Below are 72,089 nucleotides of genomic sequence, written 5' to 3'. Positions count from 1 at the left end.
ATGTGAAGATGGGCAGGTGGGGACAGGGTTGATGGAACTGAGAGCATGGCAGATCATCGGACTGAGGGTCCGTTGGCCATAGAAAATATGGTCAGAGAGGAGGGGACGTTTTAGGCAAGTGTGGAAGAAGACCACATGATCTGTAACCCCGAGACACATTAGGAAGAAACATTTCTTCCCCGGTCATTAAGTACTTTTTGCAAGCCCACCATGTGAAAGCATTGTGGTTTTGAGAGACAGCAAGGAATCATATATTAAGGTGTGACACAGATGGAATCAGAGTTGGGTAGTGATCCTGCCTCCCCTGGGACTTGAGTTGAAGTCCTAGCTTGCCACTGTCTCCCTGTGTGCACAAGGCAAGCCACTCAGCCACTCTGCTTCCCAGTTACTGTAAATTAACTCTGGCTCCCCAGAGTTGCCCACAGAGTCCCATCATTCATTCATTGGCTTGACGTTGTGCACGCTCACCATGCCAGGCTGTCCTCTGGGCTCTGAGCTACAGGAAAGGGCAAGACAGATAAGTCCCTATTCTGCCTGCGAGACGGGACAGATGGAAAGTCAGGGCTCAGATCACTTCACACATTCAGATGTCTTGTTTTTGTTTCTTGTAATGTGATCCAAAGAGCATGAGAGGGATTTCGGGGGTTGCAGGCCTGGAGGGTCTGGGCAGGTGTCATTGGGCTGAGACCTGAATAATGAGGATCAATCAGCCACAGAAAATAAGGAGGATGGAAGGGAGTGCATGCAGCAAGCCCACCCCAGATTGTACCCTACGGGAGGCAGTTTGATCTAGGGGAGTCATGGCACTGGAATCTGAACCTCTCAACACCTCTCTGTCTCAGATGATGCTCACAGTGGTAAAGGAGAGAGGGCAAATGGTGGCATAAGCGGGCAGCAACCCTGGGGAGTTTGAGACCCTGGTATGGCAGTGACAGTAGGAGATGTGGAGGGAGAGGTGGACCATCGTGGAGACTGCACAACAGGATGTGGTGACTCCAGATGTGGGGAGGGATGAGGGAGGAAGGAGGAAGAACAACATGGAGACAGAATGATTAAACAAAGACAAGCAAAATGATTCCTAGGAGCTTTCCCAGTAGAAGTGAGCTGGTGGGCTTAGCATCTGGAGTGATGAGGAGTGCCACCTGTTTGCTCGGTTGGAATAGCACATGTGAAGAACTAGAGCCAGGAAACCCATACACATGACAGTTGCCCACTGAGAGGTGCCTTGAAAGGGTGGCAGAGGGAAGAGGGGTGGCCAATGTGTGCCCAGCCTTGTAACTCAGAAGGTAGTGCTGAGCAGGGCCAGATGATAAAGCTCTCTGCTCATGGATTTTGGAACAGCAGTCTATGTGGGATTTGACTGACAGACGTTCTTTTACCCTAGCTGAAACCTTTGGCATGGACCTGTCCTTTAAAGTCCTTCTGACACATCACCAAGTCTCACCCAGTTTGTTGATCACGTTTCTCCTAGCTTCAAGTTAAAGCTTCTCCAGCCCACCACCCACTGAACTGGGTGGGAAGGGTGGGCCAGGGTAGGGACGAGCAGGCTTGCCTTTGCCCCACAGTGCCCATCCTCAGCAGCTGGCTTGTGTTCCCCTGGGGTTGGGCTGGGAGGAGAGGGATCAGGAGCAAAAGGCAGTGGTGTTCACAGAGCCTTCCTGGTGTTGCAGGATCTGGACTTGCTCCAACCTACTGTTACCGGTGACGAGTCCTTGCTTCCCCAATGTTGAAGAATAACACCAGAGAAGCACGCCAGGCAAGATCAGAGTGGAAAATTAGAAGTTTATTAAAGGACAGCAGAAAAGACTTCTCCCGGAGGAAGAAGGGGACCCAAGAGATGGAATCCGTGGAAGTTGTCTCTCCATTTTATAGTTTCTTTCAGTGATGGAATGTAGGTGGGAAGGCCCAGGGGTGGGACACAGGTGGGCCAAAGAAGTAATCTGGGCAGGAAGGACTTCTGAGGCAGCATCTTCAAGTTTGCTATTCATTAACACTTCTTTGGGATGTGCTATCTTCGAATCTGCTGGGGGCTGTTTCCTGGACTTCATTAACATTTCAAGAGTTGCTCAACTTTTCCGGGAATTCATTCTCATGGCCTCCATTTTAGATCTCACTCGATATTAGACCCGATTTACCTAACTATACTGACTACCTAATTTTAAATCTGGCTTCACTACCAAGGCCAGAGAGCTGTCGAGGAGGCATGCCCCCTCCCACAGCCATGAAGAGTCCTCCTGTCTATCAGCATCTCAAGGGTTCAGCCAAGAACCCCAAATCATAAGATGTCACAAAAGATATCTTGCAGGAAGCAGCTGCTGCCACTGCACCCAGGCTGCATGAAGCAAAGGACGAAGGAAAGAACGATGCGGCATCTAGGAGAAGACAGCGCAGATCTCCAATAAAGATATCTCCTAGGAGGCAGGGCCCTGTGGAGCTGGAGCCTGCCCTCACTGTGTCCCACCTCACTGCGCCCCAACCTTGCAGGTGATGCTGTGCGGCTAGTTCTCACCTGCAGACAGGATCCACAGGCGGCTGCCTGCGGAACTACTGCTGCCCTTGTGCAAAAGTGAGGATGCAGGTGTTACCCTGTTTACCAGTGACAAGTCCTTGCTTACCTGAATGCTGAAGTATAACACCAGAGAAGCACACTGAGGCAAGTGTAGAGTGGAAAGTAGAAACTTTATTAAAGGACAGCAGAGAAGACTTCTCCCTGGAGGAAGAAGAGGACCCAAAAGGCGGAATCCGTGGAAGGGCCAGGTCTTCCCTTTTTTATAGCTAAGGTCTTCTTTCAGCTTTCCCACACTCCTGTCCTTTGTTTCCCTTTATCTTGCAGTGATGGAATGCAGGTGGGAAGGCCCAAAAGGTGGGGGATAGGTGGGCTGGAGGAGTAATCTGGGCAGGAAGGGCCTGGGGCGGTTTAGCACTTCCCTGTTTGCTGGGCACTGTTTCATTAACAGTTCTTTAGAATGGGTTCTGGGCCTTGGGAACATTAACATTTTAATTTCCCCAAGTGCTGATCTGGTTTCCTGGACTCCATTCTCAATAATGGCCTCCATTTTATTTATCTTACTTGATATTAGACCCGATTTACCTAACTATATACCTATCTGTAAATCTGGCTTCACAGGGATGCTGACAGGACCAGAAGTCACCAGGATGGAGTAGCAGGTGTGGCCCCTCCACCTGCCTCTTCTGGTCACCCTGTTGTGGTCTGCTGAAACAGCCAGACAGGACCCTGGCAGGTGAGGCAGCTATACAACCTCCTGGCCCAGCATCACAGGCAGAGAATAAAAGGAAAAGTTTGGGGTGGGGAGATGGCAGCTTAGTCACCCACTTAGGGCCCTGGGGTTCATCTCTCCCAGTCAGCAGAAAATGAGGAGAATGCCTTGGGCCAGGTCCCTTCTGCTGATGTTTAGCTAGTTGAACTTAATTGCAAGTCAGGTTCAAAAGGACAGGGACATTCTTGGATGTCCAAGAAGCTGTCATCTTTGGTAACTTGCTGGCATTGGCACAGTAGACTGCTGGTGCCTTGTGGGTAAGGAGAAGTCAAAGCTGCAGATATTCACCTATGGTTCTTGGGACAGGGGATGGAGGAGCAGTTTTACTTCTGGCTTCTCTGTCACATGCCCTTGGCCCTGGGCAACCAGGAGAAGCCCCGCAGCCTTCTATTCTCCCTCTTGGTTTTCTTCTTGGGTCCATGCGCAGCTCCCACTGAGAGGACCACTCCATCTACCACATAGAACCCTTCCTTGCTGCCCCAGTGCTGGAGAAAATGTGGCTCCCTGTGCATATGTATCCACTGCCCACAGCCACAGGCACCTCCTGCGACCCCTTATGGGCACCCCACAGGTCCCTGGGACTGCTCTAGCACACGTCCAGCTGGGAGTGCTTCCCTCCATGTCCCCTCACTGGCCACAGGTGAAGGGAGACATATCCCTCCTTCTCCTACCATCTTCTCAGGAAGGGTGGGCACGTCTTGGCACTTTACTCCTACACTGGGATCTCCTCCACAGCCTCCTCCTCCTCAGCCGTGACACCTCTGAGCACCACCTTCCTTCTCCACCTGAGGCCGCAGGGCACTTCTCATGGGACAAGCTTTTACAGTCTTCAATGTGGAGGAAATCCCTAAAGGCAGACTGGACCCGGCTTCCCTTGCAGAAGGCTTCGGGCAATGTGAACGTGCTTCAAAGTTTTGGTTTATCTTTAACAACCTCGACAGTTTTGCCTTCTATTCCAAAACAGGACTGCTTTAAAACAGAAGTGTCCTCCACTCGGGTTTCTGAATATAATTAGTGTTTCAGGAAGAAGCAATGTGTTTACCCTTGTCTTCATGTCACTTTCAGGGAAAGACTTCAGCAATTTCTGCTCCAAGGGGACAGCTCCAAACACCACTTCCATAACCGCAGACAGGAAGGAAAAGGAGAGCAAAGTCACTTAGGACCAAGCAGGGCGGACTGTGCCTGGAAAACCGGCAATCCATCCTAGGATATCCCAGAGGACACATCTCTACCCTAAGAGGGGGTATGTCTTAAGAATGGTAGGAAATTCCATTTATGTCTAAATCACACAGGGAGAGACAGACATCTGGTGGTCACATGTTAGCATTACCTTGTAAGACACAATCCAATCAGATAATGTCACTAATCAGATAATGTAATTGAAGTCTATTATATAAAATGTGTTAAGGGTTTCAAAATAAAGAAAAATGTTATAGTTCACTTTTCCTATGGGTAAATGCAACATTTAAAGAATTGCTCTTTTCATAAAGAAAAATACAAGAACATCAAAGAAAAATAGCTTTCCATCTTGTTTTCCTTATTTTCTATACCGAATCTATTAGCCATCTTCGTGGAAAAACATGTTACTAAAGTAAATCACTGGATGCCTCTAAATTATCTTAAATTCAAAGCCTTGGTTTGTGGAGTACTAAGCATCGGGAGGCAGCGAGGTAGCAGGTGACAGAGACTGTGGCAGGTGGGTGCTCCGCACACCAAAGCATCTCCATGGGCACAGGAAAGACCAAAGACTGGTCTTCAGACATCCCTGCAGGCCTTGGCATGCTCTGACAGTCCAGCACCAGGCTTCTTGGAAGTTTGACAAAAAGTTTTGTTTGTTTGTTAGTTTTTTGTTGTTTTTGTTTTTTTAAACAACATCTATTCTTCCTATGAGTAAGTTAAGGATATGTCTTAGGCTGTTTTCTGTTTCTAATAACACAATACCCAGCAACTGGGTGATTTTTAAAGAAGAAATGAATTTGGGTTTTTGGTTCTGGAGGTCCAAGGCCATGGGGTGTTATGCTCGAATTCGGGACCCCCAAAGACCACCAGAGACCCAAGATCGATGTAAGCAGCAAAGAGGTGTTTATTGCGAGCTAGCTCGGTCCTCCACACACAGCAACTGATGACGCTGAGAGGCCCCGAGCCCAGGGTTTGCAGCAGTTTTATACATTCTTTGGAGAGGGCAGGGACTTCACCATACATCATAGCAAATCATCACACACCGCGGGAAAATCAAATAACAACTCTAAAACATGATTAGCACATTCACTGGCGGGAACAAGTTGTGTAGGGGTGATTGGTCAGTACAAAAGGGGTATTCATTTGAACTGATTGGTTTGAGCCAAGAGGGGTGTATGTGCTGAACTACATGGTTTCCCAACTTGTTATCAACCACCATAAACTGCTGGGAGGGTCATCTGGCATCCCAGGTATTTCCCTGTCTCATGCTGATTGGTGGCTGCTAGGGGGCTGCTATGGATCCCCACCTAGCATGACTGAGTCAGGGACACCTGGTGCAGCAGATCTCTCCTGTAGATAAACAACTTAGCAGGGTGGGAATGTGCCTAGGAGTGCTCTGTGGGTTTTCCCAAGGACAAAGGTCATGTCCCTTGCTTGGACAGGCTTTGCTCTGAGGTAGAGGCTGGTTTTTCAGGGGCACAGCTGGTGATGGCCTTCTTGCTGGCAGAGTCCTGAGACAGTGCAGGGCATCCTGGGCAAGAGAGGAGCATCTCTCCTCCTCCTCCTCCCTGGCCTTCCACACAGATGTTCATCATGGGGCTTCATCTGACAATTTTGTCTACTCCAATCACCTCTCACAGGCCCCACATCTAAACCATAGTGAGATTAAGATTCTACCCTCTTACTAGTTTGCAATGGAACTAAACTACAACCTAGGTTTGGAGGGGACAAACCATATTCAAACCCTTGATTCTACCCTAATGTTCTGGAAATATGTCCTTCTCACATATAATATACAGCCATTCCATCCAAATAGTCCCAAATCCTAACTCGTTCCAGTACTAATTCAAAAGCACTAAGTCTCATTTGAAACTTAAGGTAAACTCTTGTAGATAGTAGCCCCTATAAAAAGTTTAAAGTTACAAAGTTCCAAGGTACAATGGCAAGACAGGGATAGGATAAAATTCCCATCCAGAGGTAGAAACAGGGAAGTTTGAAAGAGTAATCTGCCGAAAGCAAGGCCTAAACCCAGCTGGGTGGACTGTAAGTCCTACAGCCCCATGCCCAGCACATAGGTGCCCTGGCAGAGCGGGCTCCAGGTATCAGGGAGCACCACCCCACAGTGGTGCTGCTCACAGGCCAGGGTTCCATTCTCAGGCTTCCTTTGCCTGTTGCCTGCAGCTGTTCCTGGGAGCTGTTTCACCTTGCAGGTAGCTGTACCTTCCAGGGACCCCCAATTTGGCTCCACTAGGCATGTGCCACTGGGAGCTCTCTACAGGGATTCTGATCCTGCAGATCCTGTAGCAAATTCCTGCCTGGCGCCAAGGCTTGACTCGGAGATCTCATTGTAGCTCCCTTGAGCCAGTGCTTTTGCATTCTGCATGCCTGCAGAACTGGCTTCTTGTGGGTGTTGAGATCTCCCACCCATGCCAGCCTCTTCTGAGCCTGCGTGATCCATGTTTGCCGTTGCAGTGGAGTGCTTTGTTGGCTGAAAGCAGAAAAACAAATCCCGAGGTGCCTTTGAGCAGTGAACCCAGTTCAGTCTTGGTCCCTGAAACAATTCTTCCTCAGAGTCAGGGGAGGGGTACACTCAGTGGCTCTGCCATACCACCTGTTGCTGGCTGCATTGTCCTCTAGTTCTCCAAAGCACACTTTTCCACTCTCTCCCTAGCCAGGTTGCAGGTTTTCCAAATCTTTCATTTATTTACTGTTGTTTATTTTTGCTCATGATCTCACTGTAAATCTGACTAAAAGTGGCCAAAAAAACCCGTGCCACCATGAATGCTCTGCCAAGTGAACTGGTCCTTCACTTTGTAGGGCGTGATCAGAAGGCAGCCAAGTTATCTGCAACAGTGTAACAAGGATGGCCAGTCCTTTCCTTAGCCTCCTGGTCTCTTCTAAGCCCTTAGCAGGTTCACATCCAATGCTCTGCTTACAGCATTCCAGCGTTTTCAGCCAGTTTCTCCTCCAATCTCTGCTTGCCAGACAGTTCCAAAGCCACTTCCATATTTGTTTTAAGGTATGTGTTACCTGCAAAATCCCCACTCTGGCTATCAATTGTGTTTTAGCCTGTTTTCTAATAACACAATACCACAGACTGGATAAGCTTTAAAGGAAAGAGGTTTCATTATGGATCTGGAGAACAAAGACTATGGGGATCCATTTGGTGATGCCCTTAATACTGGCAGAGTCGTGAGGCAGGACATCACAAGACAAGAGCCAAAGAATGCAAACACAAGCATGTCTCCTCTGGTCTCTTGTGTGTTCATATTCATTTTCATATTCTCTTTCTCTCTCTCTCCCCTTCCCTCCTTCCCTCCCTCCCCCACTTTCATCTTAAGCCTGCTGCTCTAATCTAATCCTAACCATGTCCCAAAAGTCCTACCTCTAGACACCATAGTTGGACTAAGTTTCCCATCTCTTAAAGGCACACAATGGAGACTAAATTCCAATAAGAGTTTGCAGGAGACAAATTATATCCAAACCATAGTAGGATATATTTATCTACTTTCCAAGGTGGATAATGCCATCAACAATTTATTAATACATACTCTCTGCATAGCAAATGCTATGGACTCAGCCCTGCCCTTGTCACGCTCAACTTACATAGCTAGATACTCCTCTGTGAGGAAACACGAGCTCCAGTAAGTCACTTGCTTGAGAATTTGAATACAGGTATGCCTTCAGAGCCATTGCTCACTGTTTTCTGCAGTGTAGATAACTGTTTCCATCACAAGGATGGAAAAGGTGTGGACTATCATGTGAAAAGGAAAAATGTGATTTTAAGCATTATTTAATTAATGGATTATACCAATTTCCATAATCTATAATCACACCAGTTTTCAACACAAAGCTTGCAACTAGGAATGAATTTTACATTTTAAGCAAGTTTCATAAAAAACAAAACAAATGTTTCACATACCTGTGTGACCTGCAAAACCTAACATATTTACCAAGTAGCAGTTTGTAGACCCCAGTCTTTCACAAACAGGAACTTTTTTTTTTTTTTAATGCCTTGAGAACTGGCTTTGAGAAAGGTTAAGAAAATGCACTTTCATTTTTGAAGAGAAATACTTTTTTTTTTTAAACTTCAATTAGTTGCAGTGAATTTGACTCAGTTTGACATTTATTTAGGGCCCACAATGTGCACCACATTTTGACATTTAAAAATTAGATTTACCTCTAAGGCATAAAAATTATTAAAATCCAGGTAAAAAAATCTAGTGTTAGGAAAATTGTTCAATGCTAAGGGTCAAAAACGGAGGTGGGTGTTCTTGGGTTTGCAGAGGTAAAACATACAACCTGGAAGGCCAGGGAAGATTTCCATACTCCAAGCAAGTGGGGAACATAGGGAAGTATGCCACAGGAGGAAGGCAGCAGCAAATAGCTTATTTCTCACAATGTTAAAGGTATCAATTCTGGATCCTTGGGTCTATAGACCACGGAAACAAAACTAGGCCAAGACAAGGGTCTAGAACAGGCAAGCCTTTATTTTGTTTACGGGGGACTTCTGCTTGAGCCAGAAGGGAGACCACACTGACAGAGTATCTAGCTGGTATGAGCAAAGGACAAAGGAGTGCAACATTTACAGCATGCAGGCTAGCAAGATCCCAGGCTCTGAGGTCATCACATGTACAGGAGGGATTGTGGTGTGCTCACATCATTCTTCATCAGGCTTCCACACACATGCCACATCTCATTATCATCTTAGTCTCCACCTAGGGGTGTGCTTTGCTATGCTAAGGTACAGCTGACCGTGAGTAATGTCAGATATTCTTTTTTTGGATACTAGGGTTTGAACCAGAGGTGCTTAGCCACTGAGCCATATCTCCTCTTTTTAAAAGTTGAGACAGGGTCTTGCTAAGTTGCAGTGCCTTGCTAAATTGGAGACTGGCTTTGAACTTGCGATCTGTCTTCCTCCACCTCTCGAACTTCTGGGATTACAGGTGTGCACCCCTGCACGCAGCTTCAGTGACTATTCTACACATGCATTTACTTCTTGCCATCTGGAATTTATTCTCCTTATCATTTGGGAGTCTCCAATATTATTTCCAGAGTGCAGACCATTGTCCCATCCCAGTGGGACCAAGTTGACAGAACTTTTTGATTCACTCCCATTTTTGGCATGTCTGCTGATCACATGGTCTCATATATTGAGCTGACTTCCCAATCTCCCATCTCCAGGATAATATTAATTTTTAGTCTTGACCATTTCACTTAAGTCCTAAGTCTCTACCATGTCTGCAAATCCTGTAAAGTTGAACTAGTTTGGTTGTCACATTCCCTTCTATTTCATTCCCTTAATCTTAGGGATGCTTAAGTTTTTCATCAGGGATAGGGGGTCTGCTTCAGTAAGTGTGTAGTGGTTTTTGCAGTGAGTAAACAGTGAAGAGGGACGCTGGGTCCTCCTCCAGGTACTTCGGAAACAATACGTATTTGGGAAAGCTGAAGATAAATGTCATCTTTCTCCAGAGTCACATGGTCTGTCTTCAAGGTACAGTGGCTTCTCTTATGCTATCTGCATAATTCTCCTTGCCTCTTTGAATCCTACTCCTGTTTTCTGCCCACCTGGCTAGAAGGAGAGTCCTAACCTTGAAACATCTGTGCCTATCCGGGGCACTACTTCAGTTAGGTGCAGGCCTGTCTTGCTTGGGTTTCACTGACAGGAAATCTATATATTGCCATACATCTAGTTCTTGCACTGCCCCACTGGTGGAGGCCAGAGTGTGCAAGCAAGGGCAGGGATATGAGATTTGGAGAATAACAGAAATATACCGCTGAAGCCAGAATTAGAAGGCAGTCAGTGTAGATAGGTAAATCAAGTCAGGTCGGTCAAGGAGGACAATTTTGAGTGAGTCTGGGAAGTTGGAGACTGTCCCCTGAGGGATCTTATCAAGAACCTGCCCCTGCTCCAACCTGTTGCCAAGGTAACCTGTCCCAGGAATTTCCCCTCTACAGGGAGCTAGAAGATTGTTAATCTGTCTACTCCATCCTGCCCTTCCCCCTACAACCCACCTATTTTCCACTTTTTGTCCATCCCAGGGAGCATTGTACACAGGAAGGAGAAAGATAAGGGGGAAAAGCAGGAGAACAAAGGAAGCCTAGGACATATAAAAAGGGCAGAATACCTCACTTCTGGGAATACCATGTTACCAGGGGTATGGCCCCCTTCTCCTTCGTGGGAGAAGTCTATGTTACCCCTTTTTAAATAAACCCTGCTTCATATGCTTGCCTCTGCATGCTTCTCTAATGTTCAAACTCAACATGTGGGGAAGCAGGACTCATCACCAGTAACCAGCGGTATGACAGCTGCCTTATTTGGAAGGGCTGTTTTCACCTGACTTTTCCAACCTGGAAGTCAGAACAAGATTGGTGAGGTCTGGATGTGTGTTAGGGAACAGACAGATGAGCATGTAGAAAACTCGAGGTTAAGAGAATAATTCTATAAAATGGGCCCACCTGATCTCCGTTTTCTGTGTAGTGGTTTTTGCTGTAAGTATAAAAGCAATTGGTCAAAAAGCAATTCACCTGCAACCCTACTTGGCCTGCAGGCCTAAGCCTGCACATTCCTCAGCAAACTGAGGGAGGACCAAAGGTCATGAATGATGGAGGCTGAGAAAGGATGACCACTGGTAATCAAAGAGAACAACTGCTTGTTAACTCCCATACAATTGGGCTCCTCCAGGAACTCTGGATTGCCAACAATGTACCTCTGCGCCCCTGCTCCCAGTCACATATATGGAGAATTAAAGGGGTTTCTAGGATCTGTAAGAAAGCAACATATACGATGGTGTGAGGGGGAAGGGAAGGGAAGGGAAAAAAAAGAGAGAGAGAGAGAGATAAGTGTCACAGTAGTGTGGGTAGACAATAGGGATGGGAGGGGAGGGGAGGGGAGGGGAGGGGAGGGGGGGATAGGGAGGGCAGCAGAATACAACCGACACTAGGATTGCTGTATGAATACACATGGATGTATAACCAATGTGATCCTGCAATCTGTACACGAAGAAACATGAGAATTCATACCCTATTTGAATCAAATGTAGGATATGTCAAGATCATTGTATTGTCTTGAACAACTAATAAAAAAATAAAAAAAAAGTCGCACCCCTTCCTACGAATGTTCAGCTCCAAGGCCCCACGTCTCTTTATAATTTGTCTCTACCACTTTCTTCAATAAACTTGCTCTCCGCTTGCCTCTGTGTCTCTCCATAGTTTTCTCTTCCAAACTGGGGAACAAGGATCGTTCCCAATCTGCACCAGAGCGGTATCATGTGCATGTAACACACTCAAGGGTAAATAAGAAATTTGAACTTTGTAACCAGAAGATGAGAAGCCACAGGTTTCCGAGCAAAGATACTGATGACAACAGGCTGTGATTCAAGACTAAAAAGCTTAGATGGGAAACCTCGGTTCGACGAGGTGGTCAGGGCCTGAATTCACCTAGTACTTGCGGCTAGGGTTAGGATTTGTCCTGCTTTTCCTTCTCTTTAGAGGTAACAAAAACAAGACATGGGAGTGGTTGGGACGAAAAGGGTCGCCCAGGAAGACCGGACCGGCGATGCGCATGGCCCCTGGCGGTGACGACCCAGAGCTGGGGCCTGGAAAGCTGCAGCTTGGGCGTCGGGAGCTGCGCAGTCCTGGACGTGGCGGAGAGGCCGGAGCACGAGGGGATGACTGCGTGCTAAGGGGAGCAGCCACTGGAGGCGAAGGCTGCGTCCTGAATGCTGAGGAGCACCGGGTATGGCCACAGGACGCGCGGAGCCTCCGCCGGGGGCAAGCTGTAGTCCTCACTCCGGTTCCCTGGGCTGAGGGACTGCATGGAGCTCTAGGTTACAAATCGCGCATTCTCCTCCTGGACACAGGTCCTTCCGCGACAGCGGGCGCCCGGAGTTACGTCATCGGCGGGTCACCTCCTCCGTGGCTGCAGACTTTAGGTGTCGATGGGAAGCCTGTCACGCGACATGCTGACAGTAAGGGTTTGACGTTTAACAGTGGAAGGAGTGCGTCTCTTAGGCCTCTTCTCTCCTTGACTTTGGCATTGTGGACATCTTCGGCGCCGCATCACGCGGGACCGCCCCCGATTTTACTCAGGCAGTATGTCGGACAGCCCCGCGCCGCGGAGGGGGCGGGGCGGGCCAGGGCGGGGCGGGGTCCTGGCTGGGCCGCGTCGCGCTCAGGGGCCGCGCCGGGTAGCGTTTCTCTCCAGTGCCTGAGGCGGCTCTGGTTCGGAGAGCCTTTAGGCAGCTCTACGGGAACCTCTGTGCACGGATGGACCCGCCCGGACCCGGCGGGAAGCGGCCTGGCAGGCGGCGGCCCGGGCGGCATCAGCAGAGGCAGGACAGGGCCGAGGCCGCGGGTCCCTGAGGCGTGCGTGCCCTCCGGGCCCGGCGGCAGCACCATGATGCCGGGCGAGACCCACTCGGCGGCGCCCGGGACGGCGGCGGACCTCTCGCGGTGTCAGGGCTGTGCCTCCTTGCAGCAGGTGCGTCGCCTCCCCGGGGCGGAGGGCGCGGGCTGCGTGTCAGGGGCTCTCCGGCTCCGCGGCGGGAGCTGCCCCGAGGCCCTCCTCCCGCTCCCCTTCTCGAATGTTTTGGGTACCTTTTGCTTTGCTTTGTTCACACCTGCAACCCAGGACTCACTGACTGGGCTGGTGGGTGGAGGGGGCGGAGTGCGGGTGTGCAGGGCCTACCCAGCCTCAGGGCTCCCCAGGGCGGGCTTTGGTGGGTGAATGACAGGTGAAATGCGGAGGGAATTTACGTCTTGGAGAAGACCTTTGTTCTGACCCCTTCCAAGATTTTGTTGCTTGGAAGCAGATCTTTGGTGACAACGTTTCGAGAGACATGTATTTCAGCCCATACGTGGTTTGTCGTACCTATCTTAGTTGTCGAAGTTAATCATGTTATCAATTAAGTCAGTAACGTGTTAGTTTTCATTGTAGTAAATTAAAGGCATGAAGTTTCTAACAGCGGCCGTGGACTGTTTCTGTGTTGAGTTGCAAAAATCTGGCTTCTGGTCATGGAAGTAACAGAGATAGCGCCAAGTAATTTACAGCGTCCTTCCTAACTGCTGTCAGAGTCTCATTTAAAAGACATGCTGAACCACTGAGGGATGGGGACAGGACAAGTAAAAGTTAGGGTTAGAAAGTAAATACATTGGTGATTAATAAAATTGAAAAGGGGAGTGAATAACTGAGCCAGAAGGGGGGCAGAGACTTTAGGGAGCCTTAGAATGTTATATGTGAGCAAAGAGGTGAGGAAATGAGGTTTGTTGATACCTAGATAGAAAAGCATCTGAGCGGAAGCCTTAGGTGGGAGTCCTGGAGCACAAGCTTGCCTGGTATGCTTGGGAAGAGCAAGAAGCCCAGTGAGGCTGGAGTTGTCTGAATGTCAGAGGCTGATGGGGTCAGAAAGGGAGGAAGGGAAGGGCCCGATTGTGTGGGTCAGATAGAGCATTGTAAGGGTTTGGGCTTCTCTGAATAAGGTAGTGAGTTACTGGAGGTGTTTGCACAGGAGGATAATTGATGTGAGCTATGCTTTTCCGTCATGGATCTCATCTTCCAGCTCCTGTTCATCCCCAGTAGCCCCCATCTTCTTTAAAGTAGCAGCTGTGTTCTTCAGGATGCTTAGGCCAGAAGCTGGATTTCCTTTTTGGTGCCCCTCTTTCCCCTCTCAGCCTGAATCTAGTCCATCAGCTGGTGCTCCTGGGTCATCATCCATCCACTTGTCACCATCTTCATTGCTTCCCCATGATGGTCACCACTCTCATCTGTGACCTGGAGTTTATTGATTAGTCTCTTAAGGAGTCTCCTTCCTTCCTTCCTTCCTTCCATGCCACTGTTGGTTCTCAAAACAGCAATAGGAGAGTCCTGGTAGGTATCTAGGTCTAGGCAGGTGTAAACTTTTTCTCTAAGGGGGAAAACCATAAATTATTATGCTGTGACTAGTTCACAATTGCTCAACTCTGCCTAGAGGTGCAGAAGCAGCCATAGACAACATATAAAAGAATAGATGTGACTGTGTTGCATTGAAACTTTAAAAAACAAAGGGAAAGCCTTAGTTTGCAGACCTCTTTTTTTTTTTTTATTGGTTGTTCAAAACTTTATAAAGCTCATGACATATCATCTTTCATACATTTGATTCAAGTGAGTTATGAACTCCCATTTTTACCCCAAATACAAATGCAGAATCACATCAGTTACACATTCACATTTTTACATAATGCCATATTTGTGACTGTTGTATTCTGCTGCCTTTCCTATCCCCTACCCTTCCCCTCCCCTCCCATCTTCCCTCTCTACCTCATCTGTTGTTGTTCAGTTCTCTCCCTTGTTCCCCCCCACCTTTCCCCTCACAACCTCTTATGTGTGATTTCGTATAACATTGAGGGTTTCCTTCCGTTTCCATGCAATTTCCCTTCTCTCTCCCTTTCCCTCCCACCACTCGTCTCTGTTTAATGTTAATCTTTTCCTCCTGCTCTTCCTCCCTGCTCAGTTCTTAGTTGCTCTCCTTAAATCAAAGAAGACATTTGGCATTTGTTTTTTAGGGATTGGCTAGCTTCACTTAGCATAATCTGCTCTGATGCCATCCATTTCCCTGCAAATTCCATGATTTTGTCATTTTTTTAGTGCTGCATAATACTCCATTGTGTATAAATGCCACATTTTTTTAATCCATTCATTTATTGAAGGGCATCTAGGTTGGTTCCACAGTCTAGCTATTGTGAATTGTGCTGCTATGATCATTGATGTGGCAGTATCCCTATAGTACGCTCTTTTAAGGTCCTCAGGGAATAGTCCGAGAAGGGCGATAGCTGGGTCAAATGGTGGTTCCATTCCCAGCTTTCCCAGGAATCTCCATACTGCTTTCCATATTGGCTGCACCAATTTGCAGTCCCACCAGCAATGTACAAGTGTACCTTTTCCCCACATCCTCGCCAGCACTTATTGTTGTTTGACTTCATAATGGCTGCTAATCTTACTGGAGTGAGATGGTATCTTAGGGTGGTTTTGATTTGCATTTCTCTGACTGCTAGAGATGGTGAGCATTTTTTCATGTACTTATTGATTGATTGTATGTCCTCCTCTGAGAAGTGTCTGTTCAGGTCCTTGGCCCATTTGTTGATTGGGTTATTTGTTATCTTATTGTTTAATTTTTTGAGTTCTTTGTATATTCTGGAAATTAGGGCTCTATCTGAAGTGTGAGGAGTAAAGATTTGTTCCCAGGATGTAGGCTCCCTATTTACTTCTCTTATTGTTTCTTTTGCTGAGAAAAAACTTTTTAGTTTAAGTAAGTCCCATTTGTTTATTCTTGTTATTAACTCTTGGGCTATGGGCGTCCTATTAAGGAATTTGGAGCCCGACCCCACAATATGTAGATCGGAGCCAACTTTTTCTTCTATCAGGCGCAGAGTCTCTGATTTGATATCAAGCTCTTTGATCCATTTTGAGTTAACTTTTGTGCATGGTGAGAGAAGGGGGTTCAGCTTCATTTTGTTGCATATGGATTTCCAGTTTTCCCAGCACCATTTGTTGAAGATGCTATCCTTCCTCCATTGCAAGTTTGCAGACTTCTTTAGATCAGGACACTCTACTACATTTGGGTTTTCTGTTGCCTGGAATTGGAATACCTTTTTAGGGAAAAAGAGTGATCAGTTGTGAATGATGTCTCTGGAATTAGTCTTTAATTTTGTAAAGTAGGGCTGGAAAATGAGTTTCCTGGCAGATCATAGAGAAACTTGAGTGACGACCACCTTGAAGTTTTGTCTGATTTCTGTCAGCATTATGGAGTGGAGGAGGTTTTTCCCTGGTTATCATACCAAAGCAGGACTTGTAGTAGAAATACAGAGAGTGATGTGCAGAATGAATGGGAGGGGTGCAGTAAGTAAGGTAAAGTATTTTACTAATGCATAGTGGTAATAATAAAAGCCTGAGTTAATTGAGGGCTTCTAGGAATAAGAGAAGAAAAATATTGTGAATATGAGAAAGTAGGATGAAAATACCTCTTATATCAGAAGAATGGAAGTTTCAGAAATTAAAATCTTAAGTGACATGAGAACTGTGGTAGAGGAAACCAAGATGGAAGGGATATTGGAAATGTGGGAATGAAGTTTTGAAATAACATCAGGATGGTGATTTTTAGCTATTGTCAGATTTGTTGTTTGTAGAGCAGAGGTACCCTAATACACTAACAAGGAAATAGAGAGCATGCTAGTTGGGCACTGAGTTCATTGTAAACAATTTGTAGGTGGAGTGGAGATGGGAGAATGGGGGAGTATGTTCTGTCATTTAAAAAAACAAAAACAACAACAATAACAAACAAAACAAAACAAAAACAAAGCCCCTGGAGTCAGTGGAGAGGAAAAACAAACAAAAAACACCCAGCTGGCTGCTAAATAGCCTTTGATGAGGTGAGCATGGAATGATGAGAAAGGAGAAACAGATAAAGAGAATTAAATAGTGTTATAGAGGGAATTGAGATGGAAAAGAATGAGAACTGAGAAGAAGGAATTGTATTTGGTTAATTGGTAGGTGGATAATCAGCTTTTAGGAGACATTTCTGATTTGTTGTATGTTACAGCAAGTACTTGGATTAAACTTTTGCATGAAAAACTAAAGATGCAGAGAGAATATATCCTGTTCTGTAAGTGTTTTAATACATTGAAACTTCTTTATTTTACAGAATGTTTACAAGCAAAATACAGGATACTTCTATAGGAGGAACCCATGTCAGTGCTGTGGCTGTGTTCTGATCCATAACATTAAGTTAACAAGTTTCTTCTGAGTTGAGCAGTTGTTTGCTGCACAAAAAAATCTTTCTTTCATGTCTTAATCCATCCTTTCCTTATTTTCTTTAGAAGTTCAACAGATACAGTTACTGCTTTTGCTCAGGTCATTGCTTGATTCAGAAGTGTATAGCTTGACTGCATTTTATACATCCCTTTTTTTTCTTCAGTCTCATAAATCACCTCATCTCTGTTTTCTCACCTCATTGATTATAATGGTTTGTCACTGATCTGGAGCCCAATGTCCATGTGGGTTGCAGTCATAAAAACCAATACAGTGATATGTAAATTAAGCAAGTCTGTTTTTCTTTTTCTGGTGGTACTAGAGATTGGGCTCACTACTACTGACCTACACCCTAACTCTTTTTATTTATTTATTTATTTATTTATTTTTTAAGTTTTGAGACAGGGTTTTGCTACATTGTTGTGGTTGACCTGGAACTTGCTATCCTTCTGCTTCAGCCTCTTAAATTGCTGGGATTACAGATGTGCTCCACTGCCTAGCTAAATTACACAAGTCTTAAGTTAGGTGATTTTAAGTCAGGCTGCTCAACTGGCATAAGTCACTTTATTTTGGTGGAGGAGAGGCCCTTTTTGCCCTACTTCACTGCAAAACAAAGCAATTGGACTTTCTTGGGAATCCAGATGAGAGTTTGAATATGTTCAGCTCATTGAACTAGATGAATTTAGTGAGCTAGGTGTTTGTTCAAGGGACAGACTGATCTTATATATAAACGTGTTGCTGGACTCCCATTGATAATTTCCAGAAGTTTGAACTTCATTATTTGGAACTTGAAACATATTTTCCCCAGATATATTGATTTACAATTCATTCTATGGCAAGGAATCCTTATGAAATTATAATTCATTTATTTATCCACTATTGATGTCTTTACCCCTGGCATGTGTAATGAAATGCAATCATGAGTAGAACAAATATGAGGCTTTACTCTATTTGAGGTTATAGTTGAGACCAAAGCAACCTCACTTATAAGTATGGTGTAAGTTTTGGTGGGAACACAGAAGAGGGCCAACTCTTTGGGCTTATGTGAATTCTGAAGGCCTCATTAGAGGAAGTGAATTCAAATTGAGGTCTGGAAGATGATTTGTAGTTGACCAAGAAGGAAAAGATGGAGGGAGAATCTTGTGGCAGAAGGAACAAGTTGTGCAAAAACTTGTTCAATCAAAAGCTTGAAGGGGAGAAAGTAGTGCGTGATAGATGAGCATGGAGCCAAGGGTGACTGGCATATTTCCTCAAAAGATGAATACTTCAGCATACAGCCTCTGCCCCTTGACATTAGCATCAGTGCAACAGTCCCATCCCATCCATTGGCCCATTCAGATTTTGATTACTGGTTCACGAGTAGCTTTTTCCTTTCTGGTTGATCCTCCTGTCAGGAATGCTATATTTCATTGTCATGGCTCTTTACCATCCTTCGTTTAGTCTTTGTCTTTCATGCTTGTCATAGTTAAATAGTAGAGCCTTGAATTACTCAAGGGACATTGGCAAGGCGTGAGACCATGCCCAGTTTCAATGATTTGCTAGCAGAACTCATAGGAGTCCTTATATAGTTAGACTCATGAATATGGATTATTGTACGGAAAGGAGACAGCAGAATTAGTAAAAGGAAAAGGTATGGAGTGGGGGGTGAAGTATGGGGAGTTGTCCCTTGACTCTCCCAGCAGAGTCAAGGGACAACATGTATAAAAGTGTTAACAGGGAGGCTTGTTAGAAACTCGGTGGCCAAAGTTTTTGTTGGGGACTGATCATGTAGGCACATTCTAAATTCCAGACTCCCAGAAGGAATGCAGGTGTTTAACATAAATCACATTGCACAGTTTAGGCACAGTGAACCACGGTGATTAGTTTGGTGAATAGTGGGAGGGAACCTTTCAGAAATCTAAGCTTCCAAATGTCAGTCAGGACGCACCTTGTGTGCAGGCCTTTCTAAAGGAGAGGGCTCTCAAGCCTATGTGTTAATTCAGCTGCACACCCACTTTGAAACCAGGGGGCTGCTGTGGCCCACTTCTGGATGTGGGGGGAGCTGCAAGCATGTCTTCAGCCTAAAATGTCATTAATGCTGAGGCAGAAACGCCACTGTCCTCACTGTATTGTTGTCCCTTGGTTCATGTAGGGGTTGGTTCCTAGACCCCTCTGAATACCAGAATCACGTCCCTTACATAAAAGCACAGTATTTGCATTTTTCACATGCACACATCCTCTTGTATTGTTTGAATCACCTCTAGATTATTTATGATGCCTAATATAATGTAAATCATTGTTGTACTGTATTATTTAGGGAATAATGGTAAGGAGAAAGTCTGCACATGTTCAGTACAGGTGCATTTTTTTCCCCCCAGATATTTTCTGTGTTTGGTTGAATGCACGGATCAGAACTCATGGATATAGAGGGCTAACTATATTTACACATTTTTCAAGCATATTTACATACTTTTCAAGCAACCTTCCTATCCCATTTTCATTTACATATTTACTCATTATCTACATATGTTAATTTTTTGCCTAGTGTAACTGTTTTTCCAGCATTACTGGCCATCTCTTCTGTGTACCTGCTCAGCTTCTGCTGACTTGCTCCTCTCCAGGGCTGTCCTGCCAACCCCTCCTCACCCTATGTTCAGCCACTGCATCGCTTTCACTTTCCCAAGGGAAGAAGGGATTACTGCAGCAGTACCCACAGTGACATATAGGAGGGTATTGTGTTGCTTGATATTAAATTAGTCTGCTAAAGAAAAGGAGCAAATACAGATTTTTTTTTTTTTTTTTGAGAAAGAGAATGAAATGCTCTGGAAATTGTTTTAGTAAGTTTTATAACTTGAGGAAACCACCCAGAAGGCAAAGAAAAGCAAAACATTAACTAGTTATCAGAAAAAGAAGACAATTAGGAATAATTCTGAACTTTCCTGTAGACAACATAATATGTGTTGAGCATTGCAAAACTCGGAATCTGAAATCTAGAGTTTTGGAGCATTTCATATTTTGGATTTTTACATTAGGAATGCTCACCCTGTAAAGTCTATGCAAATATTCTAAAATCAGAAAAACTTGAAATCTGAAACACTTCTGATCTCAAGCATTTTGGGTAAGGCATCCTCAAAGTGTAGGAGCTTCAGAAGAGGAGAATAGGAGTGCTGAGAGAAAAATAGTAATCAGACCCAGCACCTTCCTGTTTCCTAGAAGAGAGGAGTATTTGGACCTTCATCTCCTTCCATAGAACTTGGGCAATAGTGGGTTCCAGCTGCATGGATGAGTGAGGAGGGAACCTGCATGTCCTCTACCAAGGATTAACCTGCTACATTCCCAGACTCATTGTATTGAAACGTTTGTTTTAACCAACATAAATGACATTTGAATCTGATTAGAAGAGGGGAGGAAAAAGAGGTGCCTTATTAGGATATTGAATTATCGACTGAGTTCAAACAGACATGCAACCAGGTCTTAGGAAATAATGTTAGAGATTAGAATGCTGGAGAATAGTAACAAGAAGTCCTTCCCCCGACATAAGAGTGCTGTTTTGTGGTGTTTTTATTTTTATGAGAGTTATACATGACTGTAGTTTAGAAAGACAACTAGATGCACAGGATTCCTTAAGATAGCCTGTAGCCCACGCATCCCTCCTTTCCAGGAGACACTATTCTCAATTGCTTGCACTATGTATGTTGTATGGTGAACTTTCTTAGTAGTATGGTTGTATTGCTACTTCTTGGTTTTTTTTTTTCTTTCTTTCTTTCAATTTTAGGCATATCTGTTGAATTTCTGACTTTGGAAGGTGAGGGTGGAGCTTTTTCACTACTCCACCCTCTGCCATGCCTGCACATATCCTGCTCCCCATTCTCTCAGCATACTTAGATTTCAGATCAGTATTTGGTTGTGACATTTTTATGACTGCACATTAATGCAGAGGGAAGCTCTGCTGGTGTACATTATTACTTTTTCTGCATGGTTTCTTCTTTTCTCTAATAATTACATCCGTAGTTCAACTTTTTATCTTGAAAATATTAATGCATGCTTATTTTGCGCCAGGGACTAGATTGAATATTTTTTATGGCCCATCCCTTTCAATCCTGATAGCATGCCAACCATTTAACTTCTGCATTTCAGTTTCTCCATCTGCAAAATTGGAGTTAGTACTGAGTCAGGGAGAGGTTAAATAAATTTGTCTAAGGTCACTCAGCTAGAAAGTGGTTATGAAAGAGGAATTTGAATCCATGTGTGTGTGATTCTAGGGCCAGACCTTTCTTTGATGTTTCTAGCCTAGGACTGACATTACTGAATGGCATCTGGAAGCAAGGTGGCGAAGATGAGATAGAATAGTGAAGAATTCAAAAGAGAATGTTGTGGGTGGGGGGAGGCAGAGTCACTTCTGTTCAAAAAAATAATAATTTATATACATCACTCAAAATAACTACATGCACATGCAGTTCTGTGCTAGTCTTGTGTGAATACCGTTTAATGCTTTTATGTCCACTGGCATTTTCTTCCCAAGGAGAAACTTCTTTCCTGCTCTAATCTGGGGCACAGCCGCCTTCCCAGGGCTTCTCTTCATCTCCATCTCTTGCATGAGCTAGCCTTTCCCTTGGCTTCTTCCATTCTTTTGGTGGAGCATGTTCACATCTTTCAGTATCTCCCTGAAGCAAATTTGTGGAGACTATTCAAATTCCCAATATTTATTGTACAGCATTTTAAATTTTCCTTCAAAAATGTGGGCTCACTTTCTAGGCCTCTGGTTCCAGTGTTGCTGTGAAGGCTGAAGCCCTTCCAATTCTAGATTCCTGGTGTGGGACTTGCTTCACTTTTCTTTGGGATTCTTAGAGGCTCATTGCCTTGTCTCTAATGTCTTGACATTCAGTGTTGACATTTCATGGTTTGGATCTTATTTGAATCCATATGCCTAACCCTTTCAATTTGGAGACACCTGGCTTTGGTTTTTCTCTGACTTTTTTTCATTTTCTGTCTGTAACTCTTATTGTTGGGCCTATGGACCTTTATGACACTGGTTAATTATTTTTCTTTTTCTTTCTTCTTTCTCTTGTCTTTGTTTTTGCTTTATATTCTGGGACCTTTTCAATTTTATGGTCAGAGCTTTTTGAGTCTTTAATTTTTGCTTTCCTGGTTTTAATTCAGTGATGACAGTGTTGTCAAAATACAAATTATCATAAGATTTACTCTTTAATGTTAGCAGTGAATGGTTTTAAGTATATTTACAGAATTGTGCAGTCATCACCACTAATTGTAGAATGTTTTCATCTGCTCTCTAAAAGAAATTCTACCAACTGGTGTCCCTTGCCTCCTTCCTTCCTTCAGCTCCTGGCAGCCACCAGTATACTTTCTGTCTCTGTGTGTTTGTCTGTAATGGACAATCATTATAAATGGAATCTTAGAATAAGTGTTCTTTTGTGACTTGCTTTTTTAACTTAGCATAATGTTTTAAAGAATCGTCCCAGTTTTTCATTGTCAAACAGGATTTTATTATATGACTATCTACGTATAACGTTTGTTTATCCATTCATCTCTTGATGGACATTAAGTTTATGTTCACATTTTGACTAGTGTGAATGATGCTGGTATAAATGTTAGTGTTTAAGTTTGATTTGGACTATATTTTCAGCTCCCTTGGGTGTGTATCTGGGAGAATGATTGCTAGATCCTGTGGTAATTGTTTAATGTGGAGTACTGCCAAAGGGTTTCCCACAGCAGCTAAACTATTTTACATTCCCACCAGCAATGTTTGAAAGTTCCAGTTTCTCCACATCTTTACCAACACTGTTATCCTTTTTTAAATTTTAGCCATATTATTGGTTTTCATGTTTGAATTTAAGAGCTCCTCCCCAGTTTGTAAGAGTTCTCAATGTTCTTTAAAAGTAGCTTATAATTTCATGAATATCAGGTTGTATTAATAAATAACTATAAAGTTTTCTGTCCAGTTTTTGTTTACTTCAAGCTGCTTTTTCTTGTTTTGGTCTCCCTCTTTCATATAGAAGCCTTTTGATTTGTGTTCAGAAGTCCTCAATTATTCATGAATGGTTCCTAATAGGCTGGCTGTAAATTGAGTATGTGAGGCTTTTGGACCTTGCACAGTTTTGCAGGATAGTGGCCTGGCCATCTGTTGAGGGAAGAATAGCTAGTGTTAATAACTGCAGATCTTTTCTGAGGGAAAGTGCCCCCTTCTACCTGGAGGACAGAGGACTGTTTGCCTCTGTTCTAGAGCTTACTAGTGATAAACTGGTGGCCAATCTCAGATTAGTGTGCTTAGGTTTACTTAATCCCTCTGCTTTTGGTATGGTACCTCTGCCCCAAGCGTTCATGGTGTCCCAGAGACCTCCTCTTAAAAGCAAGCTTGCTGCTGGATTGTGGAGGAGTTGTTTCCTGAGGCTTGTTGGAGAGTTGGTGATTGGGATTCAATGCTTAACAAAAAGCTCTGATTAAGAGCCCACTTTAATCCAGTGTACTTTGATGGTAACCTGATTGGATCTGCCAAGACCTTATTTCCAGATTAGGTCATTCTGAGGTGGGCAGGACTTCAGTATGTCTTTTGGGAGTGGGGCATTCAACAGCTAACAGATGGTGACTAACAGTTCTCCACTTAACAAAATATTTTTCATGCATGAGAAGTATTCATGCTTTATCTCCTTCTCACACTTTTTGAATAAGGAAGAGGTATCTAAATAATTTTATGAGTTATGCATAATATTATTAGGAATATGAGACATAGTGTAAAAAAAATATAGACATATCATTCTTGAACATATTTGACAAAAACAACCTAACTAGTACAATGGCACATTGAATCTATCAAGATAGTTGGAGTCAGTATAGTATTCTTTTGCTTTTATCCTGGGAAATGCAAGACTACTTCAATGTTAGAAACTATTGTAATTAATCCACTGCAATTAATAAGTGAAAGGAGAAAAATGTACACATTTAAACTAAATAGATACCTATATATTTATTTGCTGAAGTTCAGTACTCAGACATGGTAAAATCTTTTAGCAAACTATCTGTAGAAGTTTTCATGACGTGATCAAAGTAAAAAACCGGGATTAAAGCAAACTTAATTCTAATTTAAGACAAGGATGTGTACATAGTATTCTTCCCTATGCTCACTATTTGGCCTTGTGCTGATGCTTTAGTGAGTTCAGGAAGATGAGGGCAAGCAAATGAGGCATAAGCATGAGTTAAAGGAGGGATAAGACCATTGTTGTAGATGTTGTAATTATTTGTATAAAACATACAAGAAAATTTTCATTATTGCCACAAAAATCACAGTTGTTACTCAGGTAGAGAGCTGGTAAGGCTGCTGGAAACAGAAACAATGGGTGGGGATGGCTCACCTCTGGAGGGTGGCCTGCTGTTAAACATTGCTAGAGTCTGTCTTAGCAATGCACTGTTTGGACTTCATCCTAAAAAAAGTAGAAGAGTCTCATAAAGAAATGCACAAGGAAATCTACTGCATGCTATTGGGAAAGACTTGAAAGTACTAAATGTCCTTTATAGAGACTTGATAAATTGAGGGCATCCAAGTGTGCTTACATGTGCTGCAACCACTTGGAAAGCTAAGAAAATACTATGGGATTATTTCTTGTGTGGAATATGGAAAAGCTAACATGATTGTGTTCTAGAATAAGTTGTTATCCAGGAGTTCATTTGAACAGGGTAACATTTTTTAAGTTTGTAGCAGTAACTTAGAGCCATATTTGTTACTGGTCTGTAAGTTCTAATGTGGATCCTTATGAAATAAGTTTTCACTTACTCTTGGATCCATTGTAATATTCCAACTTGTCTCTCCCATGTTACTTTTTGTAATTTTTTACTTTTTTAAAAATTGTACATCTTTTTGGGTAGTCTTAAATCCTTTCATAAACCATTTAGGGTGAAGAATGATGATCAGTTAATATTTATTGAACTGTGATGCGGTGCACACTGTTAAAGCTTCTTTACAACTACTTTTTTTGTTAAAGGAGTGTTAGTGTTTTGATAAAGATGTTTGAGGGACAGCATGGGCTGGAAACGTGTGTTTACATAATATAAATAGTAGGCTTGCATTTATATGTTTACGTAATATTAAACCAAACATTTGTATTTTCTCATAAATATCATAGATGTTTAAAGTAGTTGAGTGTGATAGAAACCTAAGTAGCTAACTGTAGCTTTTTTCTTTCAGAACTTAAATGAATATGTTGACGCATTGATTACCTTGAAACAAAAAATTATTAATACAGAGTAAGTATATTTGCATACATTTGGCAGAATTTTGTAAGCCTGACAAACTGAAGTACATGGAAGTTTTGGGCCCTGAGGGTTAGGCTATGAGGTACTCATTCTGGTAACATTTCTGTGAGTTCTCTCAGCAACTTGAACCTTTATTTAGTGGCTCACAGGTCTTTTAAACAAAGCTCCTGGGTAAGTAGGAAGTTACTTTTGCTGGATTGGAATTTTTTAAAAGCTGTTTTGTGTTTTCAAAATCATTTTAGCTTTATGCTGAATGTAAAATTTTCTCACAGTATTTTATAGCCATGATTTCAGATTTACTTTTTTAATGCTATAATAGTCTTATGAAATTTAGGCCACAATGCTACTTTGATCAAAGTGATTTTTAATTAAAAGCTCATATTAGTGCAATGCTTTTGAGGTATTTAAGGTAACACATTAGCATACATTGTGTCTGGAAACCCAGAGGAGAGGCAGCTTTGTATGATTTGCAACATGATTTTAACATAGTGTATTTTCTAAATAAAAAGAATAACGTAATTCTTTTCTTTGTTACAGTAATTTGCTAACAGAATACCAGAAGAAATGTGATGATATCCTTTTACTGTTTATTTCTTTTGAATGTTTAGATTTATTTATATATAATAGAGATGTGAAGACTGATCTTTTTAATAGTTATCTTTTGGAAGGCAGAGTTTCCAGGCTCAAATAAAAAGTGTTTCTGATGGGCATAATTGACAGCTAGTCCTTTTAGTTTTAATGCATACTTAAAGTTCTAAGACAAGGAGATTTAGCAGCCTGTTTTGTTTCTATTACTCTGATTTTTTTAAGGTATTATAAGCTTTGTAATACCATTTTTACTGAGGATGTAGCATCTTAGGATATGTTTTGACACTTAGGAATTACTTTCTGAATATTCCTTTTGAATCTGCAAAAAGTATACTTGAGAACATTCAAAATGTTGGGAAAAACTTGTTTAATTATTTTCTGATTAATAGAGAATTAGTGTGTATATCAAAAACCATATAGAAATAATATGATTTTTATATTCATAAGGAAATTCTTGGGCTTAGAGTCAGTTTGTTCAATAAATATTTACAAAACACCTGTAATTTAGTTAGCTCTGGTTAAATATTTTCTTAGCAGACAGAGAAAGGTCTGTATTACTGATCTTTCCACATCTTTGGTGATAACACTTGCCTTGATTTAAGTCTCTCCCATAAAAATACAGAATTTCTCCCATGAAAACAAACATATATGTGCCCATAGAGATCATGATACTTCAACTTTATTTTCCAGGTTGGGACAGATTTCTGCTGTCACAACAATTGAATCTCACGTTATTTTGACAGCAACTTGAGGCCTACTTCAGTATTATTTTTGGCATACTGAATGTAATTGTGATCTCCAATTATTTATTTGTATTCATATCATGATATCTAATTTGTATAATTAGAGCAAGGTAATAGTATTTAGATTTAGTTTTAGTGTTTGAATATTTACATTAAAAATTGGAAGTCACTGAAAATTTCTCATGCTTCATTTTGTGAAACTATTAATTTGTTTAATTACAAATGCATAAAAATCACAAGAGTAATATGTTTGATTTTAAGAGTGGTACAGAAACAATTATCATAACTACTTCTAGATTGCTAAATAGAAAAATAGATGAGCAGCTTCATATGTGTGTATGCTAGTCAGTTTTTCGTTGCTGTGACCAAAATACTTGACAAGAGCAACTTAGAGGAGGATAAGTTTAATTTGCTTTACAACTTAAAAACCCAGTCACACATTTATTATGGCTTTTTTCTATAATTTGCTTCCTTTTGCTACTCACATAGCAACAGATTTTCTCTTTTTTTCCCCCTCAAGATTAGAAAGTTATATTTTTCAATAAGTGGGCTCTGATAAAATCAGCATTATTCAGTGCGTTTTTTTTTTTTTTTTTTTTATTCTGACCATTTTATTGTCTATCATTGCTTCTTTCCAAAGGACAGGAAATACATTGTTTTCATGACTTTTTAAAAAATTTTTTTTCAAAGACTTCTCAACCTTGAGAACCTTAAGATGCAGGAGCTGCAGATGTGTTTTTACAAATATACATACACATGCTATGCTGGGCTGTGAGTAAACAAGGGAGTTGCTAGGAAGTGAAACTTCAAAGAATTATTCTTTGCTGTCTAAGCATATTTACTAGCAAATGAAATTGAGGTTATCAAATTGTCTGAATTGTAAAAATGAAGACCCATGTAGATTTTATAATCTCTCTGTAGCTTTTGTGGATTTTATGTTCTCTTTGTATTTCTTTTCTAATTACTCATTAAGGGTAGTTATGTGATTTTGTGAATTATATAACTCTTGTCTGTTGCTATTATTCTCTGAGTTATTCAAGAAATGAAGGGCAGGTTATTGGGAATTCAGATATATATGGAATATCAAAGTATTTTCTATTTACTGGTTAATGCTTGGTCTTTATTCTTGTAATTTAACTCTAACCAATCAAGTCTTCACAGAGCTGTTTTTTTTAGGGAAATAGGTATTTTGGTAAATAGGAATAACTCAGTAAAAAGACATTACTGTGTTACAAGTAGAAACTTAGATGTTATTTTCTGGGGTTTATGATCTTTCTTGTATGTTCATTGATTATAGATTATTAAAGATAACTGTAAAATGAGTTTTATCTGATACTCACCTCTCCAGGTTAGTATCAGATGATAAAATTCTCAGAGTTTTCTTTAATAAGTTTTACAGCTGCAGTTTGCAAGAAGGTAAGCCAACCTCTTTTCATAGTTGGTGATACCACTTGTTTGAGTGTTTGATTTGGAATAGGTATTTGTAGGCCAGATTTTAAACAGAATCTAACAAAACATACCTAGGATTGATCCTAGGTATAGTATGTTGCTTTATTGCTCATAATAAAAGATTTGCATTTTTCTGCCACATCATTTGAATGGATTTACTTAGGTCTTAAGTTGCAGCCTGGTGTTTCATCTTTTCATTGACTTTTGCTGACTACATTGCAACTGAGATGAAGCTTATTCTCAAATTACTGTTGTCCACATGAATTTCACTTTTTAACATGGTTGTTTATCTAGTGTTATTTTACACAATCTAATTACTTATCTAATTACTTTAGCAATATTTCATGTTCTGTTTACATTTGTCATTTAGAAGAAGGCTCAAGTGTGGTTTTAACCCAAATTCCAAAATAGCCTATCACTTAATTTGAATAAATAGGGATGCATTCAAGATTGGAAGTGCCATGTTTGCAGACAGTTCTTGAACACATTCTCTAGCAGAGAGAAGAGGCTTCCAGGGAGGTCTACTTGTACTTGTTTCCCAAGTTGCTTTTTGATACACTTTTAACAAAAATAGACTGTTATTTCTAAGAAATTAAGCAATATGAAGATCATATTAGTGTAAGTAGGTATAAATGGTAGAAATGTATTTAAAAAGATTATTTTCTTTTTTTTGGTTCCAAGTTAGAAATCTCAGATCATCAGTATAGGTGTTCAGCAATTCACTGCAGATTCTCTTGTGTAATGACATTATTCATTGTTCGTTTTTAGAGAAAATAGTACTTTACATCACCAAGTGGAGCAGATGCTGCAGAAAATTTCTCCTCTGCAGAAGTGTCAGGAAGAACTAGGATCTTTAAAAGCAGAGCTAGAAGAGAAAAAGGTAACTACTATCATTTCCTATAAAAGCCTATTGTCAGTACATTAATTCTGTCACTGTAATTGGTAAAAGGGCACTTTTAATGTGTTATCAAAGCAAATAAAAGTTAATATATCACTGTCCTTAGAGAACACTGAACTGATTGATTAATGGCTTCACAGTGATTACTAGCTCTACAATACTGTGTTAGTTCCTTATGCTTTTTGAGGGGCTCCACTAGAGAAAACTGACAACTGAGTGTTTTTATGTTTGTTTGTTTTTTAATGTGTCCTACGCTAATTCAATTTTTCCCCTAAATGTGAAATAATGTGCAAAAATTTACACTTAAATCATTGTGTGTGACTGAGAAAGTGGGAGAGAATTTGATTTCATCCAGTAGTGCTGGACAGCCCAGGGTAGGACTCAGGGTCTCTGTTTTAGTATGAGTGAAGATGTCCTATAGAGAACTCACTCTCATGGTTCATGAACTAATCAATGTACTAAGCAATGTCTATATATCCTTTTACCACTATTACCTGGTAGTTTGGTTTGGTCCTGATTTTAGATTTCTGTTCTTGTAGTTATGTTTGGTTCTTTGTGGTTTCTCATTGTCTGTGAGCAGTGCATAAAGTGAGAGTCCTTCACTAATATTCACATGCTCTCATAGGTAAGTGTTGAGGTTAGAAGGTACTTCCTGTTTGAAACAGTCTGATACTATTTATGCAATGATTTGAAGTCTTGGAAAAAAACACCTATTTTAGATATAAAACTCTGATAAGGTTATCCTTTCATGGAGTTTATTTTCCTTTTCAAAACCCAGTTTCCTGGAAAACTTTTTTTTTTAATACCTTAAACTTAGGATAATTTTCTGTATAAATATACCTTTTACAAGAACCTTAAAAAAGAATTCATGGCTACTACAGATAAAATTATTGGAAATCCCACAAGTCATATGGTTTACATGAGACAGATTGTTACCACCCTGGAGTATTCTCCCCTTTCCAACCCATGGCTCTTGTGTGAGAGTATTTGTGCCTTCTGGTCTTTCTTACGTGGTGCTCTTTCACTAGAGACATGTAGCTATCTGAGCTCTTATGTACTTGAATGATACATATTTATTTACTGTTTTTTGTAAAAATTCTTCATTCAACTATGCAGTGAAAGTTGAACAGAAACAGTTGCAGTGTTCAATTATGTCTATCTGTGATTATAAAACCTATGTCTGAGAGGGAACCTTGGAGTCAGACCTCAATAATAAAACTCTTAATTACTCTCTGTGACTTTAAAAAAATAAATTCCCCTCAAGCCCTCAGACTCATTTGAAAAAGGCCTCTAGAGCTGGTGCGATAGAGAAATATATATATAAATATATATATATGTATATAAATGTCACCCTCAATTACAGAGTCTTTCCCAGTCCATAGGGCTGTCAGGGTATATATATTAGAGTTCACACATTTTTCCCAGTTATCATTAAGTATAGTATTTTGTTTTGTATTTTTTCCACAGTAGTACTAAAACTAATATTTACTGAGCTCTAAATTTCTTCTAAGTATATTGAATTTTATTGTTTAAGACAAGAATATTAGCTATTTGATATTTAAACCAGTTATTAAAGGGTTTGGAATTGTCTTAAAATAAGTTATTATTTTGTTTTGTAGCTTTTATATGAATGTATTACCAATTATATGTATTAAGAATCTAATTAAACTTATTAAAATATTCAATGAATTATATTTGGTTTCCTGCTGAATATATCTATTCTTTTGGTTAATTTCATACTGTGAAAGGATGATAGTTTGACTTCTCAAGATCAAAACAAGTTATGACCTATTGTTGCTACTTTTATTTGGACAGTTTTTGTTTGTTTCTTTAGAGTTCTCTAAAGTTATATCAGGACACTCACCAGGAATATGCTCGTGTAAAAGAGGAATGCTTGAAAAGTGATGCACAGTGAGTAGTTTTAAAATTACTATAGAAATGGGGTTTTCATATTTGAAAGTAGATATTCCATAAATCAGTAGTATTTCTCTTTTCTCAGTCTTTGGATTTTTTGGCCATGATTAGCTATGTGGTCTTGAACTAGTTAGTCTCTCAACCTTGATTTCCACCTTTGTAAAATGGGAATTGTATCTACTTTGAGCAATTATAAGGAAGATTAGAAGGTCCTGTGTTAAAGTGCTGCAAAAAGAAGTACATAAAAGTTTTTTATTCTGTACACATGCATGTGTGTCCGTGTGTCTATTGACTTCTTTCTTTGTGCTGATACTTCAATGGGTTTCAAACAGAATAGACATCTTTATTACCATTAATGAAAAGTGCTGTTAAAAACATCCCTTGTGGGCTGGGGTCATGGCTAAGTGGTAGAGGCTTGCCTTGCATGTGCGAGGCACTGGGTTTGATTCTCAGCACCACATACAAATAAATAAGATAAAGGTCTATCAACAACTAAAAAAAAAATAATAAAAAAAAAAATCCCTTGATTATTTTGACATTCAGTACCACACAAAACAGTCGTGTGAACTGTGTAGACAGTGGTTTACTGTGTAGATGTGATTCAGCAGTGACTCAGAGACTCTTTCTCAGGGGGTTACCTTCCTTTTTGGCTCTTAGGAATCCATCTTAGAACTGGAGAGGGTCTCCAGCCTCTGCCTTCTGTCAGGTTGCTGTGTACATACAGTTAACTGCACATGCTCCCAGAGAGTAACATTGACCAGTGATGACCCTTGGAGCCCATCTGGATATGCTGTCAGCTCAGCTTCTAGATGATCTTACTTCCTCTAGGGGCAGAGTCTGAGTAGGTCCACAACTTGTTTTTCATATGGAAAAGACAGAATAAAAAAAAAAAAAAATCCATTTTAGAACTACTATACATTAAATGGAATACCATTCTTTCTTAGGTTTATTCTATCAGAAAAATTTATGGTAATTTCAGTTATTGATAACTTAATGCTAATTGTGACTGAAATAGTCTGTTAGGCAAAGCTCAGTAATTTAAAAAATATGTTTCATAAATTGTGAGGCTTTGTTTCTGTCATATTATTTTTCACTTTCTAACTTATAGTATTTTATTATTAGGAAGAAGAAACTCGAAGCTAAGGTGAAGAAGCTGGAAGGTAAATGGCACTATTGTTACCTGGCTAGTGGAAACCCTTGCTGGCTATTTCAGATCCCTGGTAATAGGGTGAAGCACTCGATCAAATGGTTGAGTTGTTGTAGACTTGGATGGTACATCTCTGGGTCATCCCTAGATGAGAGCAAGGGTCTGTTCCTCCCAGTAACCATATCAGAAGTTGGAGATGGAATGTGGCAGTCCCTGAAAGGGTATTATACTCAAAATAATAGCACCCTGCACTTTTTGTTGTAAAAAGTAGCAACTAATGAAATGATTTAATTTTGAAAGTTGAATCCTATGGACTTTCTTATTTTCCCCCCATGATATAAGAACAGATACTGGGGCTGGGGATGTGGCTCAAGCGGTAGCGCGCTCGCCTGGCATGCGTGCGGCCTGGTTTTGATCCTCAGCACCACATACAAACAAACATGTTGTGTCCACCGAAAACTAAAAAATAAATATTAAAAATTCTCTCTCTCTCAAAAAGTTAAAAAAAAAAAAAAAAGAACAGATACTGCTTTTAATATCAAGAAACTCATGCATTTATGATACATGTAGGGAGATTTCCATGAAATCCTCTTCATTACGATTGTCCAGTTTAAATCTGGTAAATTTAAATCATTTTAAATCTCCACACACTCCACAGTTGTTAGGTGCTTCTACTTCACAAAGAAAGTGCAGAGTGCAGTTTCTTAGGTCTTGATGTTTCAGCTGATAACCCTTCAGAAGTCAGTGGGAGTGAAACTCAAGATCTTTTTGTTGGCTTTTCCTCCCTGCATTGTGCAGTGGGACATGGACCTAATGCACAGTAGAGACAGACAGCTTCTGCTGTTTCCATCCGTGCTTGTGGTCTTCCTTCAGTTTCAGTGTGGCTCTAGTAACCGTCTTATCTGCTGTGGGTTTCTGACATTATTGATTGTGCCCTGCTTCAATGATGGTGCATTTTCACTTCGAGTGTGAGTAATAGTTTAAATTTAGTAGTCCCAGTCATTAATTTATCTAGATTAAGCCAAATGTTTTAGACTTATTCTATAAATGTCTTGGTGACATGTTCCTTAGATTTGATTATTGCATAAACATTGACAGTTGGCAGGAAGGACACTGCTGTGTTCTGAGTCTTGTCTTTTTCTTGGTGGTGTGTGGAGATAAGTGTCTAAGGAAATATTTTGAGAAACATGAGATGCCTTTGAGACTCCATATATAGCTATGAAGCAAAATGCAGCGTTTTTCATGTAGAAAAACACTTTCCCCTAGTAAATGATAAGACATAATAAAGATTACTGAGGAAAGAAATACTCGAGCTTGTTAGCATATTGTTACTTTGTTGTTTTAGGGGATTTTGCTTTTTTTAGCAATTGTGTGTGAGTATATCGGTGTAAAATCAGTACTGGTCAGATTGTTAATAGTGTGGAGTATTTGTTATTTCAGAATGAAGGATTTGGTAAAAATGCAGAGAACTATAAATATTCCTAAAGAGTAGATCTCCAACAAAGATATTTGGCATTAGGATTAGTTAACTTGTTAAAGGGAATTCCAGGAAGTGATATTAGCCAAATTATATAATTGTATTGTGTGCATATGTGAATATCTAATAATAAGTTTCCCAATTATGTATGAGTATCTTGCAGCAATAAAATAATGTGTGTGGGGGAGGGAATTCCAGAAAAGAATAACTATCTCCAGTAAATATCATGAAAGCTGCCCCCTTTTCTTCTTCACCAGATAAAGAGAATGGTATTAATTAATTCTAAGATCACAGTTCTAAAATCTCAAAACATCACTGCTAATTATTGAAATGAAAAGAGTACAAGGTACCATGGCATCTCCCCTTATGCATTAGATTGAGGCCCTGCCCAGAAGGGTTTGGAAAGGATTCTTAAGCCCTGCATCAATTTTATAATCTTATAAATAGTTAAAGAAAGAAAAGTTCCTCTATTAGCCCTGACCGATAAAGTATTTGAATACTTTAAGAAATGAGAAAATCTCATACTAGATCAGATCTTGAGTAATCCATTAACGCTAGCAGTAAAGGTAGTAAATTATTTTTTTGTTTCTTTATTATAATTTTAAAATACAGAAGCTGCTGTCAAGCAAACTCAAGACTTCAAACAACTAAGAAATGAAAAGAAAATACTTGAAAAAGAGTTTAAGAAGACACAGGTACTATATAAAACAGTGTGTTCAAACTTGAAAATTCCTGGTTTCGGGGCCTGAGTGGGTGACTGTTGTAACAGATCTGACAGTCAGGCAGAGGCCACCTAGGGACTATAGGCACGTTGCCTGTTAAGTTATACCTGTTGTACATTTGATCCACCATATTTGCACTACTCATCCAGCATAAACACTGTTAGTGTTTTATTTTCACAGGAAAGACTTGACGAATTTTCCAAACAGAAAAATGAGAAAGGTGAGTATTCAGTTAATACTTACTTAAAATTTCTATATTGATATGCAATATTTTAAAATTATTTTTCCCCACATCTTTTTAGAATTGAGACATATTGGAACACAAATTTCAAGTGATTCATATGGAAGCATAGATAAAAGTGAGTAGACTGTGATTTTTGCTTCAATTTTGTGTGCTAGTATTAGTGATTTGGAAGATTCCATGTAGCTCTAACATACAGCTATAAAAATATCCAGGATTAGTATATATTTCATGTTAGAAGAAGCCATGTATTTGGGGTTGGCGTTAGTCAATATATATTTCTAACCAATTTTTTATCTTCTAAAAAAATATAGTGATTAAGGGATACAATGAAGAATGTTGTTTGGGAAAGGAAAACTATTTAATATGTATAGTTTCCACAGTTTTCAATAATTAAGTATTCATTAGATTACAATTTATAGGTATGAATAATAATTAGGTTCTCACTAGTTTGCAACTTATCAGATTAATTTTTTAAATATCCTAGGTGCCAAACATAAAAACATTGTTAAAGTCAGGCAGGAAAACCATAGTGTCAAAGCCCTATTGTATATTTACTGAAAACACAAAAGAGTTTAAGGAAGAAAAGTAAAATAGTGGTAGCCATGGAATTGTTGTAAGGGAAATCCAGATATGTCACTACACATTTGTACTGAGTGCCTCATTTCTAGATGAGAAGGCATAATGACAATTGAGAGTGAGAAATTGGGAGTTTTCATCTTAATACTTCTGTTTACTACTTGGCTCTTTGCCATTTACTTCCCTTTTTTCTCCTTTTAAAAAGTGGAGGTTATGAATTTGAATTTCTACTTTTATAAGTTTTTTGTGGAGTTGAAATTAATGTTTATTAATTAAATGTAGTCATTTTCATCATACTAATGTAGATTTTTTAATTAAAAACCTCTAAGTGGAAATAATTGAAGACCTTTAATTTTTTATGTATAAGTAAGCAATGTCTCTTAAGAATTCACTTTTATCCCTTTTTCCCTTTTCTTTAATTTTCTTTTACCTTAGAGAACAAGTTCACGTTTTCCTTGGTTTAAGGCCATTAGCTGTTCATACTTTCCAGTTGCCTGGGCACTGGTATCACATATATGCAATCTCTTGTGCTTTTGCTCTGTGTGTGGAGTGTGAGATGGAGTGATGGGTATTGCTGAGAGCAATCAAAGATCCAGAGCATTGCATTGTGCTTTCCCAGCCAACAATCAGCTGTTGAATTTAATCATATTTCCTTCTGGACTCACAGATCTGTGTTAGGCCTTTCTATTCAAACATGGTCCTTCTACCCACTCCTTTCAGTTTTCTATCCTACATTTCATCTTATTTTTTTCAAAGAGCTTATTGCTCTCTCAAAGTTATTTTATGTTTTGTTTTGATCCTCTCTAATAATGAGGGCAGGGATATTGTCTATTGTACATTGTATTTTTTCCAGGTAAATAAATTAATGAAGTCAGTTGTGAACTTTGATGTATTTATTTCTTACTTCTTAACTGAATCCTTAGCACTTTTCTCTATTAATATTGAATATTTGACTGCTGGAAGAAATTAGCAAATTAAATACTAAGAAATATTGAGTTGGCATCACTTTAAAAAAGGCTTCCTGAGTGGCACTTTGCCTTGACTTCTTTTCAAATTCCAACAAAAATGACCTAAATGAAAAGTAGTTTGCCTGGATAGTTAAAAAGTTTACCATCAATAGGGTAAATTAATGAGGAAGATGGAAAGCAGATGGTTACAGTTGCAGGCTGCAAAAAGCAAGTTTCACTGCAGAAGCCTGGAGTTTCCCTTGATTGCTGGGGTAGAAATAGAGGTAGGAGCAGGTCCTTAGCATTTGCAAGCCATTGATAAAAGGGTAAAGGTATGACAGCCTTCTCATTTCAAACCTGTTTCTGGTCTTTGCCCACAGACTGAGCCCCAGGTACAGATTGCTGAAATGGTAGCTGCGCCATAAGACATGCCTGAGGTCTGTGGATATTAGAACATTGAGTAGTTGTGGCTGCTTTGAGCATTAGTCACTCTTGTTCCTAGTAAATAAGATGGTAATGCACTCCGTGTAATCCGCACAATTGCATTCACTCACCTCTGTCCCCAAAGGCAGGGTCATGAAACAAGAACCTGCACTTACTGCTAGAAGATCAGGACTACAAATGTACATAAAGGAATACACTTCTAAAGGTGTTCTGCCTACAACCTTTTCTAAAACCTTGACAAAAAGAAAGGGAGGGACAAGGAAGAAAGGTGCCAGAAGACTGAGGAAATAATACTAAATCATGAGTGAGAAGAAAAGGTTAAAAACTAAATTAGAATTCTTAGAGAAAATCTAAGAACATATCCACAGGCTCCCTCTGTGGATCTTGGAAATTAAAAATATGATTACAGAAATAAATCTGCTAAATAGGCTAATGTTGAATGGATAGATGATTGAATTAGTGAACCCAGAGATTAGATCCAAGATGTCTCTAAGGATGTAGTACAGAGGGTGTTAGAAAAATATAAGAAATTGAAGGATAAAGCCAGATGTCTTAGTATTCATCTCCTAGAAATTTTCAGAGGGAATCACAGAACCATAAGGAGGGGAAGAGATCAAGAAGTAACAGAAGAGAAAGTCACTGAACAGAAAATATTTTTATGTTCATTCTGTTGGGGCCTCCCAAGTGTAGAAAATGATTTTTTAATATAAATTCCACCTCTGACATGTTTGTAGGATATGTACCTAAAATAAATGAAACAAAAAGTTTGAATACAGAGTGGCAGGAAAATGTCTTCCAAGCAGTGCTCTCAGGAAAGCAGTAACATAAGAAAATATTTCAAGCTTAGAAACACATTTACATAGATTAAAAGGGAATGTTTAAGTTGATTAACACAACTCATTAAGTGGACACTGTCATGTGTCTAAGAGCATGAAACTATCAGTAAAAGAGCTTTTGGGAATTCTAGGAGGAATAGCCACATCGTTTGTCATCATGATCAGTTTTAGTATGTTTCTCAGAAACAGGTGAGAGCAGACAGGAGATGGAATTATGACTATAATTAAATATGACTCTGCAGACTGCACAGTTCTTTAGTATACTTCTCAGACATTTTAAATTGGCTAATACACAGCAAAATAACTCCACAATTTAATGAGATATTAACAAGACCCCATTCCTATAAGTTAATGAAAAAAAAGTGCAGCAATTGATTTGGAACTATTGAAACTGACTGGATCATTACTGTACTGGAGAAATGAGAACCTATATCAAGTGTGAGCAAGAGGAAAACCCATTGCACCAGGACTTGGAAAGCTGCGAAAGTACAGTTTAGTTCTTCATTCATAATTTCATATCCAAATGTAAAAAACAGATTTTCTTTTTCTAGGAAAATGTGCTCTCAAATTGATTCAGACTTGAACAGAAAATAATACAGAAGAAATTTTTAAAAATAATTGAAGTGTTAGACCATTGTAGTTCCAGATGGTTTGTTGGTTGAGCTCTCCAAAGTCTTGAGTGAAAACAAGTGTCTTTATCATTAATTTATTGTTTTAGAACTTAGAAAATATGGAATGTGCCTATCCCATTAACATGAACAAATATCCTCAAGACTCAAAACTGTGTTACTTGATAACATAACTGCAAAAATACTAAATAAAAATTTCAGGCATCAAAGCCGTGAGTTACTTAGAATAAAAATTATGATCTAAGGAGTTATTTCAGGAATATGATAACTGATTCAAAGTATTATGTTCATCTCAATTCAGTATTCGCTTCTAATTAAGAGAAAAATCGGTCTATAATAGGAAAAAAGTTTGAATTTGATAAAGGAGAAGCATTGAAAGCATAGTCCTTACTGTCAGAAACAAGGCAAGGATCCTTTTTGCTCCTCCCTTCTTTTTGTACTGGAGGCCCTAATCAGCATGGCAAAGTAAACAGTAAGCCCTGCACCATGGTGCATGCCTATTAATCCCAGCAGTGCTGGAGGCTGAGGCAGGATTACTAGTTTCAAGCTACCCTCAGCAATGGTGAGGTGCTAGGCAACTCTGTGAGACCCTGTCTCTAAATAAAATACAAAATTGGGCTGGGATGTGACTCAGTGGTTGACTGCCTCTGAGTTCAATTTCTGGTAACTGCCCCCCCCCCCCCCAATAAAAAATAAACAGAGTAAATTCTTCAGATACTCCTAAGCAAGAGTCAAATTGCCATTATTTCAGATGATATGAGCATGTAGAATACCCAGAGCACTCAGCTGGAAAAGTAGTAATAGAAGCTTGATCAAGTTGTGACTTGTACAAGGGACATTCACAGTGCACCAAGTGGAATCAAAACAACCCTTTCTTAAACGGTGACTGGACCACCACATGCCTAGGAGAGGACTTACAGCATTGTGTGGTGCCACTGGGACGAAAACTGTACAGACTTTCTGAAGAGGCGTGAAGGAAGAATGAACACATGAATCAGCATTATGTTTCTGGATGAGAAAACTCAAGGCATAGTGATGTGATACTTTCTTCAATGTATTTATACTAATCTCACTAGAAATCCCATTACAGCATTCTGTGGAAAAGAACAGATGGTGAAGGTTTGTCTGGAGGAATAGATGTTCAGAATAACATTTTTTAAAAGAAAAGACCTGAGCAAGAATTATACTGTAACAGTGTAATTATGAATTTATCATGATTAAAGAAGTGTGGTATTGACACAGAAACTGACAAAGCAGTGGAGTGGGAAAGTCCAGAAACACTCTTATAAATGCCTTAGATTTTGATAGTAGAAGCATCTTAAGACAAGTGTACATTCGATTTAATGAGATTTTTATCTGCACAACTAAGTAATGAAGCCTCACTGAAGACTGTTTTGTTGGGAATAGATAGCTTTTTATGGTCAGATTAGAAGTAATGTGTGCTCATTAGAATAGGCATAGCTCTGTTTATTAGCCTCCACAGGAATGGAAAAGTAACTTTTTTTCTTTTTTTTTAAGGTTCCTTGTTTGCTGCTTTGGGTATACGTAATAAGCAGGGATCCTGGTCAGGTCATTTAAGCAAAGGGGATTACAATATTTGGAAGCAGGCTTTTGGGTAGGTTAAATTACAATGTAGATAAGCTATTCATTCACAGGGTTTTAGAACTCAAGTGAATGTACCTCACACAGGGGTCACCAGAAAGTTGATTTGGCTTCCGAGAGGTTGGAAATGGTCAGCTGTTCTGACGTTGTTGTCGCCATGACTTCCATGTTTGTCCTGGTTGCCTTTCTGGAGGCTTAATTTTTGGAATGACACAGTTTGATTTCAAATAAAACTAACCTCATTTAAAAATCTTTGGTTGATTTTCTGGAGATATTTTGGTTTAAAAGGTTAGTCTCTTATGTCCTCTTGAACTGGATTGAAGATGTTACTAATTTCAATAGATATTTAAGGTTAATTTAGAAACTTAAATTTAAGGAAATTATAATTGAATTCTGAGATGGCCTGAAATTACCTCATAGTTAAAGCTAGTTTTCATTGAATTTTTACTAATGTGGGTTGTTTTTTATGCACATTTCACCATAAGATTCATATTTATATTTTTGTAAATACGTTTTGGTTGGGAAGATATTTTTGGAATTTGTATACATAACGATTTTAAAAAGCTTCAAAACCCTAGTGTAATATTCTTATGAATTTCATCAATACTGTCTTGGTTATTTCCTTAGCCTTTCAACTTGAATCAGCATTTCTTAATCATACTCCGAGTCTAGATCCTAAGAAAATGTATAAATACTTCAATCTTTATGAAGCCATGTGCTTCTCCCTGTTGATACATTCATATCCACACATCTTGCCTCCAGCTCACTTCCCCTCAAGTCCATCCTTGGATTTTCTAGACCCATGCATCACCCAGGTGAATTTCAGCATGGTCAGCTGATGACCTTGCCGATAGCCTCATCTAACTGAGGGATGCTTCTCTGTTATTCTTGTGGAACATATAGAGCCCTGGTCCCCTATGTTGTACCCATTAACTAGGCATCCCTTCCCCATTTAATCACACTCAGGAGACCATGTGTGGGCCCAGGACTACTCATCTGTCCAGGGTGTATATAAAGGTGATGAAGCCTTTGACCAAGTAGATTGGGGCTTTTGAGTGTCCCCCTAACCCTGCACCAAAAATAAACAAAGAAATCCGTGCTAGTTAATTTCTATCTAAAGCACTGTAGAACTTTCCAACCATAATTAACTTAGTTGTGCACAGTGGTTGAGTTTGAGGAAGATATTTGGATACCTAGTTTTCTAAGTCGCTAATCCTGATTTCACATGGGCATGTTTAAGCTAAATAAGATAGTTTTAACCCTTTATTCTTTTTCACAGGAAAAGTGAAACTGCTCCTGAAGGAACTCTGGCTCTGTATAAACACAGCACACCGACTACCCAGTGAAGGCAGCAGACGTGTCCCAGGTGAGAGAGAAGCTATGGAAGCAGCTTCATATGTGAAAGTAGAAAGATTACCATGGACATTGTGACCTGTAATTTTTAATTTCTCCTGGATCTAACGTTAGAGGAATGAAAACAACTATAGTGGCCAGTTCTTATTGTACAAAACTTCTTTCCCTTCAGTGTGCCTTCTAATCTTAAGTCAGTTCATTTAGCTTTTAATTTTTTAATAACAGGTCTCATCAGAGAACATCAAAGAAACTGGAAGGATAAAAAACAATGGCGTATTTGGCCGGTACATGTGGAAGACTGAAGGATGCACAGCTTTTTAAAAATTATTTCATATGTTCAGTTAGTTCACCAGCAGTTTAACTTATGTTTTGTATACTTCAGCAGTTCTGCTAACTGAATTCCTTGATTTTCAGTAAGACGACGGGGAGACATTCTGTCATATTTGCATGTGTCTTCTCGGAATTTCAGATCTTGAATTTGATGTTAGACACGCTTAGTGGAAGGGAGAAAGATAGGAGACTTGTAACATTCTAGTGCTTCTTATTTCTTGTCATTTTACAAAAAATTTCTTACATACATGACAATAGTGGAATGCATTACAATCATAATTATCCATTCTCAACAACATTTTTCGTAACTGTATATAAAGTATGTTCACTCCAAATTATGCCATTATACATGAGCTCTATTATTATTATTATTATTTGCATTACAGTTCTTAATAAGCTGCTATAAATTGATAGATCATTAAAGATTTAAATCAGTAGAAGCACGTGCACTTGATTTTCCTACAGGCTTCTGAAGGCAGGGTTCCCTCAGAAGATCAGTAATGGGCAAATGTTGGTTCTTGGTTGTGCTGGATTCATAACTTGTCAGGTGTTGACACAGATATATTCGGTGGGTTTTTCTAAATAGGTTTTTCCCTCAGTTCACTTTCTAGATAGTAACATTGATAATAATCAAATGGTACCTGCAATTTCTAAATTAGTTTCTACAGTTAAAAATTTATCTGTTCAAGCAGAAGCAGCCTGTAGATTTTTTTCAGCCTTCTATACCAGTGAGTAGTGTATGTGAACATTTAATCTGATGCTTTCATTTAAAATCACAATTTTAGGGCTAAGTTCTATTGCTTATCTGAACTTTTCCAAGGGAGAATAGAAAGCATGGCATCTTTGGAACCTTAATATACCATAGACTATCTTTTTTTTTTTTTTTTTAATTTTTTCTTTTCACATGGAACAGTTACAAAAATAATGTGAAGAATTCCGTTAGACTCCTTACTCATTTTCCCAATTTTAACATTTTTCATTGCCAGTCATCAAAACTGGAACATGTGATGCAAACAATCCTGTTAACTGTAGACCTCGTGTAAATTTCATAAGTTTCCCCACTATTTCTCCTTTCCCTCTAGGATCCAGCCCAGACCCCCATATTGCCTTTAGCAGTCATCTTCCTTTAATGTTCTATATCTTGACCATTCCTCTACTTTTCCTTTGACACTTTTGGAGAGCATGTTTTCTTAGAAAGCCTATCCCTTCTGTGTGTCTGGTATTCTCTCATGGTGGACTGATGGTATGTGTATTTGTGGTGTGGACACCACAGTAGTGATGTTTCCCTCTGCTCAGGGAAACATCATGGAGATAGGTGATGTGGACATGGATTATTAAACTGTCATCCACATAATTTATCCTAAGTAATGGATCTTGCCTGCTATAATTACTACTTCGGTGTTTACTGGATGATTGTTTACTTCTCTCATTTCTTCTGCATTTATTATTTAGAATTCTTTCTTAAAAAGAACTGTTTCTTCTCCATTTATTTGCTTTATAACCTATATTTCCATATAGTCGTAGGTAATTGTTCTATTCTATGCATTATAATTCATATTGTCAATTATTGCTTAAATTGGTCCAGCCTTGGTCATTTGGAATTTGTCCAGAGTGACTCCTGTGTGCTTCAGACATACTCCATCATATTTAAAGCACTTGCTTTCTGGCACTGTAAGGTGTTTCAGTCTCAGCTTTATTTTCTCTTCCCAGTCCTATAATCAGCCTCTTCTCCAAAGAGCTCTGAATCCTCTGTAAAACACTTGTACAGTTTATGGATATAACAGTGATTTGTAATGATTTCCTGGGACCCATATGTCTTTTCTAATAATTAGTACAACTGAAGTTCATCAGAATCCGTATACCAAAAAGGGTTGGCGTTTTACAGAAACTTTTCAGATGCATTATCACAAAGCATTCATGTGCACTAGTGAGGTCTCATTTGCGGCATGAGTGGGCTTGATGTGGGTTGACTTTAGATCACTTTTCAAAAAGAGAAAATAGTGTCTGTCCCAACCTGTATGCACAGAATTATTTCTCTTCCAGATTCCACTGGTATGATTGCCAATCTTCATAAAAGCCTTCGTAGGTTAGTGTGGCCATTACCCTGCTGTAGCCCTGCGGTGGCTGGTTGGGTTTGTCTCATGTGTCCATCCATTCATCTTCCTCTCTCACTTTTTATAGGATAATGTTTATAAATTGATTCCCTACTAAAAAGTATTTCTACTTACTTGAAGTAACCATTGCAAGCACTTTTGAACTATTAGGATAAGGTTTTGTTTTATTTTAAATTTCCTTGACATTTTAAATCCTCACCCCACAGAAAAACCTGCCAAAGAAGATACATCTGAAACTTCTGGGGAAGATGGCACACTACCTCCAGCACAAGGCGGACCTCTCAGGGCCTCAGATGTGCAGACATGTCTCACAAAACTGTCTATGGAAATGGAGGGTGACTTTGCTTCATGTAGAAGTGTGAATAAAGAGAGGCCTGGCAGAGCAAACCACAGTATTGACCATGTTTCTGATGAGGATGGGAATACTAAGGTCTCAGTGCCGACTGGTGATGATGGTGACAGGACTCACTTATCTGACCACAGGCAGTTTTTCGATGAAGACCTTCAAGCTGCAATTGACTTCTTCAAACTCCCTCCTCCTCTTCTGTCTCCAGTGCCCTCACCCCCTCTGATGTCACCACACCCAATAAGCTCCTTACCTTCTTCACTCGCACCTGTAAGTTTGCTCTTTAAATTTGAATTCCTTCTGGGTGTGTTCTCTCTCCTAATGTGGCTGTGATACTCAAAATTTGATTTAGGCAAGACTTCATATTTTAGCATACTTTATTAAAAAGTAACAAGGAGAAGTTAAGGCAAGCCAATGCCCTTTGGATTAGCATAGATCAGCATGACTCTTTTTAAGTGTGTATTAGGGTTACATTTGTAATTTATCTTTAATCACAACTAAATTATAAGTTTTTTGTTGAATGATTGTGTCTTATGTGTGTATTTTCATTGCTCGTGCATGGCACATAGATTTGGAATGAATAAAGCATGACCTTGACAGCATGGAGTTCACAGTGGTTGGAAAACCCAGTGTAGCATCCATGCCCACAGGCTTGTGCAGTTTCCCACTTTCAGTGGAGTTCATCATCTTTTTTGTGTGTTTATAGAATGCTTTGTGATGGCTTCTTAGTAAATTTCCTAGAAAGTCAAGTCTTGATGAAGCACATTTTCATACCTTCTAGCTTAAGGAGCAGATAAATGGGTGGCTTCCTGAAGGAAAATTCTGGCATGTCTGTTATATTCCAGACACTAGGCCAGGCCTTGGCAGCACAGAGCATCAAGATTCAGTACCTGTCTGTCAGGTGGAGGTGGGACCAGTAAAGGAGCAGGCACCTGCCCCGCTGGGCTGAGCTCTACAGTTCTTTGAACACACCCTGCCTGAGAGGACAGAGCTCTTACCGGCTGTTGGGGAGGGGGCACAAGTGCTTCTGGAAATAGGAGCCCACACCAAACTTTTTAAAGAGTGAGTTAGACACTTAGGACCTGTGGGCATTTGAGTGTGGTGGACCCACCTGGCCCTTGATGGCATGGAGAAGAGAGTGTGGAAGGGAAGAGGTGGAGACCCAGTTAGAATCCTAAGGAATATTCCATAGGCAAGCAGAAAGAGGAGGAGAAGCAAGGAAAGGAGAATGAAAATCTTGGCTGGCCCTGGTGGAAAGCCAGGAGACTAGATGATCTGAATTCAAATCAGGAAAAGATGCTTCCAGAAGAGCAAGTTTGTTTCAGCCATGGTGTCTTCAGTCCCTCTTTCCCTTATCAGTAGAAGTCAGGTGTTTGATATCCTAGGGTTGAGGTGGTTAACACAGGTGGGAGACGTCTAGATGGACAGGATGGGGAAGGGAGAACAGCTTGCGAGGAGCCCTGGGAGGAGCTGTGTGGCAGGAGCAGTAGTGAGGCTTGGCGTGTAGGGAGAGTCACTGGGAGTGTTTGATGCCTGATAGGGAGATGAGATGGAGGGCTGTGGAGCCAGAGGCCCTCCATCTCAGTGTCCAGGCACCCTTTTTGTCTGAAGATGAGCATTAAGAGTTTGAAAATAGGAATGTTAAAAGAACACACAGAACCCTGGGCCCTGTGTGAAGTGGGGCTTGGGAGGGTGTTTGCTATGGGAGAGCCATGAAAATAGGGTGGGAGTTTCTGGGAAGGGGCAGGCTTCTTTAAGTAGATGGTGGATAGTGTCATGCCAGCAGCTGTCAACCCACTCTCAGAGATCCAGAGCCTAGACAGCACTTCCCAAGCTGATTTTTAAGAATTCTTTGGTTGGGGGTGGGGAATTCTTTGGGAAGCATGTGCTTTTTTTTTTTTTTTTTTAAGTACATTTAATTGATATTGATAGTCATGTTTAGTCTGTTGAATGAGAGTTTAACTAGTATAATTCATGTTGTTTTAAGGAAACGTACTTTGGAGAGTATACAGATTCCAGTGATAATGACTCAGCCCAGCTACAAAATTCTGCTGACTCTCTTTCAGAAGATGATACAACTGAATCACAGGATTATTTTGGCTTATCTAGAAAAAGTAAAGAGAATAGTATCTGGGAGGAGAAGTCCAAATCACATGAAGCTATCCAGGCTCTAAATCAATTGGCAGTAAATAAAGTGACAACTATTGGATTTGAGACTTTAACAACAACACTGAGAGAACCTTCAACAACTACATCTTCTTTAGCTCGGGAAAAGCACTGGACAGTTTCATCTGAATTCATGAGTGATAGAAAAAGAGACATTTTAGATGAGGCCAAAAGACAGGTAGAGATTAGGGAGATGGTTCAGTGTGTGCAGACAGAGAAGACATCTCATAAGCCCACTAGGGGTCTCTGGGTTGAGAAGCTGTCGGGCAGCTTAGCCCAAGAGAAGGAGGTGACCACTGGGAAGTCAGGGTTGTGTTATTCTCCCATTGGCAAGAGGCCATTAAGTGAAATCACTGGATCTGAAGGAAAAACCCTTTCATCCAAAGTGATAGGCTCACCCAAATCACAATTCACTAAGTGGACCCTTCCTGATGAAGTTACTTCTGAATCAGACTGTGTAGCAAGTTCTGGCCATTTTCAGAGAATATCTAGAGAATTGGCAAAGGAAAGAGAAGATGTGCAAGGGTCCACTGTGGGAGAGTCACCTAAACCTAAGGAGGATGATCCAGGAGATATGATGAGTCTGGCAGGGCTTGATGCTAAAGCCAGTTTTCGTTCCTCTTCTACCTCGGTACCAGTGTCTGTTCGCAGTCATCCCCAGTCTTCACGATTAAAGTACGTTAATGAAGCAGATATTCCAACTCAAGTAATCCCTACTGAACTTCATCATTCAGAACAAAAGTTACCAACTAAAACTTTAAACACCTTACTTCTGCAGTCTGAGCCACCAGAGTGTTCTGTAAGAGAAAGCAACCTGAAGAAGAATAGCTTGGGTGCTTTGAGCCCTGAATTGGGAGCATCTAATTTTGATGAACAGAAGAGCAGGGAGAGAGAACATACAAATATCATGAAAAGCATGCCCGAAGTCTACTCACTTTCTCAGTCAGTGTTTAGGAAGGTCACAAAAGCTGGGCAGTGTGAAAGTCAAGATCCAAGAACTGAGCTCACACTCCGTAAATCAGATTTGATTTCACTAGTATCTCCTCGGGTTGGCTCAGTCAGGAGTGGTTCTAGTCTTGTTAAAAGCACTTCCTGGCACCATAGTGATTTATTAAGGAGAGGTGGTGAAGAGAGTCTGAGAGCTTCCTCAGAACATGAACAAAAGACTAATCAGCAGTTAGAAAAGCCAGTGTCAGCATTACAGAATAGAGGCTCATCAGCCATACTTGAATCTCCCAGAGAAGATCACTGTCCAGTAGAATTCAAGGCCACTGCTTCATTACTGTCTAATCAAGTGTCAGTTATCACAAAGCAGATAAGACCTGAAAAGATTGAAAGTGCTCACTTGGAACATGTGAGACTTCCTGGGAATGAGCCCACCTCAGCAGCAGAAAACTGTGGTAACGAAGCTGATGATGGTTCTTCTGCAGGGAAATGTGGAAAAGGGGACAAGGTGACATCAGACCTCCAGGGAGTGGCTGCTGTGAAAAGCACTTCACCAGAAATTTCTGCCTCTTGTAGAAAACTAGATTTCAGTTCTCCAAGTGGATCTTTACCGGCAGGAAATTTTGATTGTTCCCCAAATAGTAAGTTGTCTTTCTCATCTGAAAACATCCTCATCCAAAGCCAAGACCCTGTGAGGGAAGACTCAGTGCAGGGAGAGGTAAGGGAGTCCAGGCCATCTCCTCACACCACAAATTCAGACCCATGTGGGGTGGAGGGCAGTGAGCTGCCTCCAGCTGAAGCAAGGGTATCAGGAAGTTGTCCCGTTGAAGTGCCCGGTGAAGTCATAGCAAGACCTGTCACTGAGGCCCCGACTGCTGCAAGCCCTTCTTGCACACCACAGAATGTTCCTGAGCTTTCAAAGTTGGCATCTGGAATGCCTAGTGGCACCGTTCCCGAATGCATCGTCACCACAGATGCTGCTTTTTCTTCAGTGTCTTGCAGAAAAGATGAGGAGACACCAGTTATCTCCCCAAGCAGTCTTCCTGGAACCTCATACTGCTACACAGGCATCCGGGAGGGAGGAGAGGAGACCGAGGTGGAGGGGAGTGAGGCCTTCAGCTGCAGTGAGGGTGAGCATGAGACTGAGTCCATCCTGGGGAGTGGACAACAGAGTGCCACCAGTGACACAGGGGAAGATTTGGGAGGTCCAGGGGCTAGAGCAACTGAGGCGAGACCTTCCCTAGAGGTGGCTTATCTGACTTCAGCTCTGCAAGATTTTAACATAAGTACTTTCACGGACATAGACAGACTTTCTACATCAGAAGTTGTAATGTTTCTTGAAAGTTGTCAGCTAAAGGATTTTAGTTCAGGGAATTCTGTTTCAGAATGTTCTAGTAAAGGAACCCCAAACAAAGAAATGAACAAAGAGTTAAAGCAAAGTGGAATCTCCGAAGAAAAATGTAGGGAGCTATCCTGTGAAGAAGAAACACTTGATACCTCCGAAGAGTGGATTGAATCTGAAGAAGATAACTGTTCTTTAAAAGATCCAAGTCAACTCGCTCAGTGTTCTTTGGAAACGCTATCTGAGGTTCTCACCAAGATTGGGCAAGAACTGCAGACAAACTCTGAGGACTGTAATGGTAAAGATACTGGTAATTTAATTCTTGTAAATATCCCTGATAGCCTGACAACTGAAGAATTGAAAGAAAAAGCCTCATCTCAGGCAGCAGTTGGTTCCACATCCCACACCCCTGAACTGCTCCCACTTACCACCATCGGGCACAGTAGAAGTGACTCTCCCGTGAGTGATGGATCTCATCCTGGGGACACACCTGAGGATGCAGCCAAGCCCCCTGACATTGGTGAGCAGGGCCTGCCGGAACAGGGGGGGCCGTTGACCCTGTGTCCTGACTCCACAATGCAGCCAAGCACAGAGCACAGTTCTGGTGGGGAGGCAGAGGCAACGTTTCAGTGTCAGATATCCACAGTGACCTCAGAAGTTATCAATGTACTTATAAATAAGGATCAGAATCTTGTCATTGAAAAGGGGGACAACTGGACAATCATCAGCGGTGTGTCTGTCTCACCAGATGTGGACCAGGTTATACTGTGTGATGCTCCTGGGGACGTAGCTGTTTCTCAGGATCAGAGAGGGCTAGAAGCTGGGTTTGTTTCAGGGACTTCTATGGAGAAGTCCCCAGAGACCAGTCACATGGGCCCTCCCTTTCAGGAGCCTCCTTGTGGCAGTAATCTTTCAGGTGCTCAAGAGGATGTTTCAAACAGTGGTCAGAGTACCAACTTTGATAAAAGTCGCTTGCGGAACAGACCTGTTAAGCCCAGCATATGGATTAGTTCTCAAATATACGATCAAACATTTGAGACTCAAAATGTTGCGTCTGATCACACATATTATAACTCAAAACTAGAGCCATCTGGTAAAAATAAGAATCGATCAAAGATGTCAAACAAAGATCAGTCAAACAAACCAGTAAAGACTTTGGCATCAGGCAAAGGTGAAACTCATCAGAGTGAGGTTCCTCAGTTGCCTTTGGGGGAAAGAGGTAACACCAAAACTCAAAGAAGTCAAACTCAGCCCATTCTGGCAAATGCAGATACCTCTACTCCCACAGATTGTTCTCCTGACACTTTGAGCAAGATACGGCAAGAAGTGGGTCCTCCTCTGCCTCCTCTGCTCGCTCCTTTGATAGCAACACCTCCAAGGACTTCACAGCCACTTTCTCCTCTGATATCAAGTTCTAGTCCTTCCCCGCCAGCCTCTCCTGCTGGCCAGATTTCTCCCTCATGTGAAACTCCAGTGCCTCCTATGATGTCTCCATGGCCAGAAGACCCCCAGCGGGCTTCTCCAGGGCCCTCTCCATCTCCATCTGCTGCAACAACCAGTGGCAGGATAGTGTCCTCTCCTTTGCAGTTCTGTGCAGCCACACCAAAGCATGCACTTCCTGTGCCCGGTAGACTCCCACCTGGCGCTCCTGGTCACACTGCTGGGGGAGGGGCTCAAGAGAATTCTGTCAAAATCCTTGATACCATGTACCCAGAGTTATCTGCCAGGGCCCGGACCCTCAACATCCTCAAGGGGAACATCCAGCTTTCCCGAGGTTCCTCTGCAGACTGTAAGGCCGCACCAGGGCCCGTCAGTGCTCTGATTGGCTTCAAAGCCATCACTTCAAAATCGACTGCTTTCATCAAAACAGGGGGCAGCTCTGCCAGTGATGCTAGCCAAGGTAGGTCAAGAGAGATGGGGACTCAGCAGGAGTCAGGTGGGAAAAGAGCACTGTCGGCTTCCACACTAAAGAGTGCAAAGAGATTGCGCCTGGACAGTGTGTCCCCAGAACCAGACACCAGGGGAGCCCCTGCAGAAGAAGTCCACAAGAGCCTCCCGGGAAGTCTCCCTCAGGCTGAAGTTGTCATGTCAGAGGAGGAGAGTTCTGTCCCAGCTGGCAGTCCAGTGTCTCGGTTCTCTGTCAGCACAGAAGAAGCCGTGGACTTGCAAGGCACAGCCATAGCTCATGCTCTCAAGAAAGTTGCTGAGTCTTCTTTTGACCTGCTACCTGTAATTCGTAGTCATGTGTACGTGGGAAACATCTCCAAAAAGCCCGTAATGCGAGACCAGGAGAAAGAAGTTGTATATGAGTTTAGCACAGCAAAAAAGGTATGTGGCTGCTTTTCTCTAAGTGCTTTATGAATGGCAGGTCCTCAAGGCAGATGTCTCCTGTGACAAAGAGTGCAGATGACCCTGAGCACAATTTCACAGGTTAAGAATTATGTATGTAATTGTTAGGACAAATTTTTACTTCTGTCAACATTTTATAAATTTGAAATAAGACACTGGAGGTTTGATAATTTGTATTAATTAAACAACTTAAAATTTTAGAGGAGAAGAATCTGTCAGGACTAAAATTGCATATTTCAACTTAATCTTGTCATTTTTAAAGGCTTACAGTGATTTCCTTCAGTGCATCAAATTATCACTCAATAGATCCTTTCTTTTCATTGAATACCAGTATATACACTTTTAAGTGCTTGAGAGTTTTACAGAAAGGCTCTTCAGTAATGGATGTCACAAATCAGACAGGAGCAAATGCTTTGTTTTAAAAGGAGAGGAAAGGGATTGTTCAGATTTACACACAATAGATTGTTAAAACTTCAGTACTTGCATGTTTTCTAACTATCCAGTGATACCTCATGTAGGTGACCTCCAGGGCTCAGTGGTTATGTGCACATCCTTGGAGTCCCGAGGCATAAGTACTTTGTTGATTTGGTTTTGATTGCTTACTTTCAGAGAGCATAAAGAGCACTGCAAGTAGCTTTGAAAGGGTGTTTCTTTTCAAGTGAATGAGTTTTCAAATTGTCCTTTCATGCTGCTGTTCTTTCTGAGCAAGAAAAATACCACCCAGTATTTTTAGATCTAAACATGTAGGGTCTGCGAGAGTTTAGAACACAGGGCTTCATACGCACATGCATGCACACAGATTGTTTGAGCATGCACTAGGAAATTATGATTTGAGTTGTAGAAGTGAAACTAGACAGCCAGTAACGTCTATACTTGCGATCTGGCATCTGTAGTGTTACCTATCATAGGCAGCAGACAAGCAAGGGGATTTTTTTACCCCTGTGCCGAACTTGGGGCTTTCCATATTGGGAAGTTGTTATCGTTTGTTAACTCTATTAGTATTGTGCAACTTCGATTTTTTCCAGTTTTATTTTTCCAATAGATACTAAATTATGCTATCTTTTGCTATTTTAGGTAGACTAAATATAAATACTATATGTGCATTGCCTTTTTATTTATTTTTTTCCACTTCAGCATTTGGCAGATTGCTTGCTTCACTCTATTCTCTCAGAACTAAAAGTTCAGAAGACATCAAGGGACCACAGTTACATCCATGCCCTGTGCAGAGTGTATGTGGGCATCTGCCGGCAACTGGGAGACCTGGAAAGAGCTCGCTTGTTCTGCTATAGTCTGCTGAAGGAAGGTATGTTTAGATGGTGACGATTTTGTATGAGAAAAATGCTGTTGCTCTGTTACCTTGTGCATAGATCTATGCTTTTCAGCTGTCTGTCACATATGTTTTAAGGTAATGTTGTGTTTTGTGCATTTATTAAAGGGCATAAGTAGCTTTAGCTATACCTAACTGCACCTCGTTTTCAGTAGAGAAAAATACTTAAATTTACTTGTGTCAGCACATAACACTTCCACTTGTGTATAATTAGAGTTTCTCTCATTACTGTATATTTATTTTATTTCTTTGTTGCTGCTTTAGGATGAGATAAAATTACATGAAATATGGGAACACTTTTAAAATGGCAAACCACACTTTTATGCCATTAACTGAAAAGGGTAGCACATATAGGATGAATTCTTAAGCTAATGAAAGAAGTGTATCGGAGAGAAATGAAAAGGCCTCTGAGGCCAAGGGTTGTTTTGAGATTATCTTTTCCCTTCACTACTATTTCTTTAGCTCCTACTCAGGAATCACATCAGGAGTCCTTCTTCCTTGTATTAGGTCATCAGTGTTTTTAAATAGGGAACAGATACTCAAATGGAACTTATTAGTGCATCAGAAAGTCTTTAAATTCTGCCTGCTTTATTTCTGCATTAACTTTTTCACTCATTTGTTCAGCAAACATGATTAGGTGCTTGCTAAGAGTTCTGCGGTGACCAAAATCAGATGCGGGTGTGACTATCCAGTGGGACTGAAAGACCAAGTAGCATCACATGAACACTCTTTGGGTTTAACAGTGACGGGTGGTAGAGAGGAGAGGGACGTGGGCTCAGCCAAGTCCATGTGGCCTTCTTGTTCTTTCTTAGCCACAGCAAATTCATTCTCACCAGTCTTGTTTTCAAAGATTTCACTTTGTTTCCCTCAACTTCACTAGGGCTTACTTACACTTCACATCCTTCTTTAGTCATTCTCTATCTCTTATTCTCCTCTTTTTGCCTTCATGTCACTTAATCAATGTCTCATACATCTTTTCGTTTGCCATCTCTCCCCCTCTAGAATGTATATTCTGAAAGGACAGAATTTGTCTCATTTACACTCTGTCCTTACCCCCAGATGAATGCATTGTTAGCAGTCATTAACCATCTGTTGAATGAATGAATTATACTTTGGAAGATGGATTTCATAGTCTGAGAAGTCAGGGAAATTTTTTTGTACCAGGGATTGAACCAAGGGGTGCTTAAACATCGAGCCACATCTCTAGCCCCCCCTTTTTTTAAGACAGAGTCTCACTAAGTTGCTAAATCCTTGATGAGTTGTTAAGGCTATCTTTGAACTTTCAACCCCAGAACCACTGGGATTTTCAGTGTGTGCCACTGCACCTGGCAGGAGTCAGGGAAGTCTTCTTGGTCTTTGTGACTTTTGAATTTGAGGTGTGAAGATATAGAAGAGGTATATATGTGGAGAGAATTCCGGGCAGAGAGGATCTGTGAAGTCCAGTGAAAAGAAGAAATTCCATCAGATAAACATAGGACTTAATTAATAGATCAAAATAGTGCAATGAGTTTATGCCTTGAGCTACCTACTTTTTTAAAAAAAAAAATTTATAGATAAGAACAGAGGAAATGAAAAAGATGAGCCTTTAGGACAAATGGTATAAAAATCTGTATAACCACATTAGAAAACTTTTTTTAAAGAAATAAAATTGACATTCACTTATATGACCCAGGCATTTCATTCTTAGGTACAGTACAACAAAAATAGAAACATATCCTTACATAGACTCTGATATAAATATTGTACTAGATTTGATTCATAATGGCCCATAACTGGAAATGGTGTTAATAGCAGGTGAATGGAAACAGATTGTGCTCCACCAGGCAACTGAGTACTGCTTGGCGGGGACAGGAACAGACTGCTGATGCACATAGCCACATGATGGGAAAAGAGGACACATTACACTAGTCCGTGAGTAAACATTTGAGGAAAGGCATACTGACTTATAGTAGCTAGAAGCAGATCAGAGATTTGGAGTCTGGGGGTCAGAGGACTCAGGGTTGGAGTTAGAAGTTTGGGGGATGGTGAGTATTCATTATGACTGTGGTAGTTGCATGGACTTATTCATTTGTTGAAAGTCATCAAACTGTGTACTGAGAGTACTTTATTGTATATAAACTATACTTCAGTTAATTTAAAAGGAGAACCAGAATGTGAAAGAAAGTATTTGCAGCAGAAATCTTGGCATTCAGAATTCATTAAAAGAAAAACTCTTCAAATCAGAAACTTTGTGTTCAGCACATAAGCTCAGCCAGTATGAATGCATTAACTTCCCTGCAGTGACAACTGTCAAATGAAGAATCTGAGACTGTGAAAATTTGGAGAGAGGATTCTTGCTGAATTTTCTTTGTTTTGGAGTTTTGGCTTATTTTTCTTTTTTCATACAATGCTATACTTTTGTGTAATATATTTAAAGTATAACTAAAGAAAAGATACTAATGTAGGGGGAGGAAAGAGTGGATATTGATATAGCTCCCAAGAGCAGAGCTTTCAGCCATCCATTTGCATTCCCTTCAGCTCTGGATGCAGTTTTACCAGGCACCAGTGAAATAAGTAAAATTTATTCTTGAGTTGTAATTTATTCACTTGATCAGACACAGAGGTTTATTGTATTGTTTTCTTTCTTGTAGATTTTCCAGAGTCTGAGAAGTTGACTTTGTTTATTGCCAACATGTGGCATGATGTATTTCTCTCTCCCTCGGTGATGAGTACAGCCATGCAGTTGGTTGCCAGGCAACGTGCTAAGGGAGAGGTTCTGAACTGCTTGAGAGCCTTTCTCAATTGGGAAAAGGTGAGCTGTTTTTATTTCTTATAATACCTTACTGTAAACTTTTACATAGGTGTTTATTATCTGGCTTTGTGTGTAGTTTTTCATTAGTTCATAGGCATCTACATATTAGGTCCTTTGAAATATCATTTTATCCTTAGCTTATGCATTTTATTCATTAAATGTTCACGAAACAGGCCAGGAATAATTGTAGAACTGCAGATTGTGTTACTTTAACAATTGTTTTATACCCCAATACAGATGACATTACATAGTTTGTTTTATGAATGATGAAATTCATACATATGTATATATGGGTAAAGGTCTTGGAAGAGCTGTAAAATATTTGGCTCTACAATAGGTGCTTAAGTGGAAAAATTGATACTTAAATTTCTTCTTGTTAGGCTTTTTTGAATTTAATATTTTTCTTAGTGGAATTTGTATTTGTTCTGAATACATGATTTTTCTATTACCTTTCATTAATTTTGTTTTTCTTTGGTTATTAACGTATTGAAGTAGTATTTAGATTGGCATTTTTTTGTTCATAGATCTTATCTAATGGGAATTCAGTTGACAATAGTACAGTGTAAGCAGAGATAGTAAAATCAGCAAGGGGTGGATTTTTATCTGCCTTTCTCTTTTTAATGAGCATGTGTTACTTTTATCTTTTAAAGACTCTAATGACTTATGTTTGGAGTTGAATTTTACACATTTTGCTTTCCTTCTTAAGTACTTGTAGATGTCAGTGTTCCTTAAGCTTTTATTTTTTATAAAAATGGGACAAGAAGGGTACTGGGGTTCCAAGTTTGACTATTAAAAAGCAAGTCTGGCCGGGTATGGAGGTGCACACCTGTAATCCCAGTGAGGTGGGAGGCTGAGTCAGGAAGATCAAGAGTTCCAAACCAGCCTCATTAACTTAGGCCCTGTCTCAAAATAAAAAAGGGCTGGGATGTGGCTCAGTGGCTAAGTGCCCCTGGGTTCAGTCCCCAGTACAAAAAAAAAAAAAAAAAAAGCAAGTCTGTAATCACCTCTTCAACAGTCTATTTGGACAAATCAATGTATGTGATGTAAGGTACTGTCACAAATTCCAGTGGGTCATTTAACAGTGGTGACTTCCCATGCTAGGGTTTAGCTCAGTGGAAGAGTTGGCTTATGTACTATGCACAAGGCCTTGGGTTCCATCCCCAAATCATGGCAAAAGAAAGTGAAGATGAAACCTTCTTCCTGACTCCCACCAGGGGACACCCACAGTCACACAGGCATCCTCCTCTAGAAGGAGTATCGCTGATTCAAAATGCTGGTGACCAGAAGTGCTTCAGCTTTCATGTGTTGTGGATTTTGAAATACTTGCATAGCCTTTATACTTTGAGTATAAAAACCTAAATCCAAAATGCTCCAAAACCAAAACTTTTTGAACCCAGGTTTCTTGTATTGAGAATATAAGTGTGCATGATGTATGTATTATTTTTGTATTAGAACTTGTATGTAGTGCTGGTGGAAGTGCCAAAAGATGATAAAAGTACTTTGGAAACTAGACAGACAGCTTCTTATAGAGTGAAGTGTATTTTTAAAAAGGGCCCAACAGTTCCCCTCTTAGGTATTTGCTAAAGAGAAGTGGAATTCATATCCACAAAGACATACACATTGACACTGACAAAAATACATTCATAATACCCAAAAGCTGGCTGTAATCCAGATGTCTATCAATCAAGAGGTTAGGAGACCATCAACTAGTGGCAAATCCATATGATGAATTGCTATTCAGTGATAAAAAGAAATGTTCAGAGTACTAATACATGCAGCAATATGGATAAATATCAAAAAGTACCATATACAACTGTGAAGGAAGCCAGATATAATTGTCCAGCATTGTCATATTCCATTTTGTGGATTTCTGAAAAAGGCAAACTGGACTCCAGAATCCTAAGAACAGAATATTAAAATGTTTTTAAGGCCTTTAAAAAAATTATTAATGGATATTATAACTTTTATTTTCTGATTTGAGTTGAGGAAAAATTGTATTCCTATCTGGCTTATAGCTAAACTCTTTCTACTTGATTTAATTCTGCATCTTGCCTTATTTATTTATTTTTTTTAATCCTGGTTTATCAACTACTGTTCTGTAATCATTTTATGCTGAGTATTATGACTAACAGAAACATGGTTTCTTATTCAAAATGCAACTGAAAAAGTTGTTTTTAAGATTAAATAAGTATGCATTTGCATGTTTTAATGTTTGAGATTACTAACCATACATTGAGGTTTACTATATTTGAGACTCATTTTATTTTTTTAATTCATTTATTTTTTTATTTGTTAGAATGCACCTGTAGATGTTGGCATCATGGTTTCTAAGCTACTTTTGACCATACAGCTAAGTCCAAAAACAGAATTTCAGTCCAGTGAGAAGTTTGGAGAAGACTTAAGTGATAACATTTGGGAATATATATTTGCCATTGATTTGCTCTGCTGTCATAAGAAATGGATTTGGACACATGATAACATCATAAGGTTAGCTATTTTGCCAACTTAAAGATGGGTTGTTTTAACTGTATAGTTGTCTGTTGAATACTTAATTGTAGTTATAAGGCAATGTTTACAAAAGACATTTTTGTTTCAATGAAAGTTCATAAAATTACCCTTAAAATATCTGTGAACATCACATTCCTTTGCTTTATTTTTCTGAATACTTCTCACTACTTTTTGTTACTCTCTCTCACCAGTAGAAATGACTCTTAGGAAGGGGTAGTTTGGGTCACTGGTATATCCTGAACACATAAGATAGTGTCTATTACAAGGGAGACACCCAGCAAATAAGTGTTGAATAAAGTGTCATGATCATTTGCATAACACACAGATAATTTGGAAAAAGAAAGAACAGAAGTATTAAAAGTAGCAGCTTTTCATGTGGGAAAGAATTGAGTCTGATGCTGTAGGCGTCCATTGTATCTAATAAGTTAGTTTTTCTCTCCATGCCCATCATTCTAGCACTAACTCTATACCATCTCTGAGAGAACGGAGAAAATTGTCACTCAAACAGTTTCCTTTAGGCCTTAATTTTCTTGTGGAACCCTGATTGAGAATGACTGGATCAAGGGAGCTTATGATATTAAAAAGTATTCACCATAGGGTTGATAACCCATGTCCTTGAAATATTTGAAGTAACTTCTGTGAGAACCCATCTATGTCAAGGATGTTGTTGCTTCTCTGACACTAAGGAGGATGAGACAGCTAAATGCTAAACAATAGGGATTGAATCCTAGTCCATCTGTAGAATTAGATTCAGCTATGTTAAAATACATAGCTATAAACAGGTTTTTGTGTGTTGACAGAGAAAAATAGTTCACAGTTATCAATGAGAAAGTGACAGAGCCGTGTGTGCAGTGCCCATGTGTGATGATATGAGGGCTGTGCGGGTCCCCTTTCCCTGACTCTTCATGGGAGCCCAGGAGGCAGAAAAACTCTCTGTCCACAGTCCCACCAGCAGTGAGGATAGTGTGGCACCTCAGGACTTCTAATTGAGTGACTCCAGACCCTGCCTCTTCTCTCAGCATTATGGAGGCTCCCAGTACATTGTTAACATTTGTAAGAGAAAAGTGTCTAGAAAGAAAAGCCAGAATTAGAAGAGTAATGATTATCCAAGTTATGATTATTTGCAGTGCTTTTTATTTTCCATTTTTCTTTTGCTTGCTTAATTTTTCCCATGATACATTGTGAATGCCACGTAAGAAGTAAATACCTTTTGAAAAGAAAGGAATTGTCACTATTTTCAGTATGTGGAAGGTTTTCTTTATCCATCTAAAGTGTGCTTTGATGTTTGGCATTAGTTTCCCCTGGGGCTTGGCTATTTTCACACTTGTGGCTTATTTGTGATTCTCCCAGTTAACTATGGGCTCCTGGAACTCAGGCTTCTTGAGTGCCAGAGGGGCCACGTGAAAATCCAGACTCCACCACCTCCTAGTCCTGTGACTTTGAGATTGCTGTCAAGGGTAAAAAAAACCAGAAGAAGGTTGCAGGCACAGGTGGGTAGCTGTAGCCCCTCATGAGCCAGTGTGGGCACAGATACCCTGAGAAGTTAGACAAGGTGTGAGCTTCAGTGTCCGTTCTCACTCAGGTCACCATATCAGCCCCTCCACACTTAACTCGTCTTTCCTCCGGGTGTATGGATCATGTGTAAGACCAGCTATTGTTCAAGTGATGATGGACTCAGATCCTTTGTGCTGCTGTTTTCCAGTAAGGAGCTGTGGCCTGTCATGGATAAGTGGATAAAGTATAGAAAAGGACACACAAATGTGGCATATACTCCCGACGTTATCATAGCATCCATCCTCAGACTGATTGGTGAGTTGTCTGTTTTATTGCTTTCTTTTTCCTTGTTATTCATGGGAGAATAAATATTACTATTATAATTGATTTTGAAATCTCACCATACCAACCTTCAGAACAGTTTAATATTTAAATTAATCCTTCTTAGTCATTCTCTTGCCTTATACACTAGTGTTGTGTCCATCTTTCTCGGGGATTAAGTCTTCATGTTAGTACACTTGGCAAACAATTGAGCTCTTGCTTCTAGATTCTAATGTTAATTCACATACACACTAGGGTACATAAATTGCTATAAATTACACTGTAGTCTCACTTGGTGTCTAAAATGAGAATGTCTTCACACAACCCACCACAGTTTTTTTTATATTTGCCTAATAAGCAAGAGAGTAAGAGTATACAAAATTAAATTCACCATTTAAAAATATTTTAAATGAGACCTAGCTTCTCCTTACCCTCAGATCTAAAGAGGACCCCAGTGGCCATTTGGTTATATTCCTTCCCTTGAGCCCACATTTTTTATTTTTTTCCTCTTTGTTTAAAATGTGACAGACTGTCCAAGCCCTGCAGAATTATCAGGGGCTAGTTCTTGTGATTATTAAAAGACTCTGCTGACATGTGGTGTGTCAGCCACATGTCTCCTTCATCACCCAGAGGAACACAGACCCAAGTTCTTTGGTTGCTGCACCATGGCCCTTCAGATGCTTCAAGAATGTCCATGTGACTTTCACATTTGGATCTTAGCTAATTAGAACTAAAATACAATACATTTGAAAATAAGTTTGTTTTGAGAGTATGTCAAGAGTAAGCTTTATACACTCAGTAGGACTTGTGATCTCCCTGCTGCCTTGGTCACCACATTAGCAGGTATGCATTCATCTTCCATGTGAGCTGCACATGCAGATGCAGAGACTTCTCGCTGGTACCTATTTAGGTGGAAATATGTTACCCAATAAGGGAATGTGGGAACCAAATGGTTGCTAAAAAATAGAGGAATTCAGAAGAGTTGTATCAAAATATAAACAGCCCAGAAGTGGAAATGAATAAAATGTGCTCAATTGCGCATAGTCTCAAAACAGTTTTGCTGAATTCCTTGGTTCAACGACAATTTCCATTCCTAGATATGAAGCAGTAAGGAACACAGGAAGGCCAGTGCTAACAAATCCAACCGTCAAGTGACATCTGCGTTTCTGGAAATTCTGATTCCAGTGGCAGTTTCTTTATGAATTCAGGAAAAATGTTCATACTGTGGACTAACTCTTTCTAAATGGTAAAATCTTTTTGAGAATTTGAAAAATTAGGAGAGGGATTTTAAGTCTGTTAATACATGTTGTCTCAGAGGAAGTATCTATGGAATTTTTGAAAGATTTATATTTTTTGTAGCCATGCTTTAAAATATGGCTTTTCCTGTTCTTGTTGCCTTGGTTGTGATTCTGTATTTATTTAAGAGGGGAAGTGGGATTAAACATGGCATGTCTGGTGCTCAGCAGAAGCAGCCTCTGCCTTTAGTTCAGGAAGGTGAGCCACGCAGATAGCTCCTCTCATCACTTGCATAAGAACTCTTTAATTAGATTTTATCACTGGGGCTGTGAACTTTGTCTGGTTGTCCAAATTGCCTGGGAAGCTGTATTTAAGATGCTGATTCTTAGGTTGCTCCACCCAAGGCTCTTTCTGATGGTCTTGTGGAGAGCTGGGTCTTCAGTGCCTTTCATGGAAGCCTCTGATAACATGGACTTGGAAATGATGGTTGCCTCAGTAATAGCAATCCATTGCTGGGTATGGTGTTGCACACCCATAGTCCCAGTGGCTTGGGAGGCAGAGTCTGGAGGATCACAAGTTTGAGGACATCCTCTGCAACTTTGCGAGACCCTGTCTCAAAAAGTAAAAAGGGCTGATGTGGTTCAGGGGTTAAGTGCCCTTGGGTTAAAAAAAAAGCAATACACAGGTTTAGATGTCACAGAACTTTTAAACAGACAGTATGTAAATGTATACTATAAAAAGTAGCCCATGTGAATTGAAAAGAATTTGTTAATAGTTTATCCAAGAGTGAGTATGTAAATTATAGGAAGAAAACACAATTTGTATTTATGTCAAACTAAGGCTACTTTGTTCTTTAAATCTTTAATAGTCTGGCTTTTGAGTGATAACCAAATAACTTATGCCATATTTAATATGTATTATTTCGTGTAATATATGTATATTTATAAAATTGATATTTTACAATTTGTATTATAGGGAATAATATATAATTAACAATGTATAACTGATAAATAACTGATAAATCCATGTAATAAAATGATAAGACTAAATATGTACATGTAGTTCTAAGGATGGATAGTTAGAAAGGACAACATTGAAATTTGGAGCAGAGTCTGGACACTTGGGTCTGCCAATGGAGCTGGCAGGCTTGCCGGGGGATAGGTATGGAGGAGGCTGGGGTGCAGCTCATCTGCAGCGTGCTGGCAGGCTGAGGCTGGGGATGGTGCTGAGCTTTGTCCCACTCATGTTTTGGTGCTTCAATGTTAGGCACTAAGGCCCATGCAGCCAAGCTGTTGCTGCATGGTGAGATCGCTGGTCATGAGGGTAGAGGGAGAAGGCAGCTGAAGCCTGCAGTTCAGAACTGCTGTGGCCTGAGAAGGAAAGTTGTTCCCCACTCCCTTGTCTGGAATGGCTGCTGGCTGAGAAACTCTGTTATTGAAACTTCTCGCCAGGTCTAAGACTGACCATGACTAAAGAATTTAATCAGTAATTAAGTTGGTTGGCCTTGATATAACATTGCCTGTTGAGGTCACAAACTAAGCATTCATAAAATAAAAAGAATTACCTTTATTCTTAATTCCAAATGTGCAAAGTTCTAATTAATGAATCTTAATCCATGGTAAATAAAACAAGCTTGTGTAGTGTTATCTACTGTTGAACTGAGGTATCAACATTGCTATTAGAAAGTTGTCATCTGTGATTACTAACTGGGGTTTACTTTGATTGGCCTTTTCTAACAATAATGTGTCCAAGACCTTCTGTGGAATGCCTGAGTGGCTCTTGACTCAGAGACATGGAAGAGTGACAGAACCACTTGTAACCTTAGCACTCCTCGTTTCTTGGTAGAGACGAGACCTAGGAAGGTCAAGCCCTAGACCAGGTTTACACAGTGAAGTTAGCAGAGCCATGGCAGAAAATTGCCTGGCACTGGATTCAGTGGAATTTAAGCTACACAATGCTACGTCTCTGCCCCCAGAGAGCTCATTAAATTCTGAATAACAAGGCCCACCTTCATTAACTGGAACCTACCCTGTAGGAATACACTCCATCAGCTATCAGGTTTGTACAAGTCAGAAATAGCCCTGACTTGATGCTTTCTCTTCATTCTCCTCTCAGGTCTTTCAATTGTCCTTTGGAATTTCCTCAGCACACCCTTTCATTAGCATAACTGGAGCCAAAGTATTGTCCTCATGGTGATTTTTCAGCTCACCAGAAGATTTGCTCTCCCTGCAGGCTGTTAGCTTTTCTCTAGTGGCCTTGTCATGTTATGGAGTAGGTGGTCTTTGACAGTGAGGTTAGCTTCACACTTCTGTTGGTATGCTACTGTAGCTGAGTGGCCTTGGATTCCTTCACATCTCTTCTGTGGGGGACTTTTCTTCCCATCTGTTTGGCAGATTCACCTGTCATCTTTAACAAGCCAACATGTACTTGGGTCTTTTTCCCAAAACATTCTACTCAGACTTATGATTTTATCTATTTTTTAAATTTATTTAGACATTTATGAAACCAATTTTATTGAGCACATTAAATTGAATGAAAGGGAGCCAGTATAACATGGTTGGGTATCATTATCTGAAAACACTTATCCTGTATCTGAATGATCCCACTGCTACAGTAGGCACATGTTCCTCTCTCTGCTATCAGTTATGCATTAAGTACCCCAGCATGCAGTTAGCAGTTTGATCTAATTGCAAGAAGCTATTTAAAAGTGATAACAACCACTTGAAATTTGTGATCTCTGAAGTACATAACTTTTCACCTTCATCAAAAGGCTGCATAAGAAATTATGGACGTTTGCGGTTCTCATCTTGGACTAGGAATTATCCAGATGTTCTTAGATCAGTGGATATTTACTGAATATCTGCTGTATATCGCAGGACTCAAAGTGTATGTAACAAGCACTAGACATGGTTCCTCTAGGTGTAAGTTTCCTAGGTATTATAGCCTCAGTTTCTCTATATTCAAAATCGAAATGTAGTTCACGTACTGTATTCACAAATCAACCTGTGTAATATTGGTAGTAGTGAGGGATAGCATGGTCATTGAACAAGCATTCAATATAGTATTTTCATAGAGGTACAACCAAGATATCTTCCAGAATCTTCTCCGATAAGGGAAACAGTGAAAAGAAAATGAAGGCCTTGCTTGCTGGAGGAGATGAGATTTTGGCTTGGAACAAACTTGCATTATAGGACACCCACTGGAATAAAGGAAGGATTGAGGTTTTTAGTAACTCCATAAATTATATTGTTCTTCTTGATTGATTGGCTTGACCTGTGACCTAGATCATTGGTTTTCATGCCTTTCAGTCTCAAGACCCCTACATACTATTAGTCACTATTTAGAACTCAAAAGAATTTTTGTTACTCCAGGTTATATCTACCAGTATTTACTATATTAGAAATTAAACTGAGAAATTTTCAAGATATTTATTTATTTAAAGTAAAAAGTAATAAGCTCATTAACATAAGTGATATTTTCATTTTGTTTTAAAATACCATGTTTCCGACACCAGCAAGAGAAGCTGGACTGCACTGCTGGTTGTACCTCCTTTCTGTCTGCTTTGTTAGAAGGTGGCCGTTTTCTCATTGTCTGCTCTGCACTTAGTCTCTTGCAATCTGCTGTTCGGGTTACCTATATGAGGTAAATTTAGTCATGTAGGTGGTAGTTGATTAAAAGGAAGAATGGGAAGAATAATTTTAATAGGCTTTTCAAATGTTTGGATAATTCTAGGTTCTAGATGTTCCTCTTTGATATTACAATAACATTCAACAAATAGCAGTTCCTTTTTTTTTCCCCCTTTTCTTTTCTTGATATGGGAGTCTTGTTGTATTGCCCTTGTTGAAGCTGTAATTTACAGGTTAGTTGCAGTATGCAGTCTGAAACCCCAGCAGTGAACTTCTCATACTCTCACTACCATCCACTGGCCAAGTTTACCCAGTGAAGGTGTCCATTTGCCCATTGATGCTGTGTCCTCCATTGCTCACTTGGAAGATAATGATTTGTACACATCTTCCAGGTGTCAACAATAAAAAAACAAAAAGAAACTCCCCAAACCCACACATATCATATCAACATTGTTCTCTTAGGTAATATGAAAATGACTGATAGAAGTTGTCCGAGAATTCTAATTATGCTTAAAGGCTCCAAGTGTTGTCATACAACACAAGAAAAAGTTTCATTGAAGTTACAGCTCACTTTGTTCATGTTCGAGAACACATCTGCATTTTCCCACTGTTATTTTTTGGGTGAAGGTGTCATTGCCTGGGAAAGCTGCCTCGCTGCACTGTATGCAGACAACTGTGTGCTTTTCTTCAGATTGTGTACTTTTCGGTCCAGATCTGTTGAGAGTGCTGGTGACTGTTCACCGGGGCTTTTCTTAAATGAAAATGGGTCTTCTGGCTGCAAGCAGCTGGTGATGAGAAATGGCCCCTATCCAACGAGGTGCCTCTTCTCTGACCTGTGCTGGCCGCAGTTACTGAACTGCTGTTGTCTTTGTACCATTGTCCCAGTGCTGAAGAGACAGAGTTTCCTAGCGTTGGTGTGGGATCCTTTTGACTTTGAGGCCTCCCAGGATTCTGTAGCCTTGCTAAGAAATTGCCTCTCTGTATTACAACAGCAGTTAGACCAAAAGCATGTGTTTGGCTGGGACCACAGTCTTATATTTGACCTGTTAACCTAATAGAAGTCAGCCATTGACATGTGACCTGCTGAAACATTCTCTGCACTATGTCAAATGCCATTTGTTATGTTGTAGCTGGACTGAGAAGCTGCACTTTGTCATCCTGTTGGGGTAAAAGCAGAGACAGTTGGCCATTTTGTTGCCATCCCTGGGTTTTTATTTTCTTTCTTCTTTTTTTTTTTTTTTTGTTGTTGTTGTAGTGCTGGGGATTGAACCCATAGCCTTGTGCATGTGAGGCAAGCACTGTACCAGTTGTTGGCACTCCTGAAAGACCAATGTGCTCCATGAAATCTTGCTGCCTTGCTATTCACCCATTTTCACTTAGGAGCAGTCACCCTTTTAACTTTAGTTCAGGGTTCTTAGCCAGAGAGCACTAAGGTCACAGGAACAAATCAAAATTCATACGAAGAGTGATCAGTATCTCACCAAGGACTCTCTGTGTTTTGTCTTGTTTGTTTCCCTAGGTCGCTTGGGCCAATTGGGTTTGAAGGAAGGATTTCCAACTGCTGTGAAAAATATTAGTTCGGTTATTGGTATGTTCATACAACATGCTCAGGATGAAGGTAAAACTCTTATTTATCAAAATTGCTTTCATATCTCTTGAGTTTCTCTTACTGTTTAAGCTTTTTTTTTTTTTTTTGAGTCTCTACTGTGTGCCTCGCTGTGTGCTTGTACATAGGGAAAATGAGATGGATGTTCAGTGTTGCTGTTTGTGCGTGTGAGTTCCATGGTGTAGTTTGTTCTTTTTAGTAGCTGACCCTGTTGGGCAGTGTTCCCCTAAGGAAGAAAGTGCTCTCTTCTCGCTCTGCTTCTGCCTCAGACACTCTGTCTGAGCCCTGGGTCTTAACCTTGGACCTCTGCAAGGCCTCCTGCTCAACTATGTCCTGACCAGCTGAAGTCACATGTAAAGCAATGCTGCATGGTGAGGGACCCACCATTGTTGTGTGCTTAGCATCAGAAGAGGATTGGAAAGCTAGAAATCCTGCGAGCAGTTGCTGTGCTGGGATTTCTGTTATCATTTACATTTTACATAGTATATAATTTTATGTCTTACTCTTGTGAGAAAAGCTTAACTCAAAATAACCGTTACAAGTGATATATCTAGTTTCTGTTTTGAGTATTGTGCAATCAAAAAATAATGTAGTTAACTTTTCATCAGAGAGGCACAAGTGACATCTTAAATACTGCATGACACACAAGGTGATCTTAACATGGTAGGTCTTTGTCTTGAGCTTTCAGAGGGAGGTTTGCTGTGCTGAGCTGGTAGAGCACAGTCTGAAGGTGGCTCCCTGAAGCACCCTCCTGACTTCAGGGTGACTGCTGAGGGGTGCTTTCCTTCTGCATGAGCATTCCTCATTCCTCCCTAACCCTAACCCTAACCCTCCTCGTGCTGACGAGAAGGATTCTAGCCCAGAACAGCCCCAGAGGGTCACCTTGCCAATAAATGAAGACTTGTCCTGTTGCTGGGTTAGTGTAACCTAGAAAACAAGCAGCCCTAACCATGAGGAGGAAAGAGCCGCCGTGGGCTGTGGCAGATTACTACATGGCACTGCCCCGTCCTGTGGCATCCACTACCAGCCACACCCACCCTCTGAGGTGGATGGCACCACCCTTATTGCATATGCCAGGCCTGGGGGAAGCATAAGATATGTTCTTAGGTAAGATATGTAAGGAGCGGTGCCTTGGCAGCCCTGTTCACCCAGGTTTGCATGACTCCAGAGCCAGTCTCTTTAAACAACATTACATATCTGCCTTTATATAAAGTCCTTTTTATTTTATCTGCTTGTTGTTTCACTCACATGGCATTTTAATTTGAGCCGTGGCCATTTTCTGTGCCATGCTCTGTGCTTCTTTCAATATTTGTAGGTGTGGGGGTGGAGAAGGGGTATGGGTAGTAAAAGCATCAGTTCTGCTATTATCTTAAACATTAACATTTGCATGTGTGGTGTGTTTGTGTTGTTTTTTTTAAATACAAGTTGAGCATCCTTAATCCAAAAATGCAGGATATGATACCATAAGTTTCTACTTGTGTAGAACCATGAAACATTTCCGTGCATAAAATTATTAAAAATATTGTATAAGATTACCTTCAGGCTTTGTGTATAAGGTGTGTATGAAACATAAATGAATCTTGTATTTAGACCTGAGTCCTATTCCCGAGATATCCCATTATTTATATACATACATTTCAAAATCCAAAACAATCTGAAGCACTTCTGGTCCCAAGCATTGCAGATAAGGGCCACTCAACACATGTGTCATGTGTCACTTTCAGAAGACTGAAATACAGTTAATAATAAATTTAAACTAACTCATAAAATATTTAAACTTAATGTAAATAAACCCTAACTAAATTAAGTTTTAAGTAAAATAAACTAAGTAAAACTGCTAAATAAACTGCTAGAAGAGAACTATAATATTCTACTATGGTTTGTAAGTTAGATAAGATCCACAATCCTGCACTGTAATCCAGCTTATTAAAGTGTCTCATCTCATTGCATTTTTTCACATCCAAAGTCCATTTAGGAACACTACTAGTGGATATTGAATAGATTCATATTGGACAGATGTTAGGAGCGCCTTGTCTTCTTAAACTTAAATGTGAGTGCTTTCTGGAACTGCTCTGGGCAGAGAAGTTCTGGGTCTCTCCCCTTTCCCCCACATGGCAGTCCTCAGAACACAGCCAGTGCCAGGAGTTCCAGGAGCTAGGGTCAGGTCGTTTTTCCTTTTCATTGTGGATAGTTCTTAATGTTTTTTTTTTACTGTGGGATCTTTCTTATGCATTTGATCTTCATTGCTGGCAGAAAGAATTCTTTATCTGAAAGCATTCCTGTAGATTACAACATTAAAATTTTGAGTAACAGATACTGTCTTATGTTATGATTGATTTAAAATTTCTCTTCAGATATACCATGGGGAATACAGTTAGCAGCTGTGTATGCTCTTTGTGACTTGAGTCCCAGCAACCCAGCGGAAATTTCCAAGATCCTAGAAGCTTGGCGGAGACAGACCTCCAGCAGCATCCCATCTGCAGTCGTCAGCTGCCTGGAAGAAGTCGGCTCCCTGAGTGTGGAGGGGCTCAGCTGAAGGCAGGGGCCGCTGCAGCTGGAGAAGTGCCTTGACACATCCGCTGTCCGTACACTACTCAGCTTTAGGAATACAGCGTGAGGTCCAGACGTGAAGTAGGTAGAATGGCAGCAGCCCTCCCCAGCGTGGGCAGGGAGAGCAGGCGGCTGTGTAATTGTTCTTTCCTAAACCACATACATTTCACTTTGGCTGTTGTGATCATGTGACATGGGTTGTGTAATTGTGTCTTGGTCAAACAACAAACACTTGAACCTAGCCCTTTTTTTGCTGCAGAAAGTGTCCTTTTAGTGGCTTTTAAAAGTTGAATGGCATTTTATAATGAATTTAACAATATAAAAACAAGATTTGGTTCCTGGGCTATTTTGGGCTTTATGCTCATATAGTGTCTAGGAAGAAACAAATTGGCTAAAAAAGAAATAAAAGAGTCTTCCGCTCTCTTAGCTGGAAATGGGCTACAGAAGTTTCTCTCAAGATGTGCTTAATTGACCACAGTAAAACACTGAGAGCTGTCAGCAGAAATTCACTTTACTGCATCTTCTTCATATCTCTAAAGGTTCTTAAGAATATTTAACTATATATCAGGAAGGGAACTGAACCATAGATGTTCCACTGCAGGTTTTTGTATCAGAACATGTATATGAGTGACTCCGCGGTGACCGCAGCAGAGCTCGGTGTGCTGTGTACATACGGACAGTGCTATGATGTGTCTCACATTGGATGATATTCCACTTTCGGAATTTTAGTATTTGTATATAGAAAATGGGTTTAATAACTCACCGTGATTCTGATTTGTCTTATATTCATCATTTCTTAAAACTCTTGTATGTGTTTTTTATAATAAAAAATAAAAGTAAGCCATGCACATTGTTGTTATGATTATTAAAGTGTGACACTTGGCATTTCTCTACCAAAGATGAAGAAAATACTGTAACCCAGGCCAGAAGGAAACGGCCATCCCTTAGGAGCCTCGCCTCCTGCACAGGTGCTGCACTGCCAGTGCTGAGCTAGTTCTGGGCACTCACTGAGCGGGTGCTCCGTGGTGATGCCAGGTGAGTGCTGAATGGCTCTCAGGATTTGATTTGTTTTTTAATTATAATTTAATTATAATTGCTGCCCTTTTAAAAAAGCTTCATCTGACAACTCTTCTGCTACTCCTTCTGCCTCTTTTCCTAAGCATCACAGACATAACTTGAAGCTCTGGAAGTTGTTTGTTGGTGTGGTCATGCTTTCCACCAGTGTGCATTGGGCATCTCTGCCAGGTGCCTGGCTGGGAGGACCTGGTCAGGGCAATTGAGAAACAGATTCTCATAGAGCTATGATCTGTGGGAAGAGAAAATTTCTAAGGAACCACCCAGTAAATACAGCATCATGAATCTGGTGAGGTGCCATATTAAGAAACCATGAAGCGCACAGTGGAGAAGAGCGGGAAAACCTCTCTCTTTTCTGTGCGAGGCAGGTTTTTTTGAGGAGTTGATGCTGAAAAGACCTTGAAAGAGGAAGCCAGCCTTGAACATACAGGAGGAGTGTCCCTGTGTATGGTTGAGGTTGGCCCTGTGAGGTGAAAAATGTACTGTGTGCCAGAAGGCAGTTGCTGTGACCACAACACAGGACAAATGTCCATAAGATTGTGTTAGACAGGAATCTAACAGTCACTTTGGACTTGAACACCTGACCCCCAGCTGGGAACACATTCACAGTGCTTGGAACCCAAGGCTTCAAGGAAGAGTTGAACAGAGATGTCACGTAAGGTTGGAGTTCACTAAGACTTTTTTGAGATGAAGGGATGTGCAAAGACTGAGAAGTGAACCAGAAAGACCTGTAAGGGGACCTGCAGCAATGGCAGTGTAGACAGTCAATGGTAGGTAGATTTAAACCTGTGGTGGAGGGCTGGAATGTAGCTCAGTGGTAGAGCACTTTCCTCACATGCAGGAGGCCCTGGGTTCCACCCCCAGCACCACAAAACCAAAAATAAAACCTATCATGTGGGTGGAATCAATGCTATATCCATTAAGTGGGGGGTGAGGAGCAGGAGGGAGTCTGGGAATAGTCCCAGGTTAGTGAGTTGGGCAGGCACCTGGGGTGGGGCACAGGGGTACAGGTTTGATAATGAAAGTCACAAATGCCATGCTTTCCATTTGACAGGGGAGCCCTGAGACATGCAGGCATCAGTGACAAGGAATCTTTACAGGTGAAGTTCTGCCCAAGGACCAGGGCAGAGGTTTTGAAGTTGGCAGCGTATGGAGGATGTTTACAGATCTATATTTGTGTATTCACTTAAGGAGAAAAATAACTTCCCTTGGCCGACCTAGAATTTGAGGTGGTATGGGAGAGAGTGGAGAAGGAAACAAGGCAGGCAGGCAGGCTTGGGGGAAGCTGGGTGATGGATTTTGCCCTTGCCAGGAGCTTCCAGGCCCAGAGTTGTGGGGGCGGGGGGTTAGGCATCAGTGGGTGGGAGTGACCTTGATGAGCTTATCCCTCAGGATGCTGGGTTTACTGTGAATGGGAGGCAAGTAGGAGATGGAGGAGCAGTCTGCTGACACAGCTGTGCGGTTTTGCTTGTGTGAGTGTATCAGGTGGATCTAATGTTTTAATCTCAGCAGCATTCTGTGTTTTTAATTCAAGGAGAACAGGCACACTGTCATCATCTGCCTCTGAGAACTCCTGGTTGCTGCACTTCAACCAATGTGGTACCCCAAGTCCACTAGTCAGGATCTGCTCCATGCTGTGGGCTGATTATAAGTGGCCTGGAGTTGCCCGTGTGCTCCGTACCCTTCCAAGGTTAAAAGAATTTTAAACTTAATTTCTAGTAACCAAGCAGAGCATTGCTGTAGTGTTGTTTGATTTGAACCATACAGCAAACAAATCTGGAGTTGGGTGGGGCTGTAGGCTGGAGTCTGGGGTCTGCAGAAGTGCACAGATACTAGGAATCTTGATTGAGCTGGGTCCTATGCAGCCTAATAAACCTTGCAGTGTGGAGCTGACAGGAGCGACTCAGAGCAGGCCGGGCTGCTGCACTAGCAGCATTTCCTGTTGTGCCTGGGCACAGTGATCATGCTGAAGGAAGTCGAAGGAGCTAGAGGATGAGGAGGGGTGGTGAACAGAGGACAGAGTAATCTTAGTGATCATACCAGCTGACCCTCACTTGCCACACACTTTCCTATGCAATCCCTGGCTTTGCATTTTAAGTTTAGAATCAGCCCAATGTGCTGGGCTGATGACATTTCAGTGGTGATTTTGCATGCAGAATTCTCTGTCCAATTGTTTTGCTTGTTTTTTTAAGATCCTAAGTGCCCATGGAATTCAGCAAATTTAATTGGGAAAGAATGAAACCAGAATGTATGCTATGTGAACACAAGGGCCTTCACTGTGGCCACCAGAGGGCGCTGCAGGCTTGCCTGTGAGTGAAGCCAGAGGCCAGCAGGCGCCCTCATTGGAGTAGGGCTGCGACATGAAGGGCTGTGCTCCCAGCTTGTCCTCCAGGAAACCACATCTGTCTCCATTCATATTGAGCACTAGTCTCACTGCCTAGGCTCAGTAGCTCCAGGAGTCAGTGGGGAGGTGTGGGCAGGATAGCATGTGAAGCCAATGTCACTCAAGAGCATATTTCAAAAAAGAAACAAGCAGCAGGTGCTCTGCATGTTTGGCCAAATTCTTTTCTGGTGATTTTTTAAATGGTCCTAAAGCAAAATGCTTTGCCAAAAAAAAAAAAAAAAAAAAATCCGGATGGGTTATTGGCAGTGATAGGTGACCATGGGTAATCAGGTCTGGCACTTTCAGCTCACCCCAGCTGCACAATCCTACCCACAGTGAGCATGCTCCCTGCCTATCAGGTAAGATCCTGGCACATTCTGTCCTGTATAGCCACATTATGAAGGAGTTGTGTGAAAAGAAGTCACAAATGTGAATCTAATCTACCTGTCTCACCAAGACTGGAGGTGCAACAATGTTTTCAGTGTTACGTTCTAGAAATGTAGGTACATTTCTTTAAAGTCAAGCCA

The 72,089-nt window shown here is 40.6% G+C and overlaps 1 protein-coding gene across 1 annotated transcript; it reads left to right on the top strand.

The window, feature by feature from the left end:
- Positions 1-12,635: 12,635 nt before the first annotated feature.
- On the top strand, positions 12,636-68,953 carry Ice1 (interactor of little elongation complex ELL subunit 1). Its single transcript, XM_027943900.2, has 19 exons — positions 12,636-12,939; positions 25,418-25,476; positions 26,023-26,057; positions 28,214-28,232; positions 29,034-29,145; positions 30,998-31,074; positions 32,200-32,237; positions 34,314-34,396; positions 34,604-34,643; positions 34,726-34,782; positions 40,981-41,067; positions 43,705-44,114; positions 45,832-50,625; positions 51,781-51,949; positions 54,604-54,764; positions 57,061-57,251; positions 58,975-59,081; positions 65,469-65,567; positions 67,910-68,953. The coding sequence occupies exons 1-19, from the start codon at positions 12,856-12,858 to the stop codon at positions 68,089-68,091; spliced, it is 6,804 nt and encodes a 2,267-aa protein (XP_027799701.2). The 5' UTR covers positions 12,636-12,855; the 3' UTR covers positions 68,092-68,953.
- The last annotated feature ends 3,136 nt before the right edge of the window (positions 68,954-72,089 follow it).

The sequence above is a fragment of the Marmota flaviventris genome, chromosome 5, assembly GCF_047511675.1.
Source record: "Marmota flaviventris isolate mMarFla1 chromosome 5, mMarFla1.hap1, whole genome shotgun sequence".
In the NCBI taxonomy this organism is placed as follows: domain Eukaryota; kingdom Metazoa; phylum Chordata; class Mammalia; order Rodentia; family Sciuridae; genus Marmota; species Marmota flaviventris.
The sequence above is the reverse complement of the archived record's forward strand: the minus strand, read 5'-3'. Positions and strand labels throughout refer to the sequence as shown.

What these genes read in the sequence shown, in the direction of transcription:
- Ice1 (XM_027943900.2), top strand. Translation starts at nt 12,856, where the DNA reads ATGATGCCGGGCGAGACCCACTCGGCGGCGCCCGGGACGGCGGCGGAC. An exon ending in AGTTTAGCACAGCAAAAAAG is followed by an intron (nt 50,626 to 51,780) that starts GTATGTGGCTGC and finishes TTTCCACTTCAG; the next exon opens with CATTTGGCAGATTGCTTGCT. An exon ending in ATCCATCCTCAGACTGATTG is followed by an intron (nt 59,082 to 65,468) that starts GTGAGTTGTCTG and finishes TTGTTTCCCTAG; the next exon opens with GTCGCTTGGGCCAATTGGGT.